General features: G+C 33.7%; 4 protein-coding genes and 1 pseudogene across 7 annotated transcripts; 2 read left to right on the forward strand and 3 right to left on the reverse strand.

Annotated features, from left to right (window-relative positions):
- The first annotated feature begins 227 nt into the window (after positions 1-227).
- On the forward strand, positions 228-37213 carry LOC149891403 (histidine ammonia-lyase-like). Of its 3 annotated transcripts, none has more exons than XR_016450754.1 (24): positions 228-386; positions 1107-1235; positions 3039-3310; positions 3765-3810; positions 10808-10847; positions 15630-15704; positions 26723-26795; positions 26950-27016; positions 27161-27198; positions 27440-27518; positions 27685-27731; positions 28096-28235; positions 28596-28643; positions 28788-28839; positions 29430-29525; positions 30811-30906; positions 31047-31105; positions 31241-31321; positions 33176-33371; positions 33452-33622; positions 33774-33882; positions 34328-34397; positions 34582-36552; positions 36874-37213. XR_016450754.1 is itself a non-coding variant. In XM_090081894.1 (24 exons), the coding sequence occupies exons 3-23, from the start codon at positions 3052-3054 to the stop codon at positions 34585-34587; spliced, it is 1848 nt and encodes a 615-aa protein (XP_089938020.1). In that variant the 5' UTR covers positions 228-386; positions 1107-1235; positions 3039-3051; the 3' UTR covers positions 34588-34633; positions 36874-37213. The 3 variants fall into 3 exon arrangements, 2 of the variants coding, with proteins under 2 accessions (XP_089938020.1, XP_089938019.1); XM_090081894.1 differs by having other exon boundaries at positions 34582-34633; XM_090081893.1 differs by lacking the exon at positions 34582-36552.
- On the forward strand, positions 12462-15017 carry LOC149891404 (uncharacterized; annotated as a pseudogene).
- A 14260-nt stretch (positions 37214-51473) lies between the features above and the next one.
- Positions 51474-57522, reverse strand: LOC149891405 (uncharacterized). Of its 2 annotated transcripts, none has more exons than XM_090082607.1 (5): positions 57462-57522; positions 52667-55486; positions 52368-52433; positions 52052-52108; positions 51474-51888 (listed from the first exon to the last, which is right to left on the reverse strand). In XM_090082607.1, the coding sequence occupies exons 2-5, from the start codon at positions 55455-55457 to the stop codon at positions 51641-51643; spliced, it is 3162 nt and encodes a 1053-aa protein (XP_089938733.1). In that variant the 5' UTR covers positions 55458-55486; positions 57462-57522; the 3' UTR covers positions 51474-51640. The 2 variants fall into 2 exon arrangements, with proteins under 2 accessions (XP_089938733.1, XP_089938735.1); XM_090082609.1 differs by having other exon boundaries at positions 56698-57498.
- A 6706-nt stretch (positions 57523-64228) lies between these two features.
- Positions 64229-67201, reverse strand: LOC149891406 (uncharacterized). Its single transcript, XM_090080813.1, has 4 exons — positions 65421-67201; positions 65099-65164; positions 64781-64837; positions 64229-64623 (listed from the first exon to the last, which is right to left on the reverse strand). Exons 1-4 carry the CDS (start codon positions 66937-66939, stop codon positions 64304-64306), a joined length of 1962 nt encoding a protein of 653 aa, XP_089936939.1. The 5' UTR covers positions 66940-67201; the 3' UTR covers positions 64229-64303.
- Positions 67198-70988, reverse strand: LOC149891407 (uncharacterized). The gene is made up of 2 exons (XM_090082095.1): positions 70931-70988; positions 67198-68459 (listed from the first exon to the last, which is right to left on the reverse strand). Exon 2 carries the CDS (start codon positions 68428-68430, stop codon positions 67198-67200), a length of 1233 nt encoding a protein of 410 aa, XP_089938221.1. The 5' UTR covers positions 68431-68459; positions 70931-70988.
- Positions 70989-71646: the final 658 nt, after the last annotated feature.

Below are 71646 nucleotides of genomic sequence, written 5' to 3' on the forward strand. Positions count from 1 at the left end.
TTTGCACGTACATTCATGTTTTTTGCATTTCACATGTAAAACATGTTGTCAACACTCAATATAATTGTCAAATAAAACGATTAAAATAGGATGCCTTGGAATGCCCGCTTCCACGTTTGAGACATTAAAACGATTTTCCTCGCCGCATGTAAGAAATCTCGATGCTGGAGTCTTTTGATTTAAATGCTATTCAGTTGTAATTTTTTATGTCACAGCCATTTTAATCATAATTTTGACAGAGTTCTGACAAATACCCTTCTAACACAAAATCTTAAAGAAATTTGTTACGCTGTTAAAAAGAACTTTTATCATTCGACTCTAAAAACGTTTACAGATTTAGACTCTTGCACTGAGCGCCAAAAGCAATATTTTGACTAAAAGTTAAAGTGAGTTGTTCAGTATTTTAAATAAATTTTACTTAGTCGGAGAAATCCTAAATCTATACTTCTTTTTTTTCAACTTCATAAATCCTTACGACATTATTGAAGCTTCGTATAAAAATTTTTCTTTCCATTTTGTTATGCAAAAGATAGTTGCCAAACATTTTGTTAAGAAAAGTGATTCTTATAGGACATAAACGAGTTTACAGTTATTATTACAATGACGCTCGTACTTAGCTAAATGCGCCAAATGGTTAGCAAGCGCAAAAAATTGTAGTTCTTTTTAAGTGTTTTTCAACATAAGGCTGTAAGAAATTTGGCTTGATTTTCTTATATTTCAGTTTGCGTCGGCATTTGTCGTTTATTTGTCGTTTGAATTGCATTTGTCGTTTATTTGTCGTTTGCATTGCATTTGTCGATTAGTTCTTGTCAAAATTTATGAAGATTTTCATTTTTTAAGTTTTACTAAATTAACCATTTGTCGCGGAGGTATTTTTGCCAAAGGTGGTTTTAAAGTTGATGTCATTCCTAAATATAAGAATAGAAAAATTGAATTTTATCTTGAAACAGACGTTGGAAAATTTAATTGCTGATGGATGTGTTTAAACTTAAATACAATAAGGTTTGACAAAATGGAACTGACCTTTTTTTCCAATTATGCAAGTAACAATCAAATGCTTTTAACACTCTAAATGCCTCTGCGAATTTTAATGCTTATTCTTTTAGTATGATGACGTCAATTGGTATATGTTGACATCTTTTCGCGACCACGTCAATATAACCTTGTCTACAGTTTTGAAATTACCAGTACGAAACTTCTTCCGTTCAGATTTTGTAACATTTTTTTCCAGCGAGGTAAATATCTTGTCTTTATTTTTAATTAAGTTGATATTGTGTTCCTTGGAACACCCAACTTTTGGGCTAACTTTTTGTTAGACATCCCTTTTTCAGGATCTTTTAATGCCTTGTATTTTTATTATAGGTTTGTTTGTCGATTAGTCTCAGTTAGTCTTCGTTAAACGTCATCTTTTCATGTTTGATAGAAACAATCAATTTCTCTTTTAAAGGAATAGTTTTTGAAAATGAGAATTTTAGAATGCGATATGTTATCAAAGCATTAGAAAAAGTAAGATCTTGTCTAGAATTTCTGAAAGCTTCTAAAAAAGTTTGATATAACGAGGAAAACTTGGCTTTTGAACCAAAAACATTTTGCTTTCAAGCGCTTTCAAGCTAAGATCACGTAAAAATCACAAATTTTATTTCAGTTTTAAAGAACTTATAAGGATAAGATTTAAAAAACAAAAGCAACCTAAAATAACGACAGAAAAAGTTCGGTTGCCTTTAAAGTTGTGTTTAGAGGTGTGTTTTGGGTTTATTGAGTTCTTTCAAAATGGTTTTAAGATGCTTTTCTCCAACAAAGTAGCATATTTGAGCGATGCGAGTGGTTCGTATCAAGTTAACCTCAAATAAACTTTGCTAATTTATATATTATGTATTTATTTTTAAAAAGTACTTCCATTTTCTTTAAAAAGGACAAGGTTAGCATTTTTTTGGTTACTGGGTGTAACTGTGCACTCTAGATTGCATGCGTTCTGGGGGTTTGTATATTTGTGCATCTTAAATTTTCACATATTTAAATTACGCGCCATATTATTTTACGATTATTAATCGCATTTTTCATTTTTCGGGGTTTAAACGATTGTCCTCTTGTATAAATTTTTGTTCGAACAGCTAATATTCTTTTTATTGCTTTTTTTTTTCTTAAGATTTAATTATTAAATCGGCGAATATTTTATTGCATAAACAAGAGAAAATCCCATTTAAAATTGTTAAAGAAGGAGGAAACCGTAACATGTATTTCGTGTTAGCTGATGAAATTGGACAAATCCGTTTTTGTGAAAAATACACTCAAATAATTTGAGCTTTTTATAAATCGTCAATGCATGAAATGCTACATTCATCATGCGTGTGAAAATTTTTTTTCTCTTATAGGAGAAGAAACTGATAATTTTTTTGTCTCGTTGTTGTTCGCAAAAAATAAAACACGAAATAAGTGGACACACACAAAAAAAAACAAAAACACAATGTATATCACTTAAGTATGTTTCTGATATTTTTTATGTCGGCAGAAAATGTCTCAGACATGAAATTATGTCAAAATATGTGGACAGAGAGATATTTCGGACATATTTTATGTCGGCAGAATATTTATCAGACATATTTGACACATGACAGCTCTGTATATGTATATAACTGTATTACAAGTTTTATAAAGTGCGTTGTAAAAAGGATTTAGAATATTTAAATATTTATATACAACGCATTTTTTATATAAATAAATCACACAAAAATGGTGATAACATCTTCAGTAGAAAGATTATAAATGATTTCGGAAAATAAATCGGAATTCCACTTCTACTAATTTTAAAAGTCCATCCTTCAAAGTTTAAATCAAGTTTGATTAAAATAGTTAATAGTTTTTAAAAAAAACCTGCTGTAATATTAAAATATTTAATTACTTTGAAAAAAATTTCAGACACTGTATCAATGCTTCATTAATTATCAATAATTCTTATAATACCTTTTACGTCTTCAACATTAAAATATCATTCTTAAGTTTTAGTTTTATTTTATGAATTTTTTTATATTGGAAAAAAGAAGATTTATTAAAATGAAGATATGTGTAAATTACTTCGGTATTTGCTATGTAATTCCATGCGGAAACGGTGAAGAAACCATTAGCTGGTTAATTGAAGAAACTTTAAAACGCAAAACTGACGTTACAGAAAAAGGGACCGAAGAAGATGGTCTGAATTTAACTATTCCGGAAAAAAAAAAGCTTTTTCTGAGACATTCTAAAAGCTATGGATTACTATCAAACTGCGACAAAATTAAGGATGTTCTTGATGATGGAGACCTAGTACACTTGAGTAAGGGTTATCTATTATATGTTTTACAATATATACCCCTTCCGTGAGATTTATTTTTATCTGAATTAGGCTCGGATGCATGAAAGGAAACTAAAAATTTTAGTTAAAATTTTAATTTCAAGTCTGCTTTCGGGACCGTTTTTAACCCTTGAAACAAAATTTCGAATTTGATATCTGACTTAAAGGCTCAAGTTCTTTTTTTGCATTCAGGTTTAAATCTTGTGAGGCGGGCCTAGAATAAGCCGTTTAAATTTTGTTTTTACTTATAATTAAATAATACATATTTGAAATAAATATAAAACAAATGTCGGTTAAAATAACCAATTTAATTATTTTTTTAAATTTATATCCTCCCCTCCTGTTCCCTCAACCTTCTTTTTTTTTTTTTTTTTTTTTTTTGCATTCTTGCAGTCATAACATTTCCGGAGTTTGATCATTTAAATTTTTATCTTAGAAAACAAAAAAGAAGAATTATTTGCAAATAATGCAGAAAATGGACAGTATCTTTTTCAAGTTTTGGTTTTAAATATAATTTTTTTTTTCTTAATAAATAATTGCAAACAAATTAGTCTGCCTCAATTAAGCTATTTTATTCAAAAGTTTTGTTCAAGCTTGATATAGGTTTCATATAAGTTTATTCAAGCGCAGCGAAAAGAAAAATATTAAAATTCTGAATTTCATCAAATATTAGCACATATGATCTACATTTACTAAAGTAAATACATCAACCATTAAGTCTTTTTCTGTTAAAATAGTAATTTGTGTACTGTGCATAAATGAAGATGAAGATTATTTAAATATACTCGAGTGATTTAAAGCTAGTCTGAGAAAATTTCGTTATTCTTCGTGTTATTTTTGTTTAAACGCGTGTGACGTATTTTCACCTCGCGTGATTGATGGCAATAAGAATGTGACGTTATGTATTCCGTTTTCAAAGACCGACTTTGTTTTTATTGAAACAGCCGATAATAGATAAAAAATATACAGTTAAATATAAACATTTATATTTAGCAAAAAAATTACTTTTTTTTTGTTAAATATAAATGTTTATATTTACCTATTTAAAGTGTATGCTCTAATTGATCTTGAGGTTTCAACATATTTCATGCTTTTTGAGAATACTGCTCAGAAAATCTTTTATTGGATCACCAACTAAACTCTTCTTCCGGAATAAAATTGGACAATTAACTAGATTTTCTGTAAAAGTATCTTTCTTCGGTAGGAATGTGAAGAAAATGGCACTAAAAATCTTCATACCTTTTCTTTTTTTTAGCTTTCATGTAAAAACACTCAAACAGTTTAGCTATGTTCTTCGGTTCGAACTTAAATGTTCGAAACCTCTTCGACTTTGTTTACTTTTTTGTTGTTGTTGTGAAATTCGAAATTTGCGCAGTTGAAATAGAAAAAACCTATTAGATTATCTTAATTTGAGCCTAAACAAGTCTTTTTACTTTTTAGGGGTATTTGTCGCTCGCCTATAATACAAAAAGGCTGACGGCCTGGTATATATTTATCCTGCATTTTTTATCTTTTCACTTTTCATTTGTATGTAAGATGCAGCCTTCATCTAGTATCTAATATCATCATTTCTTACTTTTGCAATAAAACAATCTGCTTAATACTATGATCTGATTCCCATAAATTGCATTTTGAAGAATGTTTGACACTTACTTTTGATTGTCGCATGAGAAACAAGTTTTGTCAGTATTAATCCAACATATTGTATTTTATACACAATATAATGTTGTTATCATATAATGAACAATAATAAATAAATGGAACTGGAGGAAGAAACTTTAAAAATATCTCCCTTCTATTTATATAAGTTTTATTTAGACCCACCACCAATTAAAACTTCAAGGTTTGCTAAAGACAAATAATTGATGAAAAACATTTGGATTTTGCAACTTTACCTTGTACTTTCAAAACTTGTCTTGTTTTTTATCATTATTACATTTGCTGAAAAATGAATATTTCACAAAATTTGTAGTAGTAATTGAAAAATTAACAACTTAGATGTATGTATGTATGTATGTATGTATGTATGTATGTATGTATGTATGTATGTATGTATGTATGTATGTATGTATGTATGTATGTATGTATGTATGTATGTATGTATGTATGTATGTATGTATGTATGTATGTATGTATGTATGTATGTATGTATGTATGTATGTATGTATGTATGTATGTATGTATGTATGTATGTATGTATGTATGTATGTATGTATGTATGTATGTATGTATGTATGTATGTATGTATGTATGTATGTATGTATGTATGTATGTGCAGAGAAAATGAATCATAAAAATTAGAAAAGATCAAGTGAAACATTCAATTCATTTTCAAGTAAAAACTAAAAACAAAAAGATAAACACAGCAACAAGACAACTGGTTTAACATTTTTACATGTAAAACTTTTAAATTAGAAAATGAGTTCTGCTTTTCTTCAAACAGCTACAAAATATTTAAAAACCAAAAATTTCAAAGGCGAGTTTAAATATCATAAACACAGGTCAACAAGTAATCCTAAAAGATTGGCTATACAACATAGCTTGCTCGTTACTGATATTTTTATTTACTTATCCTTGTACAAATTTTTTTTTTTTGCTAACGGCAGAAGAGACTTATTTCCCATCTTTATTAGCTTTTCAACATTTGTTATTTGATCGCAACCTGGTTTTGTCAAGTAAATATGTAAATTTGATCACATGGATTCACCCGACAATAAAAAAAAAACCTTATATACGCTAATCGATTTTATAGCTCAAAGTGTCGTTTACGATGGTCGCTCCTTTTAGTCGTGTTATGGGCGACGCGGGAAGTTTTTAAAAAACGTCGGATTTTCTATTTGTACCACAAATAACTAGTTGTACAAATGGATAACAACAACTATCGTAGTGCACAAGAGTGAACATTACTGAAAAAGTTGTGCTTAGAGATCATTTTGTTTATTTTTAAAACCCATAATGTTATAAAAAATTAATATTTTAATTTTTAACAACATTTGCCAGGTAACGTGCATTTTAGTGAATCGTTTGCCAAATGTAGTTATGCTCAAAAGAAATGTTTAGTAGCGCAACCAAATACTGATAAAAGCCAGACTTGCCTTAAATCACCCGAGTATAGTAAAGTAAAAATGGCGATTAATTGATTATTATAGAAAACCTTTAAACATTTATAACAAAATTTACACCAAAAAGTTTAGATTAAGATTGTGCTGAGGCAAAGTAAGTCCTGTAAACAGCTTATGCTAGGGAAAATACAGTACGTAATTTTATAAAAAATAAACAAATAGTTTAATGCCTTACATTGCTTTACAGTCAGCCAAAATGCCTTTACGACAGGAAACTTAAATTGGCATAAAAAATTTGTTGATATGAAAAAATATCTCAAACCACTAAAATAGTAAAGCGGTACAATGATCCGAATCATTCGATTATGTAGTGAAGCTGTAGGTCCTGTATATATCAAAATAACATACCTGTATTGTATCAAAATAACATCATTCACCTCAACATTCACCTACCTAAATCCAATTCAACATTTGTGTGAAGAGCTTGACCGAATAATTAGAAAACACAAAATTTAGAACAAGGAATGTCTAAAGACAGCGCTATTATCGTCAGAGGCGAAAAATACTTTAGACAACAAAAAAACTCTTGCGATTCAATACCTGAGACTTTAGACAGTCCTAAAGGAAAAAAGAAGGTCGTATTGTTAAATATTACAACAAAAGATTTATAAATGTAGAATTTATTTAATAACGAGTGCTACTAAACATTATTACCCCTCCCCCCTCTCCCACTCCCTTCTTTTTTTTTTTTTAAATGTTTGAGAATTTTATGGTGATCAAGAATTGTATAAAAATTCTTGTCTCAAAATCTAATTTAAGTGCTCTAAACTCAAGTTGAAAGTAATAAAATATACAATAAATTGCTAAAATTCGCCATTTGAAAAAATTAACTTTACAATTGATTTTGTTTTCAAAAGCAAAACATTGCCAGATTGGATTTTAAATATAACAATTTTTTTTGGTTTTTTAAATATACGAAAATTCTCTCTAGTCATTAAAACAAACAAACGAGCTTTAAAATATGTCATTATTGTGAAACATGATTTTTTTAAAAACATTTGATGAATTTTAATTCTTAAAGCAGAACAAACGACTATTTTTTTTAAAAAAAATTTGCTAGCATTTTTTTAATTAGTTTGGATGTTTACTTTTTTCTTTACATTAATACACATAATAATAAAAAAATAAAATTTTAAGAGGATTTACTTGAAATTATGAAAGGAAGTCAACAGTTTTAAATATATTTTCACTATAAATATTTTTAGCAGTTTTGCAGTTTATTGTAGTTTACAATCAATAAAATAATTTTTCAATTTATTCAGTAAATTGAAATATTTATCAAAAGATATTTTAGACAGCAAAGAAAGAATCACGCTATAATAAAGTGGAGTGATAATAAATATAAATGAGACGATTCGTAAACACTTTGTAACGTTTCAAATGAAAAACCGTGTTATTGATCCAGACAAATGAAAAATTTAGGAACTGGATTAAGTCATAGAAACGAAGAACTTTGGAGGTAAGATACAGGATGTCATTAGGGAAGTTTCTAGGACAGAAATTAATTATTTGTATTGCTCTATTTTGAAGCGAAACGATTTTAGAAAGACAGACGGTTTTAGATTGTCCCCAACTTGGCATGCATATTGTAAATGTGAACCAAAAGTTGAGTGATATATAGATAGCAATTTTTCAAAATTAATGTAGTGTGGAACTTTTGCTAACATGCCGTTGGAACGGCTTAGTTTGAGAGTAAAGTCATTTACGTGTGTTTTAAATGAGAGTTTCTCATTGATTACAACACCAAGATAAGATTTGTTACTAGACAAAGGCAGCATTTAACCACTTATTCTGAAGTTCAACTATTTTGGAAGATTCTTGTTAATATTTTTAGAAAAGTTAGTATATTGCGTCTTAAATATTGCTACTTCTGTTTTTTTAGTATTCAATGAGATTTTATTTGTTCGGAGCCATTGAACATATTCTGATTAATATATATGTTTAGCTTTTTGAGAGGGTTTATTATTAATTGAAGATTTTTATCATCAGCGAAGTGATACGTATTTGAATGTTTGATAGAAAGATTAAGATCATTGATATATATAATAAAGAGAAGAGGACCTAATATGGATCCTTGAGCATGCCAATGCAAACGTTTTTAATGTCTGAGAAGGTGCTATTTAAAGTAACAAACTGTTGAAGATTAGAAAGGTATGATTTAAACCATTGTAAGGGTATGCCTTGTACATCATAATAGTTAAGCTTTGATATGAGAATGTCATGGTCTACAGTGTCAAAAGCTTTTTGTAAATCAAATAAAAGCCCACAAGCAAAGTCTCCATTATCAAGAGCAACTCTATATTTTCTGTAATTTTGATAAGAGCGTGAGCTGTGGAATGCTTTTTACGAAAACCGAACTGGTTTTTATATAAGCATTGATTTTGGTTTAGGAAGTGGTATAATTTATTATGCATAACTTTTTCAAAAATTTTGCCTAAATTAAAAAGAAGAGAAATCGGACGATAGTTGGTGCAGTCAACCGTAGATCCATTTTTGTGGACTAGAATAACATGGGATAGCTTGAAGACATCTGGAAATATTCCTTTGCAAAATGAATTATTTATCATGATACTTAGTGGTTTGTGTAGAATTTTTGACACCAGTTTAAGAAGTTTTGTTGGAAGGCTTTTTGGTCCAACACTCTTACCTTCTATGATAGTGGAATTTATATAGCCGAGGGTTTTGTCTTTCTTTATTGGGCGCACAGTATCAGTAAAAAGAGTTGCTATTAGGATTGGTCAGATACTTTTGAATGTTGAATCTAGAATTTGGAATTCCATCGGATAATTTTGAAGCAATCGAAATGAAATTGTTAAACTGATAACAGATAGCTATAGGATTAGTTTCGCATTTTTTGTTGATGAGTATGCTTTTCGGGGAGAAACTGTTATCTGGCTTTACATTTATCACCTCTTTTATACCTTTCCAAGTGTTTTTTATTTTATTTATGTGGCTAAAAAAGTTTGAATAACTTTCCCTTTTTGCTAAACTAAATTGTTTAAACTTTATAAAAAGTGAATTTTTCTTTTTTGCCGTTTTTTGAATTTAATATTTTTTATGAATTTTTTTTTTAAGTGCTATTGACCTGAGAATGCCTTTCGTTAACCAAGGTTTATTAAGACTAGTTGTTTGATTTTTTGTAAGGGGCATGTTTGTTCAAAATACAATCAAAAAGTTCGATTAACTTTATAATGGAGTAATTGACATCATTTTCTTCTTTTATAAAGTCATCCCATTCAACATTTGAAATATCTTGGATAAATTCAGCTTTTTTTAAGTTTTTAAAGCACCTCTTTACAATAGGTTCAAGTGAAGTTTGTGTTTTGGAATGTGGCATTATTATAAAATGTGCAAGATGATCAGCTATTGAAGTGGTAAGATTGCCTGAGATTATGTCAGAAGAATAAAGATTTTTAAAAATGTTGTAAATAACTGTTTCAGAATGAATGGTTATGCGTGTAGGCTGTATAATAAAAGAAAAAAGAGAATTTGAAACCATTGATTTTAAAAAATGTGAAACCTCATTGGACGTATTGTATTGAGCAAGTCAAAGTTGAAATCTCCCATTATCATAAACATTTTTTTGTCTAAACTAATTTTCTCAAGAAGATAATTTAGGTAGCGATCAACAAATTCAGACGAACACATTGTTGGATGACGATATAAACAACCAACTATTAAGTTGCTTCTTTTAGCATTTATTACTTCAATAAATATAGTTTCGAGTTCTTTACTTTTAACCAGGATCAAGTCAGTTCTAATTTTAGAGATTAAGCTAGATTTAATATAAATCAAAGCACCACCCATTTTAGCTTTAGTTGGCGTGTAAACAAATACATATCCGTCTAAATCAGCATTAGTTATAGACACATCTTTATCGTGCAGGTTAGGTTCTGTTATCCCAATAATATCAGGCATATTATTAAAAGATGCAAATAGTATATAAAAATCAATATGATATGGTAGTGAAGATATAAGAAGATAACTTGAAGAATTTCGGGATATGTCGATGCACCTAAGAATATCCACAAACTTGCAGTTAGTTTAAGTGTAAGATAAGTCATAGAGGTCCCCAAAAAGGTTTTTTAAACTCGGATAATCAGATTGATTGTTTACATGGTTAACATTCACTGATTTTCCCTTAACTTGATTCTTCCTTTTAAATGAAAACCTCATGTTATTTTCATTCTTAATTGTTTTGCTATCGATGTAAATTTAGCACATACTTTTATATGCAGAATTTGATTTATTATTTCTGTCAACCTTTTTACAAATGCGATATTTGTTTGTGTGTTGTAGAATTTAGTAAAGGACTATATACTAACAAATACTGTTAGTTTTCCTTGATTTTAAAAAGTGATCAATCTGAAGCCATCAATTGGTCAGCTTCCAGAAAGGTAATCGCCAATTCAGCATTAAATGCGATAAAGTTTATTGGTAGTGTAAAATATTAAGTGCTAGTTTTACTGCTTGTGTTAAGTATTAGTTTTTTACATCATGAATCACTTTTAATATTTTACTTCATCAATGATTTTGTATGTTGAATTGTGAAAACAAGCAATAGATGAAGATTTGATTTTAAAATCGACTATAATATTCTTTGTCCATCCAAGTCTAAATAAATTCAATTTAATTCAGATTCGGTGATCAAGCTTGCCATGAATGAAATTTATTTCATTTTTTTGTATCCAAACTTTGATAGCAACCTGTTTAGGAAAGAGCCATATCTTGTTGAAGCTGCCACCATTTGTTCAATCAGTTTGCATATTTTTTGATAGAACCATAGAGTTTTCTAGTGTCCTTATATAGGTGTGTTGGTTGATTTAACCTGTATATACATTACAAAACTTTCTTCAATAAAATTTATGCAGCCCAAAAAACTGACATTCCTTTACCAACTTAATCTTGATGCAACAAGGCAGTTGACATACTTTTTAAAATTTTTTAACAAGAAATTTATGTTTGTTAGTTCAAAGTTACTTATAACACTAGAAATAAGTCTATCTTAGGCAATAGGTGTTTTGTGATAGTTGCATAAATCCCAGTTTTTTTCTAAAGTAAAATGTTTATAACTTTAGAGATATGCTTTTAATTGTTTTTTGTTAAATGCTTGGGATGGTTTATGATAACAAGTCTCGGATTAAGTTTTACTGCACAAGTTTGAGCCCATTCTTGTGCTGCACATTTTTTTCAAATTTTTTTTTGAAACTTTGGGCTCGAAAAAGATTTTATGTATCTTAACTACCAAATTGTCTCACAAATAGTTTTAAATCCTTGTGTGACTTTTTTATAACATTTCCCAAAACATTTTTTTTTTATGCGTGGTTAATAAAGCTGAACAAACAAAAAAGGTATAATAAACATGTTAGCATCGCTAGTGGAGAAATTTTTCCTGTGATGAACATTTATATATATATATATATATATATATATATATATATATATAAATATATTAGGGGTATTCAAAAAAAGTAAATTTTCAAATCTAAAAAACCATACCCCCTAAATTTGGAGTAAATGTATAAAAAATGAGTCTCAAAAAGTTTGAGCGCTATTGGATCACTTTTGACCCCTCCTCAAGCTAATAATTTAGGGAAAAAATGACCGAAATGTGGTCATTTTTGGGTGTCTTGAGGGAGGGGCAATTATTTTTTTTTTCAAATTTTTTTCTGCTACATATATATAGGCCTATATTTTTGTTTAAAAATATATGGTTTTTTTCCTACCGCTCAAAAATCTATGTTTGGTGGTATTGAAAATCATGAAAATTGGTATATTTTTAAATGTATTTTCTGTTGCGCCTAATTTATATACTTATATTTTCGTGCAAATTTTGATAGTTTATAACTTTAAATTTTTCTAATAAATACAGAATAGTACATACAATAAACATTAAAAATGAGTGAAGCACAACTTAGGTCAATGAAAAAGGAACTTTTTATTATAAAAGAGGCAAAACCAGCTATATCAGGTAGAAACATTTTTATTAATACTGGAACTATAACGAGTCATTAGTCGCTAAAATATTTATTAAAGAATGCCTAAATTTTTCTATATAGATATGCAACTTCCAACAGGCTTGGATATTCTTCAACATTTAACATATAACCAACAATGTTGATCTGCACCAATATCAAATATTATTGCTTGTCCCCCTAAAAAAAATTTTTTTAGATGTTCAGATTGTTGTGAATGTATTCTGTCTAAAATCAAGAGACCCTGGATTAAAGCTGGATTTGATGTGTTAACTAATTTAAGTTCAGTTAAAAAACTTTTTAATTTGCATAAGTCCTATTCAAACTTGAAAAAAAATGCAAAAAGGGGAACTAGTGGTGATTTGGCTAAACAAAACGATTTTGAGATAGAAATAAAAAAAAGTTTTTTCGGCTGGTAATTCTAATCTCAAAAACGTGATTAGTAAAGATAAAAAAAGATCACTAACAGACAAGATTGAAGATCTAAAATTTCTTGATGATCATGAGGGTGAAAGAAAGTTTGTTATTGGTTCAGAGGATATTACGTATAAAAAAAAGGTATTCATTGCTTTTAATTAACTTCTTTATCTCTGGTTCAATTTCTATTAATTCTTTTTTCCACTAATTTTATAATTAAAAACTAAAACTACAATTTTTCTGTAAATTAGGCAAGAGAAAGCATCAGGAAGAAAAATCTTTCACATCCTAAAATCTTTCAAGAGTTTGAGAGATGATGTACCCAACGTTGAACTTATAGACACAATTGTAAGCGATTAATCTTCAATTGAGTCTGATTTCGATCCAGGTGATTGGTATCATATAGAGGTATCTGAAAACCCAGACACAGTAATTGCAAAAATTCCAAAAGATATTTTTGCTGGTAATTTTTCGCTTACTGCTACAGCCTGTGATATATCACCAAATGTTTTACAGAAGGTAGCAAATGCAATTCTATATCAATCAGGTGTTTATCTTAAAGAAATTAAAAGCAGTCAGTCTACCGCATATAGAAAAATGAAAAAAGAAAATAAAAACATGGCAACCATTTAAAAAGAAGATATTAAAGCAGCCATAGACGCATCTCCATATCCATGTATAATTCATTTTGATGGCGAGACCTTGTTTGAGCTAAACAAAGCAAAAATATTAAAGAGAGATAGAATGGTTGTTTTAGTTAACATTAATGGAGAGACTTACCTACTTGGAGTACCTCCACTAGCATTATCCACTGGTGAAGATAAGTTCTTAAGTGTAATGGACTTAATTAAGGAGTATCAACTTACTTCAAAAACTAGAGGAATATGCTTTGATACGACATCATCCAACACTGGGATGAATAAAGGATCAGCTTCCAGATTATCTAAAGAACTGGATAAATATCTCCTCCAAATAGCATGTAGGCATCATGTGACTGAACTAAGAATGCTTCACTTTTGGAAATTAGTGACCAATTAAGAAACTAATGGAACTGATTATCCTCTTTTCAAAAAGCTAAAAAGAATTTTTGAAGATCCTAATTTTAACTAAAATTCAGTTCTACTGTTACGGTTTGATTGGAATAAGGTTAAAAGCAGTTTTTTAAAGAATGCAGCTATGAAGTCATTAACATTTTGCAAAGCATACGTTGGTAAACCAGGTATTATAAGAGATGATAGAAGTGAGCTTGCAGAATTAGTTGTCACTTACTTATCCCCTATAACATATAAAATAAGAAAAATTGATTACCTCTAGCTTTGCTAGATGACGAGTTAGCATCAGATGAGAAGGCAAAAATTGCATCAGCAATTCTGTCATTTGATATGCCTAGCTCTGACTATTATAAACCTGAGAATATAGTAAAGCAAGATATCAAGGAAATTTATAAAATGAATACAAATATTGGTAAAAAACCACTATCCTTGTCTGCCTTGGTTGATGTCTTTTCTTACCTGATTTTTGACATGATTGGGTTTGATAAGCAACGAGTTCAAGACTGGCTCTCACTTCCACAAAATTATTGGGATACTCAGTCATGCTACAAAAGTTATCAAAAATATGCTGAAACTTTTCTTCTTGTAAATGACCATTCAGAACGGTCAATAGGTATGTTGGGGCAGTATATTCATAGATATTCTGATGAAACTGAAAAGCGCAACATATTGCTCACTGTGGGCAAAGTTCGATCTGTATTCAGATCACCAGAACAAAAATCCGGTACAATTTCAAAGACTAAGTTTAATGATGGGCTAGGTGTGATGCGGAAAAAGATAAAGATTTAAACTTGATTATTATTAGATTTTCAAATGTTTTTTCTCTTATAAAACTTGAGTAGAAATTTATCTTTTTATTCATTTTTGCTCATTTTGATTTTTCAATATAGATAAATAGTAGTTTTTTTAATATAGATAAACGACATTGCTGAAGTCACAACCAACCACTGTTCATTCTTTCGGGCAAAATGAAGTTGGTTACCCCCTCCAGCGTGCCTTGGGAATAGTCAAGGAGGCTCTGTGTGTGTATATATATATATATACATACAGTGCTTATTTATTTGGTTATATATACATATATCTATAAACCTAACCTAACCACAAAAATACTAATTTACATGACTTTCAATACCACCAAATAGATTTTTGAGAAGAAAAAAACCATACATTTTTAAACAAAAAGAAAGACCTATATACATATAGCAGAAAAAAAAAAGCTTGAAAAAATAAAAATAGCCCCTCCCTCCAGACGCCCGAAAATGACCACTTTTCGGTCATTTTTCCCCTAAATTATTAGCTTGAGGGTGGAGAGGGGGGGGGGGGGGTTTGTCAAAAGTGATCCGATTGCGCTAAAACATTTTGAGACTCATTTTTTATACATTTGCCCAAAATTTAGGGGATATGGTTTTTTAGATTTGAAAATTTACTTGTTTTGAATACCCCTAATACATATATATATATATATATATATATATATATATATATATATATATATATATATATATATATATATATATATATATATATATATATATATATATATATATATATATATATATATATAAGTATGTATGTATATTTATATATATAAAATTAAAGGTTTTGTTAGGGTTCTTTTAGGGTTATTTTGGTGATTTTATCAATGTTTTATCAAAGTTACATTCAGCAAATTTATCAAGTGCAAAAATTTGTCATCAAATGAGACTTCTTTTGTAAATTTTATATATTTTTACAGATACTTGTTGTTGATGGAAAGTCATTGACTACAAATGAACTTGTTCAATGTGGAAAGGGGAAGTTTGTTATTAAGGTTTGGAAATTGTTACACTTGATAAGTTCTAAACTGATTTTTATAAAAGTGTTTACTAGTATTATCAACAACAAAAAAAGTTTTTTGTTTGTTTGATGTTTTTTATATTGTTAGCCTTAATTAAAAAAGTGTTTTTAACTAAATGAAAGTCTTAAAGGTTTTTAAAGATTAGATAATAAAAACAGATTCCTATATGTTTTTGAAAAGGTTTTACTTTAACTTTCAAAATTTTTGCTGTTTTTTTATATCAAATTTACTTCAAGGTGTAAATATAAGAACTTTTAGCTTTGAATTGTACCTTAAGTCTCTAAGTCCTTAAAATGCAAAAAACTGGCTAATACAAAAAAGAGACTAAATTCAATCCCTTGCTCACAAAAAATGTTTTAAAATTTTCAGAAAGGACATTAAGAATGAACCAAAGAAATGGATATGAAGTAAAGAGCTTGCTGCTGACATTAAGTACTCACAGAAAAGTGAGAGTAAATTTTTAAAAGATTTTAAGTTGATTAAAGAACATATATCAACAGTCAGTAGTTCCATTCCAGTAGCATGTGCAGCAAAGCCAATATATTTATCTTTTAATGCTTAATAGTGTTTTTAGTACACTCAGGACGTCACTTTTTACTACCATTAATCCATGGTACTTTTAGTGTATCTAAAATGAAAAAGAGATTCATCTAACCAAACAACTTTTTTCCGCTAGGCAATAGTCCAGTCTTTAGGTCCACTGTACCATTGAAGTCTATGTGCAATGCTGACCTTTGATAAAGGTTTTTTGACTGTCCAATTTCAATCTAAAGTTTTTCACTCATACAAGTAATATTAGTATAGTTGATGGTGGAATCAGGACAGAAAAAAAAAGACTGATATAAGATAGTTGATTTCTTAGAAAGTGTGTTCCGAACTTAGGTGATTGAGCTATTTAATAGACTAAAAAAGAGCCAGAAAAAGTACTTAATGGTAGAGTTAGTGAATAGTTTTATTAAGTAATCTGAGGTAATCTCAATGGCCATGGTCTCAGACCTGTGACTTTATAAGGATTATTATTTAATCATTGTTCGACACTCTTAACCTTAAAGCGCTCGGCGCGACTTGCTAGTGGCTTTAGGAGTACGTTTGATACATCAACAATATTTTTTTTTTCCATTAGAGATCATATGTAGTATAGATAGTATCCATAAAACATGGACAGCGCCTTATTGCAAGAACTAAAGAGCTTCCTCAGAGAGAAAATAATAACTTTAGATGAGTACCTGGAAGCTTCAAGAAGCAGGTAGCTTCATCAACCAACCAAAAAAAGTCTGAGCATGTTATTACAACTGATCAGAGGAAGAACGTGAGTTAATAGTGTTGGCACCAGGAGAGTTACCATCGACCGATCAAAAAGTTGATCCTGATCAGAAGCTTAGCAAGGAAGAATGTGAGTTGTTAACATTTATACCAGAAGAGTTGCCATCAGACGATCAAAAAAATGAGCCTGAGCCGGTCGATTAGAAACTCGAGTCTTAAGATCAGAAGCTTAGCAAGGAAGACAAGCCGAACTTCGAAATTTACAAGAGTACCGACAAACTTAAGAATTAAATAGCCACCATACCACTAGGATATAAGCTTGAGTTATTCCCAAGTGAGCTGATGTTAGCCGTGAAATTAAAAACTATCGAACTTCTGGGAAGGCAAGATCGCTAAGGATGAGCCCAGTGGTGCAACCAAAAATGCATATCTGTGGGTCCCATGTGTACCAATACTAAATAAAGACGATATCGAGGAGCTTCACAAAATATTCAAAAGAGTGATAACGGAAAAGATGATGTCTTTGACGTCTGCTAACTCTGGGTGGTTAATAAATTGATGCGAATTTATATTCATCAGCTCAGCAGAATATAGAGCGTTCAGAGGTAGTAGCAATGTGGAGACACCTAGTGCCTCCACATTGCTACTACCTCTGAACGCTCTATATTCTGCTGAGCTGATACACCTATGCCAAGTAGATGTGTTATCAACGCGAGGAACACGGATAGCAGATGCTTTGAGTGGGTCATACTTTCCAAGAAATATCCAGCAAAATACCATAAAGAATATAAGAGGAATTACAGGCAGCATCTGGGTGAGTCAAACTTCACAGGGATTGATCTTCCGGTAAGGGTTACAGATGTCAAAAAACTTGAGCGTCTTTCCAGATGTCAAAAAATTTCAGCATAAAAAATCTGTCTGATAACCCAAGGTTATTTGTGAATGTCTTCGGATGGAGAAAGTGGCTGTACCCGATGTATATTAGCAAGATGGAAGGGTATATTAGAGAGCAGGAAGACAAGGAATGCGAGAAGAAACACCCTATTTTAAACCTCTTACTTAAATCAGATAAGGTTAACCCAGAAAAGTATGTTTTGATCAGCAGCGTATGTTTTGAAAAGCGTAAGATCAAGTAGGTGGGTATCAGAAAAGTATGTTTTGATCAGATAAGATTAATCTTGAAAAGTATGTTTTAATAAGCATGGTGGAACGAAGCACCCTGTGAGCGCTGCTTAAACGTATTCTCGACAAAGGACCTCTTGAAAGAACATTGCAAAGATTGCCTTGGTATTGGTGGAAAACCTCAAAGGACTTTGATGTCGGAGGAAGGAAAAAGTATCTTAGAGTTTGCGAATAAATATAAGCAGACACCAGTGCCTTTCATAATACAAGCGGACTTCGAGTGTCTAAACTTGCCAGTGGAAGGTGCCTCAGCCAAACCTGAAAAGAGCTCAACGCGTATCTTATCGAAGCAGGTCTCATGTAGTATTGTAGTTGTGTAAGAGTCACCAGCGATGGACAAAATAAGGGACCATTCTTATACCGTGGGGAGGGTGCTGTAAAACACTTCATGGACAGCCTACGAATAGGGATGGCTAACATAACTAAATTCTTGAGAGTTTAGATACGTTGATAAGCCCTCGAGAACAGTATTTCTAGAGGAGAAATGCTTTTTATGTGATAAATACCTGGTGGATGACAGGGTATCTCACCACACCTACATCAGTGGTAGTTATAGGGGAGCCGCCCATTCAAAATGTAGTTCAATAAAGACTGAAACGACCGTAATAACCTAAAGCTTCCTGTTGCATTCCACAACCTCAGAGGCTGTGACGGGGATATCATCATTCAGGCTCTGGGTAAAGATAGGGAAAATGATAATTTTATCTGCATCCCAAACAACATTGTACAATATGCCCTTATCCGTAGGGTGGCTAAAATTTATCAACTTTATGCAGTTCCTAAATTAATCTCTCCATTCATTGTCTAGGAATCTGAGGAGTAGGGAGCTGAGGATTACGAGAAAAGGCCTTATAAAAGCTGAGTTAAGTCTTCTACGGCAAAAAGGGGTCTATCCCGATGAGTCTGTTTGCGGCTTTGACAGGTTTGACAAGACTTGTTTACCACCAAAGGAGGCATTCTACTCTAAGCTCAAAAAGAGCGGGATAAAGGATGGAGACTATGCACACACTAAAGGTGTGGAGAATGCTTGGATGTAAAAACTGATGATACAACCGCTACCTGTTGGCGGGTTCGAGTGGGTTCAGCCAGAGCTTGTGGATGTACTAGAAACAGCTGACGATGCATCGAAAGGATATATATTAAAGGTGGATATCGACTATCTCGGAGAGCTACATGATATACGCAGCAACTATCCTCTAGCCTCAGAGAAAATGATTGTACCAGAAAAATGGCTGAGTGATTACCATAGAAAGCTAAACGAGGAGAGTAATCATAAATATAAGGGGTTTAAGAAGCCGGTACTAAATCTTTGGAGTAAGGAGTGCTATGTTGTGCACTATCGCAATCTAAAGCTCTAGTAATTGCTAGGTATGGTGGCGTTAAAGTTTAGGCAGGAGCCTTGGATTTGCTGATTACATCAATATGAACACTGAATTGAGGAAAAAAGCCAGCTCCAACTTTGAAAAGGACTTCTTCAAGTTGACACAGCATACCAATTGCACAGGATATTCAAAGATGATCTGGCAGCAATAGCAAAAAAAACAAAAGATGTACGACAAGCCATGCTAGACCTGTCGAAAAATCTAATGAATGACTTCTGGTGCAACCAGATAAAGGCTAGGTATGACTTAAAGTCGCAGCAGCTGTACACTGGTACAGACAGTTTAATTTTTGAGGCCAAGACAGACGATATCTTTGAAGATATGTGGAACATCTCAGATCCATACGACTTCAGCAAATACCCTATGAACCATATCTCTCTCAACCAACAAATCAAAATGGTTGAAGGCAAATTCAAGGATGAGTGTAAGGCCTGACTCATATATAAATTTGAAGGGCTAAGACTAAAAATGTATTCAGTTCTAGAAGCAGGAATAAATATTAAGAAGGCAAAGGGGGTTGGCAAGACTGTGGTCGAAGAGGAATTCAAACACGAATCATACAAAAACTGTCTAGGAAAACGAAAAGAGATGAAAAATTCACAAGTTGCAATCTGGAGACTTGGACATCAGATTGGTGAATACGAGCAAGTGAAGAAATCTCTTAGCCCGAATGATGTCAAAGGATGGATAGAGTCTAACGGGATCATAACCCATGCCTACGGCCACGCACTATGCGTTGAGTGAGACTTTCGGGTTGTATCTCTGCACCATCCGGAACTATGTATAAATTTTCACGGACAAAGCGTCTTGCTGGCCCATTGGTGAGACTTCAAAGTGCGGGGTGTCTCTCATTCCTCAAGATTGAATTTATAGTGTGTGTAGTAAAAGACCAAATAGGATTGGTAGGGTGGAGATGCCCACCTTAAAACTCACCTAGCGCGTATAGATAACGCACGAGAGCGCTAGGAGATATAATAGACTCCTTGAGATCAACAACCCTCCGACCTGGTTGTGAGGGTATGTGATAGACCTTCACAGTCTTGATCGCGTCTTTGGGTTTAATATCTAAAAATCTGGTCGGCTCGTCGTTGAGGGAGACTAACAATGATGGTAGTGACCTCACCCACTTATTAGACCATTTCGAAGAGCCATGTGCCGTCAACAACATCTCTTTAGCATACTGCGTTAAAAACACTATCTCCGAACACAGAGAGCGTTGCAATCGCACTCTGCTCTCAGGAAGAGTGCGATTGCAAAGCTCTACTATCCTTTACTTGCATTTCCGGGAGCTGCTACCCGCACCTGTACCACGCATTATGCTTCTTGAGGATCTGAGTAGTAGCACTAAGGAACTCGCGGCCAGGATCTACCTGAAGCAGATTTGGCCACGTCAACGGATAGCGCTTGTATATGCGTGTGATAGAACCAGCAACTTTTACCGGAGTCTTGTTAGTAAATGGCTTAGCTTCTATGTAATGGCTCGCCATATCGACAACCACCAGAGCATATTTGTCTGTGCGACCGCCGACTTTGTCATGTGGTAGATAGAGTAAGTCTGCTTGGTGGACCGAATCAGGTTTGCTCTCACCAACAAAATGCCTTGGTATAGGTGAGGGGCTGACAAGTAGATCTGCCAAATAGCCTGCTTCTTCAACCATTCGCATCCAACATTTTCAGAAACTTTTGCAGCTATTGCAAGTTTCTTTATGGCAGGTATCCCGCGCAAGTATCCGTTTAGGCTATAATATACTGAAGATATTCTCGTATCAATTGAGAGCATATTAATAGCCAGGTGAGACTCTAACTAGGAGTGGTATAGTGCCGATTTTAAGCTACCTTAAGAGTTGGGTAATCGTGTAGCCCTCAATCAGGAGTGAAACTGAGGAAAAAAGAGGCGCGCTTAGATTGGATGGACTAACTAAACACTCTAATTACCTCCCGATAGGCTGTTAGTGGCGTTCGCTAGCGCTCTCAATCAAGCGAGCTGAATTGATCGCGGATTTTCCGCTGCTGAGGGTAGGCACGTACTTTGGTGCGTCATCAGCTTGAACAATCCTACCTAGACGTTTTTTCAATAGGTTACACTTCACTTTTTTAAATCTTGCAGCATATAGATTGAACTTCTCTCTATTTGCATGGATCATGTCTAACAGTTCACCTGTCGGTATTTTTTGAGCTTTTCACCGAAAGACATTTTCATGTACACTGCAAGTTACCTCACCATACTAAATTAAAAAGTTTTTCTCTCTAAATAAATATTAATCTCGGTGTCCTCGCAAGCCTGTTGATCTTGTACGCTCATCTCACAGACATCTATAAGATTGTAGAGAGCCACTTGAAGTATGGGATACTCATGATAATTCTTATTATAGTGTCTGAAAGTGAAATGGCTAATAGCTGCACGGTACACATCATCACGTTCCAACGTTCTGGCTTACCTCACTAAAGTAAAGAGAACTTTCCTTAGCCAGAAAGATGCTGGATTGTCATGTATTGAAGGGAGAAGCATTTTGTCCAGCGCTGAACCAATATTACTCAGGGTGTGAGTAAGTCACTCGTATGGACTTGAAATTCTAATAGAAATCCGTGAAGCCTCTATATAAACCCAAAAGAAAGTCTCAGGAAGAACAACTAATGGAAACAGCTGTTATAATTCTTCACAACAGTTTTTTGAACATTATTAGTAAACCATTATCACGTCCTTAGGACAGATAAACACAGCCCTCGTATCAGTAGTACTGCACGAAAATTAAGTAGATCTACCTATCGCAATCCACGCAAACAGAAACGCTCTGGGCACCAGCGCTGATGTAAACCTATCATCACCGCTACCCGAGACGGTGTTCAACAAGTTTGTACCATACGAGATCATCCTAATCCACGACTATGCGCTGGCAGAGATCCATTTCTTATCGACTATTATCTGCCGAACCCATTCACCGATCATTATGTAGCCGATCAATTTCCTAGCGTCTCGCATATCAAACTGTAGCTCAGTCTATGACACCAGCTTGATTTTCTCCTAGCCGTAAGAGATGGTCAGGTCTCCAACGTCAAAAACTGAGCTGTGATATACAATGTAAGCGACAGCTTTCTTATAGTCGGGTGCGGGGGTGGACATCTTGCAAGCATAAGATATAGCTTTTATTGGCGATTTATCACAATTTCAATTGGAATCCAGTGGCTTGTAATGACCACTCTAGGCTTATCTGGGCGCGCAGCTCTGCTTTCTTACCTTATTAAGATACCTGTCAATTTCTTAAAGAACCCGACTTCAATTAAGTGTTCCATCGTGAGGGTGTAGTCCTTGGTAAACTAAGATACCATCAGTCATAGTTTCTCAATATTTCAGCCCAGCCATACAGGTCAGTCATGCTTGGGACAAGGGAATCAAGCGCGTTCACTTCAACCATGATGTTTACACTCCTCTAACAAAATAGTGGTGCTCATTATTTTAGAAAAGTTGGTCCCCACTAAATGGAATAGTAAACCCTGCAGAAGGTCATCATCTTTGTGTCGGCGCAACGAATACAGATAATACAGAACTCTTCATCCGTCTGCTTGATCGCCGGCCGGACGCCATAAATTTTGATATGCCCCACACTGAATTGGAAAGAGACTTACCTCAACTCCGAGCTGATGCTCGATAAAAAATTTCTTGATGCAATGCTAAAAATCATAGAGAACCTTGGTGTCCAAAAAACTCTCAAGGTTCTTTCCTATTTAGTGGCTGGAGAAGAGTGCATCTTCATAATCGACGACTGCACCGAAAAGGAAACAGACTCCCGGAAGTCTCCTCTCTGCAAAATTGCCATAAGCGAGCGCCACATAAAACTTAATCTGTGGATCATCGCACAGAGATACACAGCAGTCCCCAGGGACGTGAGAGACCAGATGAATGCCGTGGCAATACTCCCCTTAAAAGACAGGAGCTCCTTCATCCAGAAAATTGATGAGAATGGGGGTGGTATGGACTCGCCTAAAGATGATGAAATCCAATCTCACCTTAATTCGAGATGATATGCTGCTACACTAATATTCGCTTATGGTGATGGTGGTGTCTAGCTGCAATAAATTTTTTATTGATCCCATTGTTTTAGCTGGCAATATGTAAATCAGGCCTGACTTGTGTAATAACTTGGAGGAAGACCCAATACTGACATATCTCAAAGTCAATAATTGCGGAGGTCCTGGAAAAACATCTTGGGGATGACTCTAACTCTGACTTCAATGCGTTTAACGCAGGTTAGCTCAGAGCCATGCAAAGACAGCTCTTTAGAGTTCTATCGTAGTCGGTTGGCTGCTGCTGTGAGCAGTGGAAACATAAAAAAACTGATCGGAAGGAAACTAACGCATGACGATGTCAGCTAGATGGGTCGCGAGGAGGTAAATGCCGTGTACACAGAATATACCGCAAGGATTGGCAGGAACATGGGCGCCGGGCTCATTTAAATGGCAACGTTAGCATATAAAGGACTCCTTAAGAGATTCTTTCCCGTTGTTGAACCTGACTTGAAAATTGATCTTGATAATAACTCAGTATTGCAGCATGCTCTATGTGTTCATTCAGGAGAAGTATATCATTAATTTTGGTTTAGGTATAGCTCCATTGACCTTGATGTTGAGCACCGTTCAGCATGTTGATTTAACTTGCCCAGCTTGGTCTGTTCATGAAGATCAGCAGTTTGTTGAAAAAAAAAAAAATCAGATGAATCCGATTTGTCTATTTTAGCTGTAGAATCGATAAAGTATGATGAAGGAACCGACAGTCAACCTAAAACAAAAAGACGAGAGAGCTGTTAAGGCTGGAAAAGCATCGGGCTTTGCGCGAAAAGAAAGACAGCGTCTGCTTCTCGAGACTTTGGAAAAACAGAAACTGGAGATCTCCGCCGCTGCTGCTAAAAAGGTGGACAAAGAAGATGAGAGACAAGAGCTAGCAGAACTAGAAAATAAATAGGATACTGGTGGTGAAGCAAGTGAAATAAGTGAGAGAGTGGAACGGAAGAAGCGACACGTCAATGTCGCTAGATTTATCACAGAACCTAGCTACATTGTGCTTGCTATCGGAGGCGCAGCTCTAATCTCCTTAATTGTGCGGAATCGTCAGAAAAAAATGACCACCCTCGCACCGAAGTTTAAGAGATAGTGATACCAGCGTACTCGACACAGGTGTCAGCCACAGTCTAGACATCGCCACCAATAGTGACAATTGCAGTGGAGCAAGCATCTAGTGCTTGCGATTGGCTACCACGACAACCTTAAAAAAAGAGATTTTTTCGAGTTCAACTAAGGATTCCTCATATGGAGGTATCTCTTGATGTCTTCGAGATTTTCGGGTTTTCCATCTATTTTGCTGCTGGATGTTTTTTGTACGTCAGTATCAACAGTGTAGAAATAGGCCCCATATTTTTCTTGATTGCCTTAAACTCTTCGACAGAAAAGTCTCTCTTATTGATGGCGGCGCTTATACCTTCCTAGAGCGAGGCCATTCCTGCATAAGATTAGGTATATAGAGTGGTAACTCTTCGAAGAGGATTTTTCTATCGAGTCTGCTCAGCATTATCAAAAAGGGGAAGTACCGCTTTTTGATGATGCTGAGCAGACTCAATACAATGCCGCATGTTGTGCCGACACTTGCAAGCGCAATCTCAGGGATTGAGCAACCTCCGGACGCTGCGAGACCAGCAGCGACAACATCGGTCAGCAGACCAGTCTTGTCATATACAGCAACCCATATGGTTAGCCTTCTGGAGGTGTTTTTTCTCTTTTTTGATAGTAATCGGTAATTTTCAACGAGCTTCTCTTTTTTATATATGCACTGAATAGCCATCTGGAATCTCAGTGTAGACCTATCAGAAGCCGACATCGCCGTCACTGTTGACTTTAAGATCACCGATAACACAGATGGTTCTATGCAAGGCACGCTCTTTACGTTGGGCCATACCGGGTTGAGCCTTAAATGGAATATTGTGTGTTAGTCTTATATGATGGATGTCATTCTTCTCCTACTAGATAACTGGCGTCTGACATCATATGATCCAAGCTATAAGAAATCATCTGATACACACCGTCTTTGTTCCTAGCAGCCTTCCGACTAGTTCCACTTGCACTTTAGCCTCGCCGATATTGACATCAGAGTCCTCACCCTATAGCCAATACGCCATAGGAGGATATAGCTAGTGGGTACACTAACCAGCTGGTTGCTTGATGTCAATATCTCGTGAAAGTTTGAAATAAGTCGTGATTACTTGTCCCAACTCTACCAGTTTCGCGCGTCAGCCAGAAAAGGCCTTGCCTGCACTCAACCCTATGAGGGTGGATATTGCAATAGAAGGTAGAAGCAACCTGCTATACTCAAATGGCTTACTTACTAAATCACAGAATGTTTGAAGAAACGTGTCACTGTCTCGCTGGTACTAATCGCTTCACTTCTTCCGAGACATATATGGTCTTTAACTAGTTTTTCTCCCAAATCATTATCTTTAATGTTTGGTACGCGTGTAACCGTTAGTTCCTTGCTATTGACTTCTGCAGTACAAGCGATCAACATCTTCATGGTATAGGCATGAAACTGGGAAATACAGGTAATGGTATAACAATAAATATAACTCGTATCACACTTGGAGCTGTCTCTGTCGATATGAAGGTATTCATTGTGCTCGACGCTAAAGCAAAGTTCGAAGATGGTCGCTTCATATGAACCTCATCTTGAAAGACACCGTCAACCAAACGCTGGGTCTCGTATCAAACGCACTCTAAAGCCACTTGCAAGCCTTTATTTCAAAAAATCATAAAATATTCTCCAGTTATTGAATCATGATTGTGACATATGTCTAAATATGATGTTATTAAAAAAAGAAAAATAATATACACTTAGATTCGATGTGAAACTCATGTTTAACATAAAAAAATAGAATAAATGAAACTAAAAAAAAACAATAGAAACTTAAAAAGTGAAAATATGAGCTTAAAATTTTAGAGCAATGCTTTGAAAACCCATAAGTCAATTTTTCTGAAAAAAAAAACCTTGGATGGTTTTTTTTTTTGCATCAATTACAAATAGTTTTAGAGCATAGCATCCCACTACCTCTGTATTTTGTCTTAATGAGGATATTCTGTAAGTTATTTCATCCTTTTAATTCTTATTTACAATTTTGTTTCAAGTTATCAGATGATGCACGTGAGAGAGTCAAGAAAGCTCATGATCTAATAAATAATATTGTGTCAGAGCATAAAGGTTGGTTTTTTTGCTAATACATTATAAAAAGTTTGCAACACAGAAGTTAAATTTTCAATAAACCTAGTAGTCAATAATTCTTTGTAAATTAGAATGACTTTTTAATGAGCACTATACATATTTAATTTATTTCGTGAATTTTTCTTTATTATAGTTGTTTATGGTGTAACAACTGGTTTTGGCAACTTTGCTAATGTTGTTGTTAATGAGGAGAATTTAAAGTTGGTGTCTTTTTCTTATTTTGTATGAATTTTTATCTAAATATAGCTTTTTTTATAATGCTTAGTAAATGGATAATAATGCGAAACTGTTTTTGCTACAACTTTTAAAAGTTTTATCAATTTATATAAAACACTTTTTTTCAGACAATTACAGCTAAATCTAATTCGATCGCATGCATCATGTAAGTAATCTTATTTGATTACATGCATCAAATTATACTCTTTTCATTGTAAAAAGCATTTTTTTTTTTTTTTTTGCATTTAAGTTCTGTGTTTTATAACCTAAAATAAAAGCTTGTTTAACAGAGTAAATTTGGATCATTGTTAAGTTTTAGGCTGCATTTCTGGCAAGAATTGAGTAAAATCATCTTCAGATTTTTTTTTCTAACCAATTAAATTTACTTTTTTTTTTAATGTTGTTAGGTGTTGGTGAACCCTTAACTTTAGAAAGATCAAGAAGCCTATTAGCATTGAGAATCAATGTTTTGGCAAAAGGTTACAGGTGGCTTTACTTTTCTGTTTTTTATATACATCTTCATACAATAAACCAGGACAATTTCCCGGTATACTTTTAAAAAAGTTTTCTTTTTGTTTGGCTTAAAAAAATTACACAAAAAAGTTCTAAATTATTATTTCTAACTATTTCTTTGTAATATTTTATTTTAAAGTGGTGTGTCGCTGGAGAATTTGGAAAAATTAGTTGCTGCATTTAATTGTGAGTATAAATAATAATTATATAGAGTTATGCAAAATATATAAAGAATTATGTTAAAACCTTTACCAAAGAAATTATACTAAATACATTTTTACATAGTTTATTTTAATTTTTTAAGAAAAAGACATTTATTAGTAATTAAGACATAATTAGTAAGATACCATGGCATCATATGAAAACTATAGCCAAGATATATTATTTTTAAGAAGGAAATACCATTCAGAACTTTATTTATTTTAGACTTAGAGTAAAATGGTTCAAAAGAATCTTAACAAATCTAAGAAGAATATTTTGAATATTCCATTTTTATTAACTTAACGTGTCAGTAAATTGTTTAGAGATAAAGATTTGCATTTTATTACAGCTGGTTGCATATCAAAGATACCTCAAAAGGGAACTGTTGGTGCTAGCGGAGACTTAGGGCCATTATCTCATCTAGCTTTAGGATTACTTGGGGAAGGATCAATGTGGGGACCTAAAACTGGTTGGACTGATGCTTCAACAGTATGAGCTTTAGCAAAGATTAGATGTTTAAAATATTATGTTGACTATTCCTAATCTGCAATATTTTTTATTTTAACCCTTTTAGGTCTGATGATGCTTAAAAGTTTCATTGAAATTTTGCATGATATGACACAAAAAAATATTTTTTCTGAAAGCGCAGATTGCGATGTTCCACTATCTAATCTAGATTGTTTTAAACAAATCATACATTGAAAGCTTTCTCAAGTTCACGCTTAGACAAATCTGAAAATAATAAATTATTTTTGAAGAATTGGTAACATTTTACTCAAAATAAGCTGGTCCTGAAAGGGTTAAAATATTCATTTGTTATTTATTTAATTCATTATTAATTTCTCTAAGGTCTTATCAGTTCACGGTCTGAAGAAATTGGTCCTGGGTCCTAAAGAGGTAAGTTTTTGAGTGTTTGAACAGTTTTGCTTAGAAATGATAAAAGTTAAAATTGAAATCTTGTTACTGTTTTAAAGTTTTACATTCGCTATCTTCTTGCTGTTTTCTGCTACTGTCTTCTGTAATGAGATTAAATTGTCATAGGGATTAGCATTGATTAATGGAACCCAAATGATTTCTGCATTAGGATGTGAAGGTTTGATATAAATTTATAAATTTTTAAATCTATTCCCTTACAATTGTCAATTACCTGTTAAATACTAAAAACACTTGTTATAAGTTTAATGATATTTTGCCAAGTTAAATGTCATTTTAAAAAAACTAAGTTTTCAAAATTATTTCAAATGGTTTTATCAATACATACATAAAAACTCAACATTTTGAGTTGCAGAATGAACAGAAAGATCAAACTCATGGTATTTTTTTTATACTGTATTAATTTATATTTTCTTAATCTAGTTTATGTTTGTTTATATTGCATTTTTCATGTACTTACTTTCAAGCCTTCATTATTGCTAATTTTTAAAACTTGATTGTTCGACAAAAATATCTAACTTTAGAGTGCTAATAAATTCTGTTTTAAGTTAAAAACTCAAAACCAAGTATATTTCACATACTCAAGCATATTTTTTAATTCGGTATAAGTTTCTAAATGTTTTTACCACAAGTCTCCATAATGCACTCATTTTCTATGATGCACTCAGATTTTCTTTATTTTTATTTTTATTTTTCATTTTTTAGAAATTTTATTTGAAAAAGCTAAGTAATTTGTTTTCATTTTTTAAGCTGTAGAGCGTTCTAAATCCATTTGTAAACAAGCAGATGTTGTAGCTGCACTTTCTCTGGAAGTGTTGAAGGGGACTACAAAAGCATTCAATGAAGGTAACTTACCATCTATTAAAACTGAAGTTAAGTTTTTTTCTCCAAAAAATAAGTTAGTAGTATATCTTAATATTTTACTCTTTTTTTAGCTGATACTTGTTCAGGGTATTTGTAAATACCCTTAACAAGTGTAAAATAGTTATGTGAATTGTTCTGTTAGTGTTTCTACCCCATTATCAGTAGGTCGGCCATTTGCAAGTATTTGGCCGGGACAGTCCCGTATTTTTACAAAATGTCCCGTGTCCTTTTTTTGACCACATTTGTCCCGTATTTTTTAATTATTTAGTACAAATTTAACTTTTTAATTTTCAATGAAATATTTAACGTTTTCTTTAAAAACAAATTTGCAATTTATGATGATGTTGAATTTTTCTATTTGAAAAACTTAATTTGTCATTTTATTTTTAAATACTAAATCAAAAGATTGTTTTATAAATTAAAATTCTTTCGCCTTACAAAAAAATGCTTTCATCAAATAAATTAGTCAAGGAACAGTGTTGATGTTGTATCAAACTATCTAATGTAAAAATCGACTTGATATTGAGACAATTGATTCATTGACAACTATTAAATACAATTTTAGCTTAAAATGCTTTCATTTTTATTATCTAAATAAGGAAAATGTTTCTTTCCTTAATAATGTTATTTTAAAAGAAAAATATTCAAAACAAGAGTAAATTTATTTTTAAAACTTGATATTTTTAAAATTATCTCACAGTTATTACTGAATTTCTCAGCCATTAAATTAAATTTGAAATTTAAATTAAACAAAAAGTAATTTGTTTGCAGTACAATAAGGTTATGCAATCTCAATTTTTTAACTTAAATGCACTTTTGCCATTCATTAAGAAATAAATTCTATCTGAAAATGTTGAGCAAATTTTTTAAAAGTAACTACCAAATTTAAAATGTTTCGAAAAATAAATTAAAAACTATTTATTGCTTCAATTTATTTACAAAAACATTTTTTTAGCAAGTGTTTCATATTTTTAGCAAAAATTCCGTATTTTTTGCGAATTTTCCCGTTTTTCAAAAAAAAAAATTGATGGCCACCCTAATATCAGTCAATGTTTATCTATCTAAAAACTCGTAATGTAATGTTTATCTAATAAAAGACCCATACTCCAAAAGTTATTTCTGAAAAGTTCCATATTTTTAGTTTCTTATACATGGATTCTTGAAATCTAAAGCTCTAACTAAGTTCAAATCAATATTTTATTCTATTAATATTTATTACCTCTGAAATGGTAACAAATGTTAATAGGTTAAAGTATTGATTTGTTAGAAATTCACAATACGCGTCCTCATAAAGGGCAGATTTTGGTTGCTTCAAGATTACGATCTTTGCTTCATTCTAAAGTTTACAAATCTGAAGTTTCTGGTGAGGTTTTACTCTAAATTTTAACGTTTAATTGTCATTATAAAAAAATGATTTCATTAATAAAACATGATTCCCATCACAACTTTATCAACTCACTGAAAAATCAATTTAATCCAATTGACACTTTTCAATTTTAACAGAGAGCCATATATATTGTGGGCGAGTACAAGATGCTTATACTTTGCGATGCTGTCCTCAGGTTTAGTTTTTGTTTATATTTTAAAGCATTAATGGTTTATTTTTTTTAACTTTTACATTAGTTTTGTTTTTAAGAAAATTAAGTGTAGCAGTTTTTGAAATGGTATTAAGTTAAAATTTGATTTTAATGATCTAGGTTCATGGCATAGTAAATGACACAGTAGAGTTTGTTCACAACATATTAACAGTAGAGTGTAACAGTGCTACAGACAATCCCGTATCTTTTATGTTTTACTGTTCTTTTTTAAGAAAATACATTAAAAATATTTAATAAACAGTAATAATCAAATCAAATAAGTTATAGTTTGTATTTAATTTATAATTTACAATAAAATATTCATGCACTTTTTGGTTAATGAATATTGCATATAAAAAGAAATAAGCTTTAGAAACCTAAAGTTTAAAAAGAAGCAGCTGTAAATGTGGTTAGATGTGCGTATTTCTCAAGAAATCTTCATTCTCGTGGTTCAAAAATTCCTGCACTTGTACAAAATTAAATTCTCAAAATATCATCTTAGAACATTAATAATACCCTTGAATTACCTTTTTTTCTGATGATTGCAGACACATATGTTCAGCTTGCCCATTCTTCAATCACAACTGTCTCTAGTTTTTTTAGTGATTTTGGTGGTAGATATCGATTTCTTAAACTATTGTCAAATGTTCAATAATATTAAGATCAGGTGATTGTGGTAGCCTGATGAGTTTTTTTCTCAAAATGTTCATCATGCCATTCAGTAATTACATTAGCGGTATTGATTTGGGCATTGTTGTCATTGATGTCCTTGGATGGATTTGATCTGATAAAATAGTCATGTATATTGATTATACCATGCAGGGAAACTGTTGGGCCAGCTAATCTCCACGATATTGCTCCCAGGATCATCACAGATACTCCTCCGTGTTTGATTGTAGTAAGAAAGCAGTTGGGTTAATGTGCTTCTTTTAGCTGCCTCCAGACCTAAACTTGTCCAGTGATCAGAAATAATTTTAATGATGATTCATCTAAGAATATCATATTCTTCCACTAGTCCAGCAACCAGTTCTGGTGATTTTTGCACTACTGTAAATATTTTTTATTGTTTCTTGTTGAGAGCAAAGGTTTCTAGATAGCAGCCCTTCTAGACAGACATTTTTTAAATAGAAACCTTTGGAGTTTTTGAAATGCTCATAAAGCTCGGTAGCAACATTAAAAGCTGTTGTTCGGTGTTTCTTGAAACAATTCAAGTTAGAGTATGATGGTCTTTAACAGAAACGTTTTTTTTTTCCTTCCGGAATTACACCTTGATGAAATGTCATACAGGTACCGACAACTCAATCTCTTTTGAAATTGATAGGTCTGTATGTCCAAGTAATTTTTTTTTTGTTAAACCTAAATATAAATTATTTAGAAATATAGACGAGGTTCACTAGAAATAAATGATAAAAATAAAAATATGACGGTCGCTGACAGCTTCACAGACACCTGAAAATCAGGTTGTTATTATTAGCGGTGTTCCCAATATTTTTTCCAACCCTTCTATCATGAGAATAATTCTTTTTCCAAGTGTATGCTATGATTGTAGCATATCTGTTAATGTGCTGGTGATACTATTCTGAATTTAATGATTGCACTGGCACCATCACTTTTAATAGCAATCATATGTTATTGAAGGCTCAAGTTAAAGTCTTAAAGCTTGGCTTTTAAGAGCTCATATACTTTTTAAGAGGGACATGATTCCTGAATGCGCACTAGACTAAGGTAATCAGTTTCTCCATGGTTTTAATATATATGGGGGTTCAAACAATGTCTGTTTCTCATACTTATTCAATCATTAATGCTTAAACTAAACTTATGTAGTTCCACTTTAAAAAGTTCAATTTTTCCAAATCACATTTGGTATACGTACAGTAAGTAGTTCATGACCAAACACACAACACCTGTGTGAAATCCCGAAAACAACTCCATATATGATTTATTATAAGATTTAAACAAAATTTTTAAAACATTTGATTTTCTTTCGTTTTTTTGAGAAATATTTCGTTTTTGAAATTAACAATTAACTATTAATATTATCTTTTACAATGTAAGATGGTATTTGCTGATATTGGTGAAACAATGTCAGGCGGAAACTTCCATGGTGAATACCCAGCAAAAGCTCTTGATTACTTAGCTATTGGTATCCATGAATTGGCAAACATGAGTGAAAGAAGATTGGAACGTCTTATCAATCCAAAATATAGTGAATTACCTGCATTTCTTGTAAATGATGGGGGGTTGAATTCAGGTGAACATTTACTTCTAAATTGACTTGTGAAGGAAAATAAAAAATAATGAATGACTTTCATAAGTAAAAAAAATTTTTAGGTTTTATGTTAGCCCAATGTACTGCTGCAGCTCTTGTATCAGAGAATAAAGTGTTGACTCACCCCTCCTCTGTTGACTCTCTTACTACATCAGCAGGAACAGAAGATCATGTTTCAATGGGTGGTTTTGCTGCTAGAAAAGCACTTGAAGTTGTGGAACATGTAGAATATGGTTGGATTTTTTATTTTAAAACACACAAAATGTAAACTGCTCAAAACATTTCATTGTATAAAAAACTTTTATAACCAAAAAGAAAAACAGAAAATTTGTTTGAAAATCATATCTCTTCCTTATTTGATACCATTAATCTGATTTTCCTTAGTTCTTGCAATTGAGTTATTGGCAGCATGTCAAGGGTTAGAGTTCTTGAGGCCACTTAAAACTACCGAACCACTAGAAGCAGTATACCGCACTGTTCGCACAGTAGCCAGGTAGTTATTAATAATAAAAGTTTATTATTATTTTTACTATTATTATTACTATTATTAATGTTAATTAAATTGTTATTAATTATATTATCATTATTGTTATTATTATTAATATATTTATTACTACTATTACTATTATTCTTATTAATATTATTGTTATTATTTTTATTATTATTAGTATTATTATTATTGTTATTATTATTTTTATTATTACTTTTATTTTTATTTTTATTGTTACTGTTATTGTTTTTATTATTATTATTATTATTTTCATTTTTTATTTACTATTGTTGTTTTTTTTTATTATTATTACTGTTATTATTATTGTTAATGTGTTGTTAATAACACATTAACAATAATAATAACAGTAATAATAATAAAAATTGTGAGGTTTTATTTGTAATTGAAGTTGTAGAATTTTAAAGAACAATTTTTTTTTTGTTGAAAGATATTATGATCAGGACAGATTCATGGCTCCTGATATAGAAGCTGTTGCAAAACTTCTTCAAGAGGAAAAGGTAGATTTTTTTTTTAACTACTTTTCGTTTAAGGTGGCTTCACAGGAAATAAAAGGTGTAAAATCAAAAAAAAAAAAAAAAATTGAAAAACATGATTTTTGAGACTTTTAACAATGCTGAAAATGATGGTACAATTATTTTTTAATAATTTTAATTTTTTAAGCAACAATTTTGCATTTTGCAGGTATGATATAAAGTAGCTTCCTTAGCAACGCCTATAGCAACGGAAAAAAGCAGTATGAAAACTTTTGTTTAACCACTCTTTTGGTATGTTTTCGTGTTCTGCAATTATAAAAGATTTAGTTTAGAGGCTAACCATGTTCAGTTTTAAAAATAAATAAGTTAGAATAGGTTCACGTTTGAGAAGTCGACGCAAAGTGTCATATGGCAATAAAAAATTGTCTGGAAAAGGGAGATTAACTGAAGCAAGTGTAAATACATTACAGAATGCTTTTGGTATTGCTATCAGGCAAACAGCTGCAAAACAAAATTTAACTGATGAACAGAAAGTGTATCAAATGAAAAAAAACATAAAAGCTGTTTTGCGCCATTATACAGATTTTGAAGACAAATCTCATCGACATATTCTTTGCCCAATTGGTCCAGATAGCTGGTGCAAGTGGAAAAAAAGTAAAAATGCAGATGCAGATGAAAACTAGTCTCCTAAATTAAACTTGCCTGAATGGATTTATGAAATTATTAAGAAAGACTTTGATGAATTGAGTAATGACAGTTTATTGAAAAAATGTCTTCATGGGCAAACTCAAAATTGTAATGAAGGACTAAATAATATCATCTGGTCCCGATGTCCTAAAAATGTTTATGTAGAGACAGATGTTCTTGAAATGGGAGTAAACTCAGCAGTTCTTTCTTTTAATGAAGGTTCATCTGGTATTTATCGTGTATTTAAACATTTAAATCTAGACTTTGGAAAAAATACAATAACCAGTTCAGTAAAAAAAGACCGAAAGCGGTTACAGAATATGGTGAAAAAAGGACAACCAAAAAAAAAAAAAAGAAGAAAAGAGTTGAGAGGAATTAGGAAAGGTTGGATTGATAAAGATCAAGAACAATTATCAAAAAATAGCTACAAAAAGGGATGTTTTTAAAACTTTTTTAACTTATTTGCCTTATATCTAAAAATGAAGATTTTAACATAATTTATAAACTCAAAACACGATATCTCAACATTAAAAAATGCTTAGACCTTCAAATTTTCCCTAATTGTCCAATACATATATATGTAGAGAATGAACTAGAATCTTGATAATTGAATGAATATTTATTGATTGCTAAGTCTTTTTTTGAACCCTACCCCCTAAAAATTAGTCAATTTTCAGTTTTTAGGGACTTAAAAGAAATGTTTTTGTTTTTATATATTGATCTTAGTTCATCCTCTACCTCATATATCAGATAATAATATTGCAAAGTTGCGAGTTGTTTTAATTAGCCATTCTGGTTTAATCGTGTTTTGAAAAATAAATAAATATATGCTTTTTTATGCGTTTTTTATAAATAAAGTCCTCTTTTTTTTTCTTTTTTTTTCAATAAGCATTTATATTTTATTGTTATTTTCATTAAATTGAATTTATAAAACTGATTTTAGAACAGATTTAAGTTATTTTACTAAAAAAAAAACATTTCCTGTGAAGCCACCTTAAATACTCCCACAAAAAATTGAAGTAGAAAAGCCTGGGTAGTTTTTTTTGAAAAATTTGTCAGTTAATTTAGTTTTAAAAATCTAAATAAAAATATAATAAATAAAGAAGAAAGTAAGAAAAGTGATACTTCAGTTTGTGAAAGTAAGCATATTTAACAAGTGGAAATACTGTATAATTTATGTGGAGTTTATATGATAATGTGTCTTACTTCTTAATTCTTCTCAGTCTTAAAATAAATCAACTAAAAATAAAATATATTGATGACATTTTGATTTTAAAAATTTATATAAAAAATAGAAATTTAATAAATTATCTTTCAGTAATATTTCATTTCTTACTTAAGTAATTAAACTTTGAGTTAATTTACTTAAAAAAAAAATGTTTTGTTAGAAAAGACAGAAATAAAAACTGGGGACGAATAAAAAACAAAACCAAAGAATTTTTGAAAGAAAAAAAGTTGGAGCTAAGGTGGTTCAGTCGAAAGATGACCATTGGTAAGATGAAAAATATGCTTGTCCTTTTTTCTTTATCTACCGGAAAAAAATTAGATATCCAACCGCAAAAATATTACTTGAAAAAGTTGTTACATTACCGGAAATTTTCTTTTTTACTGGTAATAAGTAACTGAAAAAAAAAATTACCAGGGAAATAAAAAATTAATACACAAATACAACAACTAGTTAAAGAATTCCTAAATCGAGTTTGTTGAGAAATTTATGAGTATAAAGTAGTAGCTGGGTTACGACAAATATTGTACTTTACTTAATATTATCATATTAGCAATGGTTTTTAAGCAATATATTTTGATTATTCAGATTTGGAATGCGGTGGAACCTTATATGAAGCATTTTGAAATGGAATCAAACATAAGCAAACAATAATGTTTTATAAAACCTCAATCACCAAGCAGTTAGATACCAGGACCACAATCGCCTTGCACTTTACCCCCATCTAAGAAAAAAAGATAAATTTGCACTTTGATGGGTTGACGATTTTTTTTTTTTAACTTTTATTATTTTAATGTTATTTTTTCGCTTCTTTGAATTCTTTTTCTTTTAAAAAACAATAATTTGGAAAACTTTTCACATGTAACTTTTTAAATTGCAATTTAGTATTGTTGTTTTTAAAAAAAAAAGATTTAAAAAATGGTCTTTACTTAATTCGTTTTTTTTTGTATTGCATTTACGTTTTGACATCATAATTTTTTACGTTTTGACATCATAATTTTTTCCTATTTGTAAAAAAGATTACGACTTACCGTACCTTTGTAATAGCGTAATACAAAGTTTTCTTCTTTCGTCCAACCACTTGCATTGGCATCTCCTGCACTTCCTGTCGGTGCTCCTATTAGGAAATGATTTTTAAAGTTTTTACGAGGAAAAATAAAAAAAGGTGGAATGCTATTTCCAATAGCATTTATTGTGCATGCTAATGTTACCAGAGTTCCTCTTTCAGCTGACGTGATGGCTCCTACTTGTTTCAATCCTTTTTTGGCAACAACTTTTTTTGGTCTTTGTACAGTAGTTACAGCAGTTTCGTCCATGTTCCAAATGTCATTTGGTGAGAACAAGTAGTTTTGCATACAGTGCTGCAAATTGCTAAAAAATAATGCAACATTTTGCTTATTGAAATTTTTTGCTCCACTTAAACTAGTAGCTTCAGGTTGCCTATGGAAATTTTTGGGTGGCGCTTTATAAATCCTGTAAACCAATCCTTACCGGCTTGTTCCTTTACAATCCAAGAATTGGGAACTTTTATATCATTTTTAACTGCAAGCTGGAAAGCAAGCTTTTTTACTTCGGTAGAAGTTAAACCAAAATAAATTTCTGCTGCTCGCAACAGGTACATGACAAGTTCTTTTTCAACCTTGTCTGGCAATATCTGTTGACTTTTGTATCCTATATTGTTCATGCAGGTGGAGTTTTGATTTTTGTCAATTAGATCTGTTATAGAACCATGTGATGGGTTAGTAATAATAATTTTTTTACATTAACGTGTTAATGTTCTGTAATTAATGCCATGGTTTTTTGCTGCTGCTCTAATAGAAATGTTATTAAGCTTTACATCTTCAATAGCACACATAATGACATTTCCAGAAGTATAACCTCTATTAGTTTTTCTAATAAAATTTCGTACCATGTTTTTACTAAGCAAATAAAAATATTAGCAAATAATGTATGCAGAAGACATTTTATATGTATATATAAATAAATATATAATTATATATAATTATATATAATTATATATAAGTATATATAATTATATATAAGTATATATATATATATATATATATATATATATATATATATATATATATATACACATACATTAACAATGTACAAACAAAACAACAAACAGTTGAACTTCTGTATTCCTTTTTCTAGGAAATTTTAAAGCTATATACATTGAAATAAAAATTTTTTAGATGATGGATTTTTAGTTAAACAATAATAACACTTTGACTTTAGATTTTTAAATAATATCTTAAACATTAAAATATTCCTCAATAATACTGACAAGTAAACATGGAATATCTAAAAGCGGCGTTTAGTTTGCAACATACGGAGTCGAGGAAATTGTGACAACCAGCCCCATATATTTTGTGACAAGCAACCCCTTCTATGTAAGTTGCAAGACACCTGTAAATTTACCTAAAAGCGTGTGAATTTCATGAGAATTTTTTGTGGATTAAGTTAGTCAAATGAATAAAAAACTTTAAAAATGTACATTCAAAGTACAATTAAATAATTTTCGTTTGGTAAAAGAAAATTTCTAAGTGAGGAAAATTTAACTTTTTCATATCAAAAACCTATAAAAACAAATAACTAGTTTTCTACACGAGCAAAGGGTGTTGGTAAAATAAAAAAATAAATAAAAACAAAACAAGCAAAGTGGGTGAACATTAACAACACTCATTGCAGCTATAACAAAAACAACAGAAACAGCATCACTGGCTCAAAGGGTGTTGATAAAATAAAGAAATAAAAACAAAACAAGCAAAGTGGGTGAACAGTAACAACTCCCATTGCAAGCATAATAACGACAACAGCAACAGCAACACCATCACTGACTCAGAGAGTGTTGATAAAATAAAATAGATTATAAACAAGCAAAGTGGGTGAACATTAACAAACACTCATTGCAAGCATAAAAACTTACTCAGAGAGTGTTTATAAATAAAACAAAAAACAAAAAACAAAAATACAAGCCAAGTGGGTGATTACTAACAGCGCTAACAGCAGCAACAACAGTGTCTTTAGAAACAACAAACAAGTACAACAGCAACAACTGCTTTTACAGAGTATAACAATAACAACAACATGGCACTAACAACAACAAAAGGGTTGGAATAAAAACCTATAGGCAAAAGGAGAGCTGCATTCAGACAAGATCGATTACAAAGAGGCTCTTCTTTTGGACAGAGGAGAAACTGATTTTGAGGGACAGAGGGATTTTTGTTGTTGTTGTTGTACAGAAACCAACAAACTTTTATTGAACCGAATATAACCGAACATAACCGAAAGTCTTGTTTGCTTCTGTTTTGTGCCATCAAGAAGGGAAAACAAAACATCACGAAACAAACGAAGCAAACGAAACAAACAAACAAACAAACGAACGAAACAAACAAAAAAACGATTAAATAAATAAACAAACGAAACAAACAAACAAACAAAAACAAATAGGAAAAACAGAAAACGCAGTACCGAAACCTCGCCATTTTTATCCTTCCTCGAGCTTTCTTTGGGCGCCAACGACCGAGAAAGTTGAGCAAACGTGACGTTGAGGGGGGGGGGGGTACTTAAGGCCAGCAGACCGACCAATGGCAAGCTTAGGAGAGACCCACGTGAATGTTACATTTTCTTTCTATGTACGCTGAATCCGCTCAAAGTCTGGAATTTCCAGCATTCACGTGTCATCACTCCAGCCACCAGATTGGCCCACACTTTGCACACTTTCAAGACTAGAAACTCACTTGTGCTCAATTTGAGCAAAAAAAAAAAAAAACTAAGTCTCGCATGGCGACAACTTTTCGAAAAGCAAACAAAGGCAAACGAAGGCAAACGAAGAAAAAACAAAAACAAATAAACAAAAACAAAACCGAAAAGGGAGAGAGAGAGTGAGTCGACTCATTTCTTTCGACTGCCTGAAACGAGAAGTCTAAAACGTTTAAAAGTTGAAAACTAAGTTTTTTAAATGAACTGCACCGAAAAAACTTTACGACAGTTTAGCTGGTTAAAAACGCAGAGGAAAATATTTTATAAAATTTAAGCGTTCTAAAGATGTCCATTTTTGTTTTTGTTTTTTTTATTTTGGTTTGTTTCTGGCTTGTTTCTTTTTTTAAATTCTAGCGATCGAGCATATTTGAACGGTTTCATCAACCTGTTGGCGCACGTGCTCGAGAGCTAGAACTTTGATTGCTTTTGTTGTTGAGAATTGAGAATGTCCGAGCAGGTTTTTTTATCGATTTCATCGCTTGTGGCGAGGCAAAAATCAAAACGCTTTTTGGACGAAAGAAAAGAGATTAAAAGGAAAAAAGAGAAGAAAAAAAAAACAAAAAAATGGGTTATGTGTCATAAACATTTATTTTCTCACGCGATGACGTCTAGTTTTGTTAGAGTAATTAAAATATGGTATCAAGTTTGTAATTTCTATCTTATTTTTAGTTACGGATAATTGCCAATTATGTCACGTTTAGTATACACAACGCTGTTTTCTTAATAGCAATATGATACAAACAAGTTATAAAAAAAAAAGCGTTCGCTCGATCTTCCTTAGTCAGTTGAACAAAAAGAAATTTTCACAACATATGATTGATTTGGTTGTCCTAGCAAGCTGTTTTAGCAAACGACTAGAGGTTGCAACTGTTGTTCATTGAAAACGAAAAATCTAGCGTCAGCAAGAAATTTTTGAATACATAATGTACACCAAAGTGGCACTAACAAATGAAAATGTAAAAAAAAATGTTTACCTTGATGCCAGACTCGCAGAGATGTTGTCGCTCGTTGCTATCGACTGCGAACAGCTTTGTTGTTTTTCGAAGTGCCTCTTCATTCTACTTATAGCCGAAGTTTTGGCTTCGAAAAAAAATACGAACGTCGTTAAGCTCAACGAGCTGCTTTAATTGTTGTTCGTGCGAAAACGAAGTGCTTAAAACGGATAAAAGTGTTGGCGTAATTACACTTTTCGACCGCGATGCAGTTTGTCAACTTAATTTGCAACTTGCTGGCACAAGCAAACGTTTATGACTTCTCGTTTATATATATTCTATTCTGGTATTCTCCCTTTTCTGTTTTGTTTTTGTTTTGTTTTTTTGTTTTTGTTTTTGTTTTAGTTTGTTTTTTTTTCTTTGTTTGTCTTTTGTTTAAAATGTAAAAAACTCGGAAGGAAAGTTGTTGCTTTGTTTGCTTATTGAAAGTTTTCGCCAGTTGCAAGACTTAGTTTTGTTTTTGTTTACTTATTAAAATATCGAGAAAAATATTTGAGGACATCGCATTCTAATGGTGCCTTTATAACAACATCTAACGATTTAACGTTTAATGTTGTGCTCAAAAAAAAAATTCCTTTTAAATCTCTCAATGGTCTCCAATGATAAAACTGCCGACCAATCGCAACGATTAAACAGCCAACCAATGGCAGCTCAATGGTCTCCAAACAAGAGACTGCCGACCAATGGCAGCTCAGTGGTTTGAGAAGTGAGATCATTCGATTTCCTTTTATTATCTCCAGTTTGAACTAGTGCTTGGCTTGTGGTGCAGAAACTTAAACTTCCCGTTTTTGTATTTTGTTTTGAATTTCTTTGCTTTGAGCTTTTTAATCGATCGATAGCTTTAGGAGAAAAGAAGAAACCCCTCTGACGAAGTCTTGGCTTTTTTAAAAACGCTCAAATTTTGGCAAACAAATCTTATACGAAACGCTACTTTGATGTCAAGCTTTCGTTACTCCCTACTCCCTTCTAGCGGAGGGCGGCAAAAAGGTATTGCATCCTAGAGCTAAAAGGGAGGAGGGAAGCAAGTTTTTTTTCGTTTTGTTTGCTTTTTTATGTTTTTTGTTTTTTTGAGGGGGGAGAGTTAGAGGGTAAAGGGGTTAGGATTAGAGGGGGTTGGGGTTACGGTTTGGAAACCTGGGGACGAGGATATCAAGCAGGAGTTTAGTGTCCACGAGGGTCGTCCTTCGGTTGTAACGTGCCGCTAGGTGCACGCGTCTAGTAGTTTCGTTGCATCGACCTAGAGGAGTTTTCTGATAGATCTTGCGCTTTGGGCTCAGTTAATCGGTCTGTATCCATTGTAAACACGGTGTCTGCCGTTAGAAAATCGTTAACCAGGCGTTTGTGAGCTTTAACAACCATCCCTTTGAGTTTAAAACGAACGTTTCTTCAAAAGCCACTCGAGATGGAGGTACTCACGGAGGTTTGTTACGGCAACAATTCTGTGGTTTGCCATCTTCTTTCTTTCCGCAGCGTCGCAAACGCATCGGCCGGTCTCTTAGGTGACGAAAAAACGTCTGATCTCTCGACTGGAATGCTTAACGTACTAAGATTAGTAGAGTTAGTACTAAGAGTTGCATCTGGCCGCCGTAATTTTCTTCGATGATGTCTTGAAAATTTCTTGACGTCGTTTTCAAAGCTCTAGGGTCGATTTTAACCTTCGACCTTAAAGTCGATTTTAGCCTTCGGTGTGGCTCTGTACAACTTTTGCGGTGAAAAAGCTTGCGCGGAGTCTACAGTTGTATTTAGCCGACAGACGCTGGCAACGCAGAAACAGAATGACTCTTGGGCGGCGCAAACCGAGCGTTCAGCAAATTTCTAGCATTTTACGTCAAAGCGGACAATCTGCACGACAAATAAAGCTAACTTTCTCGTTGCAACAGTTAGTCACTGGACGTTGGACGAGTGTGTACAGCTGTTTTGCGTCGAAAGCCGACCGGTGGTCGGATGCGACTCTTCTTTTCATTCGAAAATCAGAACCTGGCCATCAGTCGTGTATCACCATCGAATGCTTAATGTAGTGATTTCTCGAAACGACAAAAGCTTGTAAAACAAACAGCTTCGCTGTACTGTTGCCTAGTATGTTAACGGATGGCCAGGAACAACCTTGGTCTGTAAAGAATGAGTTCGTTTTTCCATTCGAGGCACTAATTACTGCAGTTTTAAAAGTCACCTAAAGTATAAGCTCATCTCTCCATTCAAGAAAAACAAGCATCAGAGTTTCGGAAAGTTTGCATGCACGACACCACCATCGATGATACTTAAACAAACAGAAAATGAATTGCAAAACAGAACCACTGAATTGCAAAACATAACAACGGACAGCTTGTAAAAAGCATGGTGATGAGCTTCTTCAATCCAATCAAGGAACCAAGCATCACAGTTTCGGCAATGGTGCATGTGCAAATCAGCAAACTGTGATACTTAATCAAACAACTTCACTGTTTTGCATAGTTTGAGAACGGATGGCTAAGAACAACCTCGTTAGTGAGTATGAAGTCATCTCTTCATTCAAGGAATTAATAATCAGAGTTTTAGAAGTCTCTTACGTGCGATACTACTATCAACGGTACTTAATCAAACAGCCTCTCAGAATGGCCTAGTTTGAGAACGGAAGGCTAGGAACAACCTTAGTAGTGGGTCATCAGTTGAACTTTTCATTCAAGGAATTAAGCATCTAAAATCTGAAAAATAAAAAGAAGAGCTCTTTGTTAGAAGTTCTTATTTTTATTTTTCCTCAACTTCTATTTCTTTTCTTTTTTTCTTTTTTTTTTTTAATGATAGTTTTTCTTTTTTTTTTATCTATTTTGTTCGTTTAAACTAATACAACAGGCGTTTTAGGTCGTTTCTGTAACATTATTTAACACTTTAAATTGTAATAAATATTTGAACAGAAGAAAATCCTTTTCGTAACGTTAAAATGTCATAAGAACATTTCATCTTTACCAAATACGCTTGTAAGAATAGTTTCACTTTTAAAGTTTGTTGTATATGTTTTTTAATTTAGTGAATCGCAATTTGGATTTTTTTAGGCGCACATCTACTTTAGTTGCTTTTTCTTAAGGAAAGGTCACCAGAGTTTTCTTACACAGCTCCTGCAGCATAATCTTTAACAAAATACTCTTTTGAAAAGTTTTACATTGAAATAAACAAAAGCCATTTGCGTAAATAGAGATAAATTAGAGAATAAAAAGTGCATAAACGCCTCGCTACTTTGATGAAGAAGAAACGGATGACTAGATGCAACTTTTTAATTTCGTGTGCTATCTCTTTCGATTAAGGTACTTTTTGAATATTTTTTCAAAGAAATGTAAGCGTAGTTTTCCGTTTTTAAATTTAAATCATGTTTAAAGGTAGTTTTTGAATGTTTTTTCAAAGAAATGTTAGCGTAGTTTTCATCTATTAAATCTAAATCATGTTTAAAGGTAGTTTTCGAATATTTTTTCAAAGAAAAGTTAGCGTAGTTTTCCTCTTTTAGATCTAGCTTATGTTTAAGGTAGTTTTTGAGTATTTTTTCAAAGAAAAGTTAGCGTAGTTTTCCTCTTTTAGATCTAGCTTATGCTTAAGGTAGTTTTTGAGTATTTTTTCAAAGAAAAGTTAGCGTAGTTTTCCTCTTTTAAATCTAGCTTATGTTTAAGGTAGTTTTTGAGTATTTTTTCAAAGAAAAGTTAGCGTAGTTTTCCTCTTTTGGATATAGCTTATGTTTAAGGTAGTTTTTAAATATTTTTTTTAAAGAAAAGTTAGCGTAGTTTTCCTCCTTTAGATCTAGCTTATAATTCAGGTAGTTTTTGAATATTTTTTCAAATAAAAATTAGCAAAGTATAGTTTATTTAGCATGACATCACAAAATACTAAACTCAAAAAGGCAAGATAAAGTATAAGATAAACGTAAAATAAGATATAGATGAAACAAATGTTAGGCTGCATAAAATCAAAAACTGCATTGCCTATCATAAACACAAATGTCTTGTGAGAGCTTTTAAAGTTCGTTCTTTTCGTCTTTTAATTTGGTGAATCGCGATTTGAATTTTCTAAGGCGCACATGTCTTTCAGTTGCTTTTTTCTTAAGGAAAGGTCGCCAGAGTTTTTTTACGCAGCTCCTGCAGCATAATCTTTAACAAAATACTCTTTTGTATATCATTACATAGAAATAAACAAAAACCATATGCGTAAACAGAGATAAATTAGAACGCAAAAGTGCATAAAAAGCCTCGCTACTTTGCTATAGAAGAAGTGGATGACTAGATACAACTTTGTAAATTCGTGCACTATCTCAATGGATTAAGGTATTTTTCGAAAGTTTTTTAAAAGCATAAATAGCGTAGTCTTCCTCTTTTAAATCTAGCTTATGTCTAAGGCAGTTTTTGAATAGATTTTCAAAGAAAGGTTAGCGTACTTTTCCACTTTTAAGTTTAGCTTATGTAGCTTGACAAAACAACACACAAAAAGACAAGATAAAATATCAGATAAACGTAAAATAAAATATAAATGAAACTAAAGTTAGGCTGCATAAAAAACAAACAACTTAATAATCTACTAGACATGTTTAAGTTGAATTAAGTAAATTCCTTTGCGCAAATTTGGGTAAATAAGAGAGTAAAAATCCATAAAAAGAAGAAGTGGATGAGTAGATACAATTTTTTAAATTTGTGTGCTATCTCTATTGAATAAGGTAGTTTTCGAGAGTTTTTTCAAAGCAAAATTAGCGTAGTGTTCCTCTTTTAAATCTAGATTATCTCAAAAATAGATTTCGAATAGTTTTTCAAAGAAAGGTTAGCGCAGCTTTCCTCTTTTAACATTAGCTTATGTAGCTTGACATCACAGAACGCAAAATGATAAAATAAAATATAAGACAAACGTAAAATGAAAAATAGATGTAGCTAAAGTTAGGCTGCATAAAAAACCAACAACATAATAATCTACTAGGCATGTTTAAATTGAATTAAATAAAATCCTTTTCGCAAAAATAGGTATGTTAGAGAGTAAAAGCGCATAAAAAGCCTCGCTACTTTGTTTAAGGTAGTTTTTGAATAGTTTTTCAAAGAAAGGTTAGCGTAGTTTTCCTCTTTAAAGTTTAGCTTATGTAGCTTGACATCACAGAACACAAAAAGATAAAATAAAATATAAGACAAACGTAAAATGAAAAATAGATGTAGCTAAAGTTAGGCTGCATAAAAAACCAACAACATAATAATCTACTAGGCATGTTTAAATTGAATTAAATAAAATCCTTTGCGCAAAAATAGGTATGTTAGAGAGTAAAAGTGCATAGAAAGCCTCGCTACTTTGCTGTGAAAGAAGTGGATGACTAGATACAACTTTTTAAAATCCTGTGCTATCTCTATCGATTAAGGTAGTTTTCGAAAGTTTTTTCAAAGCAAAAATAGCGTAGTCTTCCTCTTTTAAATCTAGATTATGTCTAAGGTAGTTTTTGAACAGCTTTTCAAAGAAAGGTTAGCGTAGCTTTCCTCTTTTAAGTTTAGCTTATGTAGCTTGACATCACAAAACACAAAACTCAAAAAGACAAAATAAAATATAAGATAAACGTAAAATAAAATATAGATGAAGCTAAAGTTAGACTGCATAAAAAAAACAACAACGTAATAATCTACTAGAATCTAATAAAACCCTATGCGCAAATGTAGGTATGTTAGAGAGTAAAAGTGCATAAAAAGCCTCTCTACTTTGTTTAAGGTAGTTTTCGAATAGTTTTTCAAAGAAAGCTTAGCGTAGTTTTCCTCTTTAAAGTTTAGCTTAAGTAGCTTGACATCACAAAACACAAAACACTAAAAGGAAAGGTAATATAAAAGTTAATCGTAAAATAAAATGTAGGTGAAATAAATGTTAGGCTGCATAAAAGAAAAAAAAAATCGTAGCATAATAATCTTCTATATATGTTTGTATTGAATTAAATGAATTCCTTTGCGTAAATATAAGCAAACTAGTGAGAAAAAGTGCATAAAGAGCCTCGCTACTTTGCTGCAGAAGAAGTGGATGACTATATGCAATTTTTTAAAATCGTGTGCTATCTCTATCGATTAAGGTAGTTTTCGAAAGTTTTTTCAAAGTAAAAATAGTGTAGTTTTCCACTTTTAAATCTAGCTTTTGTCAAGGGTAGTTTATGAATAGATTTTCAAAGAAAGGTTAGCGTAGCATTCCACTTTTAAGTTTAGCTTAAGTTGCTTGGCATCACAAAACTCAAAACTCAAAAAGAAAAGATAAAATATATGATAAACCTAAAACATAATAAAGATGAAACTAAAGTTAGGCTGCATAAAAAACCAACAACATAATAATCTACTAGGCATGTTTAAATTGAATTAAATAAAATCCTTTGCGCAAATGTAGGTATGTTAGAGAGTAAAAGTGCATGAAAAGCCTCGCTACTTTGTTAAAGGTAGTTTTTGAATAGTTTTTCAAAGCAAGATTAGCGTAGTTTTCCTCTTTTATGTTTAGACTATGTAGCTTGACATCACAAAACACAAAGCTCAAAAAGGCAAGATAAAATATAAGTTAATCGTAAAATATAGATGAAACAAAGTTTAGACTGCATAAAAAACCAACAACATAATAATCTACTAGGCATGTTTAAGTTGTATTAAGTAAAGTCCTTTGCGCAAATATAGGAAAGTTAGAGTAAAAAACCATAAAAAGCCTCGATACTTTGCTGAAGAAGAAGATGACTATATGCAACTTTTTAAAATTGTGAGCTATCTATTGGGTTGAGGAATAATTCATGAGCGTTTTTTTCAAATTTAAAAATGCACGCAGAAATAAAATACATTGGCAAAATGTTTTATGTTGTTTGAAAGAGAATGTTTTGCTCTACAAGATAGTGTGTTTTGATTTGTTAGTTTTTTTTATTTTTGTGTATTTTCAGATCATTAAAATTGAATGTCAAGTTGACAAAACTGAGCATTTTCGACACCATTTGCTTTTTGCATTTAATCGAGGTGTTAAGGCCGCCGAAGCTGCTCGTGAGATTTGTGCTGAGAAGGAGCAATGCCTGAAAGTACCGCCCGCCGTTGGTTTTCGCGCTTCAAAAATGGGAATTTTGACCTCAAGGACGGATCACACACCGGTCGATCAATTGAGTTCGACGAAGAGCGATTGAATCAACTTCTTCACGAAAATCCACGCCAAACGACCAGGGAATTGGCGGAGCAGATGGATTGTGATCAAAAAACTGTGGAGAAGGAGCAATGCCTGAAAGTACCGCCCGCCGTTGGTTTTCGCGCTTCAAAAATGGGAATTTTGACCTCAAGGACGGATCACACACCGGTCGATCAATTGAGTTCGACGAAGAGCGATTGAATCAACTTCTTCACGAAAATCCACGCCAAACGACCAGGGAATTGGCGGAGCAGATGGATTGTGATCAAAAAACTGTGGTGAACCACCTTCACTCAATGGGCAAGGTTCAGAAACTCGGCGCTTGGGTGCCACACACTTTGAGCGAAAACAACAAAAATTAACGTTCCACAATCGCCGCCGGTTTGCTCGCTCGTCATCGCTCAACACATGGTCACAAACAGCGTTTTCTTTACCGCATTGTCACTGGCAATGAAAAATGGTGCCTTTACGTCAATATAAAGCAGCGAAAAGAATGGCTCAGCCCCAAAAAACAAGCGACTCCGCGAGCAAAAAAAGACCTTCATCCTCGAAAGATCATGTTGAGTGTATGGTGGGATTGGGAAGGCATAATTCATTACGAACTGCTTGAGCGCAACCAAACAGTCAATGCGGAGCTCTACGTTCAACAACTGCACCGACTCAACGAAGCAATTCAGCAAAAAAGACCAAATAGGCGAAATGGCGTTCTTCTGCAACACGACAACGCCCGTCCTCACATCGCCAATATGACCAAAGCCGCGATTCAAGAACTCGAATGGGAAGTGCTGCCTCATCCTTCATACTCTCCAGACTTGGCGCCGTCAGATTTTCATCTGTTTCGATCGCTTTCGAACGCTTTGCGCGGTGTATCGTTCAATAATGACGTGGAATTGAGGGCTTGGTTGGACGAATTCTTTGAGTCAAGACCGGGAGATTTCTATCGCCGAGGCATCGAAAAACTTATTGAACGATGGGAGGAAGTCGTAAACAACAACGGAGAGTATATTATTGATTAAATCGTTGTAGTTTTTTTGTTTAAAATAAATTTGAAAAAAACGCTCATGAATTATTCCTCAACCCAATATATCGATTTAGGTCCTTTTTGAGTACTTTTTCAAAGAAAAGTTAGCGCAGTTTTCCCCTTTTAAGATTAGATTATGAAGCTTGACATAACAAAACACAAAACTAACAAAGGCAAGATAAAATATAAGGTAAACGCAATATAGAGTATAGATGAAACTAAAGTTATACTGCATAAAATAAACGGGTAACAATACTCTTCTATGTATGTTTACATTGAGTTAAATAGAATCCTTTGCGCAAATATAGGTATGTTAGAGAATAAAAGTGCATAAAAAGCGCATAAAAAGCCTCGCTACTTTGTTAAAGGTAGTTTTTGAATAGTTTTTCAAAGACAGGTTAGCGTAAATTTCCTCTTTAAAGTTTAGCTTATGTAGCTTGACATCACAAAATATAAAACTCAAAAAGACAAGATAAAATATAAGATAAACGCAAAATAAAATATAGATGAAACTAAAGTTAGGCTGCATACAAAACCAACAACATAATATTCTACTTGTTATGTTTAAATTGAATTAAATAAAATCCTTTACGCAAATATAGGTAAGTTAGAGAGTAAAAGTGCATAAAAAGCTTTACTTTGCTGAAGAAGAAGATGAATAGATGCAACTTTTTAAATTCGTGAGCTATCTCTATCGGTGAAAGGTAGTTTTTGAACAATTTTTCAAAGAAAAGTTAGCCTAGTTTTCTTCTTTTAAGTTTAAATTATGTAGCTTGACATCACAAAATACAAAACTCAAAAAGACAAGATAAAATATAAGATAAACGCAAAATAAAATATAGATGAAACTAAAGTTAGGCTGCATACAAAACCAACAACATAATATTCTACTTGTTATGTTTAAATTGAATTAAATAAAATCCTTTACGCAAATATAGGTAAGTTAGAGAGTAAAAGTGCATAAAAAGCTTTACTTTGCTGAAGAAGAAGATGAATAGATGCAACTTTTTAAATTCGTGAGCTATCTCTATCGGTGAAAGGTAGTTTTTGAACAATTTTTCAAAGAAAAGTTAGCCTAGTTTTCTTCTTTTAAGTTTAAATTATGTAGCTTGACATCACAAAATACAAAACTCAAAAAGACAAGATAAAATATAAGATAAACGCAAAATAAAATATAGATGAAACTAAAGTTAGGCTGCATACAAAACCAACAACATAATATTCTACTAGAAAAGTTAGCCTAGTTTCCTTCTTTTAAGTTTAGATTATGTAGCTTGACATCACAAAACACAAAAAGGCAAGATAAAATACAAGGTAAACGTAAAATAAAATAGAAGTCAAACAAAAGTTAGGTTGCATAAATACAAAAACTGCATCGGCAAAAATAGAATTTGTTGTCTAGAAAGACCTTTTAAACTTTGTTTCTTTCGTTTTTTGACTTAGTGAATCGCGATCTGGTTTTTCTTAGGCGCGCTTGTTTCTTAGTTGTTTTTTTTGTAAAGAAACTTTATTCAGACGTTTATTTTACGCAACTCCTTTAACATTATTTTTAACAAAGTATTCTTTTATACGTGTTTACATTGAAATAAAACCCTTTGCGTAAATAGAGATAAATTAGAGAGCAAAAGTACATAAAAAGCCTCGCTACTTTGCAGAAGAAGAATTGGATGGCAAGATTCGTGTGCTTTCTCTTTCGTTTAAGGTACTTCTTGAATATTTTTTCAAAGAAAAGTTAGCGTAGTTTTCCTCTTTTAAGTTTAGCTTACGCAGCTTGACATCACAAAACGCAAAAACCAATAAGGCATGATAAAATACAAGATAAACGTAAAATAAAATAGAAGTGAAACAAAAGTTAGACTGCATAAAAACAAAAAAAACAAAAAAAAACATAATATACTTCTATGTATGTTTACATTGAACTAAATAAAATCCTTTGTGTAAATATATGAAACAATAGAGAGTAAGAGTTCATAAAAAAGCCTCGCTACTTTGCTGAAGAAGAAATGGATGTCTAGATCTTTTAAAATAAGGAACTTTTTGATTTCTTTTTCCGAAAAATAGTTGGAGCAGTTTTCCTTTTTTAAATTTCACTTATGCAGTTTAAAAAATATTATTTTGCTTTTTAACAAACTCTTAAAAACATCAGAAGTAATTCTAAATGCAACTCTATTAAAAGTTTTCACAGAATAACAAAACGACTTCTTTTTTTTTTTTTTAAAGATAAAAAAAAGTTTAAACTATCTTTAAATAAGAAATGTGAGAACAGTTTAACAGAACTTCTTGTTTATTATGTCTTTAGCGAAACAGATAAAAATATTTGCAAAAGCATAGATAAAACAAACTACACAAAAGGCCCATCTTTATTGCCAAACTGAACAAACTTATCTAAACTACATAAATGGTCTCACGATATTGCCATATTGAACAAACTTTTCTAAACTACCCTCTTTTTGAATTTTTAGCTTCATGTTTTTAATTTTGTCTTTAATATGGCTTTGGTAGGAGTACTTTTGCAAGACATGAATGAGCTTGTCACTGCTATGATTTGCCAAGATGCCAAGGTAATCTTTGTACGAGCAACTTGAGCTCGTACATCTGTAAACACGTCTTGCAAGATGTATGCCAACACCAAAGCTGCACATCGTGGAAAACTTCTGGTGTTGAACCATTCGTTGTGGCCAGGGCAAGCATTCAGCTTTTCAACTATTTCATCTAAAATTTTACAAACTCAAGTCATAACACAAAGTGATTAAATCAAATATTCATTTGGTTCTGAAGTAAGACAAGATTTATTCTGTTTTTTTATTTATTTATTTTTTTTTTTGTTGACCTTATTGTTTGCACTGATAGCAATAACTGGTTTTTGAAAGATTACCTAAATGGCATTGGCTAACTTCTGCTTTGTTTTCCTTTGTTCTTGGCTGAGTTGATCCTGAAATAAAATAAAACCATGTTTATTTTTCTAATTCATAAAAACCATCAACAGTTTCTAAGTGTTAGAGATGATAACAAGCTGTGCATGATTTCTAACGGTGATGTTTCTAACTTCTTCATTAGAAATCGGGTAGACACAACTTTCTAAAAGTGCACTTAGCAATGATGGCTAGTTTTTGTTAACAGTTAACCATCTGAAATTGTGCAAGAAGAGGTTTGTGTTTATATATCTTTGTATAAATTAGGTTTTACATTACCGATGAGTTCTTGAGTGAAAGATGGCATTTCCAACTTGATTTTTTTTCTTCTTGGATCTTTTACTTCTAAAACATAATCAGTTTTAGTATCATTCACTTGTATAAACATTTAAGCAATCACAGAATTAGTCCTGCAACAAATACATACACACTTCTGTGTTGTTTTTTTGTTTTGTTTTGTTTTTTTTACAGCTTTAACAATAACAATAGGGCAAGGAGTTGATTTGGGCATTTTCATTTTTTGAAAGCGTGTTGAGATTTGCATAAAAATCAAAAATCAAAAATCAAAAAGAATTTACCTCTGGATGTAGAGGCAAGACTTTGGCTAAATAGGCTACCAACAGATTGAACAGCATAAGGTGAGAGCTGCTTTGCAAGAACAGTACCAGCCTGTTGGACTGGAACAGCTGAAACTGGATCAGATGAAAGAAACAAACTGGGTTTGGCCAATGTTTGCTGAAAAGCAACAAGGCTAGGAGTCAGAGGAACAGAAAAGACCTCTTTTGAAGGGCAGAAAGCAATTTGCTGAGAAGGAGAAGCAGAAACAGGTTTGGCAACCACTTGCTCATTAAAGTAAACTGGAGAAAGTTTTGCATGGTGTTCAATAAAATCCGGTTCATCAGGAAATAATGTTAATGCAAGAGGAGAACAAGCTGTGCCAACAGGAACAGCTAGAGTCTGATCTACATCCATACAAACAGCTCGTTCATTAGGAACTAGTTGTGCAAGAGCAGGGGATAGTTCAAGAACTGGACCAGCGATTGTTTGTTCAGATGGAACAGACGAAACAGGAGTTGAGGTAGGTTCACACAAGAAATCTACGGCATGGTCGTTGCTATCCTCTAAAGGAACATTGTTTTCTACAGCTGGAGCAAACGGAACCACTGTGGTACAGCTGAAAGTAGCAGCACATTCTTCAGAGTCAGAACCGGAGTCTAAATTTTCCTCAAAGATGTCCTCAACCTCATGAAAACCGTACTCCTCTGCATTAGTTTGGAGCCAGTCCATCACATCCTTCTCCTTCTTTGGTGGTCTCTCAGACTTTTCAACAGTCAAAGACTCTATGACTCCGAAGGACTGTCCGATGCCCAGGGCAAAGCGCAACTCCTCTGCAGCGTTCCACTGGGACACATAAAAGCTATCCATTGTGTGTCTGCTGTGCTTCATGTAGAGTGTAGCAAACCGCTCGCGATCTTCTTTGCTGTTGTTGGCAAAGTAAGTGGCTATCGAACCGCGAATGCAAGTGGGAGTAAGACGCTTCATGGGAATGTTTACTTGGCTTTTTCTGAAGCAGGACGTCAGGCAAGAGGAGATAGCAGAGGAACACATCTGGTAAACAGGCACTCTAGTTGCAACGAGTGTCACACATTCGTCTTTGTTGGGTCTCATCGATGGAAAAAGGAGCCTGTAGCAGTCGCTCAACTCCAAAACAGTCTTGGTGTCTGCAGCCATGTAGTGAGAGTCGTTGACAAGAAGGTCTCTGTATCTCAGCAAATAAATATCGATCAACACTTTCAAGTCGTTCGGCACTAGAATGTTTTTGGCTCCGTACTTGTATGCTGTTTTGTAGCGCTCTTGCACAATGCAATATCCACACTCACTCTTCTCAGCAGCCATGTAGTCTCTAATTTTTAAAAGAGCAATGTTAGATTTTCTTAAACTGTTAATTACAGTGACAGAGAGCAGAAGATGGTTTCGTAGAGACACAGCATTGTCTCTAGTCGGTATAAGAGAGGGCTTTCTAATCGATTCCACTAACTCTCTTACGTATGCAGACTTGCCATATTCGGTCAGCAAACTGACATTGATGATGTTGATGCATTTTTTGCTTTTCACAAGGCTCCTCCTCAAAGAACGAAAGGGCCTCAGCACTTTTTGTAACTCCTCCACCTTGCAGCGCAATCGTCGGATGGCCTCATGAGAAAGTCCGAAATAGACATTCCTGGCTTCACTGAAACGAAACAGGAGACAAAGGTAGACGAGGCGGTTGTACAACGTGTGACAAGACATGGCTTTTGTTTGGTCAAGTTCACTCAGCTTGGAATTGAGCTGAATGTTTTTAAAGTGCATGGAAAAGTATCTATCCTCCAAAACGTTGGAATTGGTGAGAGCGTTCGGGTGCAGCGTCAGCGTGCTGTCACAACATGTCAATATTTCAACACCTGCATTTTTGTAGATCTTTGCTTGTGACAAAGTGTTGTTGTTGGCTACCACAAGCCACTTTTCAAAATCTCTGAAGAGCTCATCTGCTGACTGGTAATAAAAGTGAAAAGCATCTTTGTCCAGCTGAAACAAGAGTCTCTTATCTTCTGTCAAGACGGAGGAGTTGGAAACCAAGTGCTTTAAGGAATTAAAATCAGAGTCTAGGACAGATTCGGTTTTCAGCTCTTTGTTTTCTACAGAGGTGCATTGGTTTGCAGAAGGAGCCTCGGACGAACCAGGAACTGGTGAGGGCAAGCTTAAAAGAGGATCAGAGGAAAGAACCGGAGAAGAAAAAGAGGAGGAAGACCCAGGAGCAGAGGATGCAGAGCCTGATGCAGACGCTTGTTCAGCTACTGGCTTAATACCAAAGAAGGCAGGTCGAATAAATTGAGGGACATAGAGCTTCTCGTTGTCGTATCGCTTTGCCTCTGCAATCTTTTGTTTGATCACCTTGGAATCGTAGAAATGAGTCTCTTTCAAGTGTATGTCCAGACGGTCGTAATATTTCCAACATTGCAAACAGGGGTAAGGTTTTGGACAGCCGGACTTGCGTTCGAGACGAGCATGCTGAAACTTCCTGACCATTGCAGAGTAAAAGATGGAAGCTTCATCCAAAGTCCAAGAATGATCTTTTTTAGTCAAGGGTCTTTTAATGCTTGTGGACGAATGTTTGCACAAAGGCATCGGACAGCTAACAGCGTACCTCTTCTTGGTACCATAGAAAGGTACAACCCTGTTTACGGAGCCACACGCTGCAACTAATGCGGCCCTGACTTTGTTTTTGAGCTTTAAGTCTCTCTGTTCTTGTGACTGCTTTCTTTTCTTTTTTTTCGCTTTAGAGTTCGGAGAAGGGGCAACAACAGTGTTGTTTTCTTGTGAAGAAGACATGTTCAGGTGTTTGTTTGCAACGGTTTATGCTAAAAAAAGAAAACAGTTAGTGAGAGTGTTTTTCTTCTGCCTGCATCCAGTCCTGGAATGTTTACAACTGCAGGGAAGAGCTGTGTTTTTTCGAATCCTCTGCAAAAGAGAAAAAAGAAAGAAAAGAGAGCAACAAGAAGAAACAAAGTTTCCACTAGCAAATGAAAAAGAATGAGAGCAACTAGAATTACATGCATGGTGGCAGCAGTGATTGCTATTATGAGAAGGAGAATGAGAAAAAAAAAAAAAAAAAAAGAAACAAATAAATAAAGAGATGGAGTTTGAGAGGATCTCGCAACCATATGACTCAAAGAAAGAAACTGTGTTGAAAAAAGGCAAGAGAGGGCAAATAGAACTTGCTAACAAGGACAAATGACAGACATAACTACAACAGTAACAACTCTCATTGCAAGCATAATAACAACAGCATCAGCATCACTGACTCAGAGAGTGTTGACAAAACAAAACAGATTAAAAAAACAAGCAATGTGGCTGAACCGTAACAACAATCATTGCATGTATAACAACAACAACAACAACAACAACAACAACAACAACAGCAACAGCATCACTGACTCAGAGGGTATTGATAAAAAAAAAACAAGCAAAACAAAAACAAACAAACAAAAAAAAAAACAAATAAAAAAACAAAACAAGCAAATTGGGTGAACAGTAACAACTCTCATTGCAAGCATAATAACAACAACAGCATCAGCATCACTGACTCAGAGAGTGTTGACAAAATAAAATAGATAATAAACAAGCAAAGTGGGTGAACAGTAACAACTCTCACTGCAAGCATAATAACAACAACAGCATCAGCATCAGCATCACTGACTCAGAGAGTGTTGATAAAATAAAACAGATTATAAACAAACAAAGTGGGTGAACAGTAACAACTATAACTACAAGTAAAATAACAAAAGCAGCAACAGCATCACTAACTCGCAGGGTGTTGATAAAAAAAAACAACAACAAACAAATAAAGCAAGCAAAGTGGGTGAACATTAACACTCTTTGCAACTATAATAACACCAACAGCAACAGCATCAGTGACTCAAAGGGTGTTGATAAACAAAAACAAAAGCACAAACAAAACAAGCAAAGTGGGTGAACATTAACAACACTTATTGCAAGCATAATAACAACAACAGCATCAGCATCACTGACTCAGAGAGTGTTGATAAAATAAAATAATTTATAAACAAACCAAGTTGGTGAACATTAACAAACACTCATTGCAGCTGTAATAAGAATAAGAACAACAGCAACAGCAACACCATCACTGACTCGGAGAGTGTTGATAAAATAAAATAGATTATAAACATGCCAAGTTGGTGAACATTAACAAACACTCATTGCAACTATAACAACGACTACAGCAACAGCATCACTTACTCAGAGAGTGTTTATAAATAAAAAAAAAAACAAAAACAAAAAACAAAAATACAAGCCAAGTGGGTGATTACTAACAGCGCTAACAGCAGCAATAACAGTGTCCTTAGAAACAACAAACAAGTACAACAGCAACAACTGCTTTTACAGAGTATAACAATAACAACAACATGGCTGACACAAGTGTCAATGGCACTAACAACAACAAAAGGGTTGGAATAAAAACCTGTAGGCAAAAGGAGAGCTGCATTCAGACAAGATCGATTACAAAGAGGCTCTTCTTTAAGACAGAGGAGAAACTGCTTTTGAGGGACAGAGGGACTTTTGTTGTTGCTGTTGTGCAGAAACCAACAAACTTTTATTGAACCGAATATAACCGAACATAACCGAAAGTCTTGTTTGCTTCTGTTTTGTGACATCAAGAAGGGAAAACAAAACATCACGAAACAAACGAAGCAAACGAAACAAACAAACAAACAAACGAACGAAACAAACAAAAAAAAAAAAATTAAATAAATTAACAAACAAACAAACAAGCAAACAAGCAAAAACAAATAAGAAAAACAGAAAACGGAGTACCGAAACCTCGCCATTTTTTATCCTTCCTCAAGCTTTCTTTGGGCGCCAAAGACCGAGAAAGCTGCGCAAGCGTGACGTTTAGGGGGGTAGGGGGGGGGGGGGGTTGGGGGTACTTAAGGCCAGCAGACCGACCAATGGCAAGCTTAGGAGAGACCCACGTGAATGCTACATTTTCTTTCTATGTACGCTGGATCCGCTCAAAGTCTGGAATTTCCAGCATTCACGTGTCATCACTCCAGCCACCAGATTGGCCCACACTTTGCACACTTTCAAGACTAGAAACTCACTTGTGCTCAATTTGAGCAAAAAAAAAAAAAAACTAAGTCTCGCATGGCGACAACTTTTCGAAAAGCAAACAAAGGCAAACGAAGGCAAACGAAGAAAAAACAAAAACAAATAAACAAAAACAAAACCGAAAAGGGAGAGAGAGAGTGAGTCGACTCATTTCTTTCGACTGCCTTAAACGAGAAGTCTAAAACGTTTAAAAGTTGAAAACTAAGTTTTTTAAATGAACTGCACCGAAAAAACTTTACGACAGTTTAGCTGGTTAAAAACGCAGAGGAAAATATTTTATAAAATTTAAGCGTTCTAAAGATGTCCATTTTTGTTTTTGTTTTTTTTATTTTGGTTTGTTTCTGGCTTGTTTCTTTTTTTAAATTCTAGCGATCGAGCATATTTGAACGGTTTCATCAACCTGTTGGCGCACGTGCTCGAGAGCTAGAACTTTGATTGCTTTTGTTGTTGAGAATTGAGAATGTCCGAGCAGGTTTTTTTATCGATTTCATCGCTTGTGGCGAGGCAAAAATCAAAACGCTTTTTGGACGAAAGAAAAGAGATTAAAAGGAAAAAAGAGAAGAAAAAAAAAACAAAAAAATGGGTTATGTGTCATAAACATTTATTTTCTCACGCGATGACGTCTAGTTTTGTTAGAGTAATTAAAATATGGTATCAAGTTTGTAATTTCTATCTTATTTTTAGTTACGGATAATTGCCAATTATGTCACGTTTAGTATACACAACGCTGTTTTCTTAATAGCAATATGATACAAACAAGTTATAAAAAAAAAAGCGTTCGCTCGATCTTCCTTAGTCAGTTGAACAAAAAGAAATTTTCACAACATATGATTGATTTGGTTGTCCTAGCAAGCTGTTTTAGCAAACGACTAGAGGTTGCAACTGTTGTTCATTGAAAACGAAAAATCTAGCGTCAGCAAGAAATTTTTGAATACATAATGTACACCAAAGTGGCACTAACAAATGAAAATGTAAAAAAAAATGTTTACCTTGATGCCAGACTCGCAGAGATGTTGTCGCTCGTTGCTATCGACTGCGAACAGCTTTGTTGTTTTTCGAAGTGCCTCTTCATTCTACTTATAGCCGAAGTTTTGGCTTCGAAAAAAAATACGAACGTCGTTAAGCTCAACGAGCTGCTTTAATTGTTGTTCGAGCGAAAACGAAGTGCTTAAAACGGATAAAAGTGTTGGCGTAATTACACTTTTCGACCGCGATGCAGTTTGTCAACTTTAGCGTACTTTTTTGGCTCGTGGAGCAAAAGCCTCATGATAATAGCAAAGGCCTAAAATGTCTTAACATGTCAGCAAAGGCTTAATATGCTTAATAAACTGTGGTTAAGTTTTTGCGGTGCAGTTCATTTACAACTTAATTTGCAACTTGCTGGCACAAGCAAACGTTTATGACTTCTCGTTTAAGACAGTTGAGCGAAATCAGTCGACTCACTCATTCTCCCTTTTCTGTTTTGTTTTTGTTTTGTTTTTTTGTTTTTGTTTTTGTTTTTGTTTGTTTGTTTTTTTTCTTTGTTTGTCTTTTGTTTAAAATGTAAAAAACTCGAAAGGAAAGTTGTTGCTTTGTTTGCTTATTGAAAGTTTTCGCCAGTTGCAAGACTTAGTTTTGTTTTTGTTTACTTATTAAAATATCGAGGAAAGTATTTGAGGACATCGCATTCTAATGGTGCCTTTATAACAACATCTAACGATTTAACGTTTAATGTTGTGCTCAAAAAAAAAATTCCTTTTATATCTCTCAATGGTCTCCAACGATAAAACTGCCGACCAATCGCAACGATTAAACAGCCAAACAATGGCAGCTCAATGGTCTCCAAACGAGAGACTGCCGACCAATGGCAGCTCAGTGGTTTGAGAAGTGAGATCATTCGATTTCCTTTTATTATCTCCAGTTTGAACTAGTGCTTGGCTTGTGGTGCAGAAACTAAAACTTCCCGTTTTTGTATTTTGTTTTGAATTTCTTTGCTTTGAGCTTTTTAATCGATCGATAGCTTTAGGAGAAAAGAAGAAACCCCTCTGACGAAGTCTTGGCTTTTTTAAAAACGCTCAAATTTTGGCAAATAAATCTCATACGAAACGCTACTTTCATGTCAAGCTTTCGTTACTCCCTACTCCCTTCTAGCGGAGGGCGGCAAAAAGGTATTGCATCCTAGAGCTAAAAGGGAGGAGGGAAGCAAGTTTTTTTTCGTTTTGTTTGCTTTTTTATGTTTTTTGTTTTTTTGAGGGGGGAGAGTTAGAGGGTAAGGGGGTTAGGATTAGAGGGGGTTGGGGTTACGGTTTGGAAACCTGGGGACGAGGATATCAAGCAGGAGTTTAGTGTCCAAGAGGGTCGTCCTTCGGTTGTAACGTGCCGCTAGGTGCACGCGTCTAGTAGTTTCGTTGCATCGACCTAGAGGAGTTCTCCGAAAGGTCTTGCGCTTTGGGCTCGGGCAAACGGCCTGCATCCATTGTAAACACGGTCTCTGCCGTTAGAAAATCGTTAACCAGGCGTTTGTGAGCTTTAACAACCATCCCTTTGAGTTTAAAACGAACGTTTCCCCAAAAGCCATTCGAGATGGAGGTACTCACGGAGGTTTGTTACGGTAACAAACCTGTGGTTTGCCATCTTCTTTCTTTCCGCAGCGTCGCAAACGGATCGGCCGGTCTCTTAGGTGACGAAAAAACGTCTGATCTCTCGACTGGAATGCTTAACGTACTAAGATTAGAAGAGTTAGTACTAAGAGTCGCATCTGGCCGCCGTAATTTTCTTCGATGATGTACTTGAAAATTTCGTGACGTCGTTTTCAAAGCTCTAGGGTCGATTTTAACCTTCGACCTTAAAGTCGATTTTAGCCTTCGGTGTGGCTCTGTACAACTTTTGCGGTGAAAAAGCTTGCGCGGAGTCTACAGTTGTATTTAGCCGACAGACGCTAGCAACGCAGAAACAGAATGACTCTTGGGCGGCGCAAACCGAGCGTTCAGCAAATTTGTCGCATTTTACGTCAAAGCGGACAATCTGCACGACAAATAAAGCTAACTTTCTCCTTTGCCTAATATGTTAACGGATGGCCAGGAACAACCTTGGTCTGTAATGAATGAGTTCGTTTTTCCATTCGAGGCACTAATTACTGCAGTTTTAAAAGTCACCTAAAGTATAAGCTCATCTCTCCATTCAAGAAAAACAAGCATCAGAGTTTCGGAAAGTTTGCATGCACGACACCACCATCAATGATACTTAAACAAACAGAAAATGAATTGCAAAACAGAACCACTGAATTGCAAAACATAACAACGGACAGCTTGTAAAAAGCATGGTGTTGAGCTTCTTCAATCCAATCAAGGAACCAAGCATCACAGTTTCGGCAATGGTGCACGTGCAAATCAGCAAACTGTGATACTTAATCAAACAACTTCACTGTTTTGCATAGTTTGAGAACGGATGGCTAAGAACAACCTCGTTAGTGAGTATGAAGTCATCTCTTCATTCAAGGAATTAATAATCAGAGTTTTAGAAGTCTCTTACGTGCGATACTACTATCAACGGTACTTAATCAAACAGCCTCTCAGAATTGCCTAGTTTGAGAACGGAAGGCTAGGAACAACCTTAGTAGTGGGTCATCAGTTCAACTTTTCATTCCAAGGAATTAAGCATCTAAAATCTGAAAAATAAAAAGAAAAGCTCTTTGTTAGAAGTTCTTATTTTTGTTTTTCCTCAATTTCTATTTCTTTTCTTTTTTTCTTTTTTTTTTAAATGATAGTTTTTCTTTTTTTTTTATCTATTTTGTTCGTTTAAATTAATATAACAGGCGTCTTAGGTCGTTTCTGTAACATTATTTAACACTTTAAATTGTAATAAATATTTGAACAGAAGAAAATCCTTTTCGTAACGTTAGAATGTAATAAGAACATTTCATCTTTACAAAATACGCTTGTAAAAATGGTTTCACTTTTAAAGTTTGTTGTTTTTGTCTTTTAATTTAGTGAATCGCAATTTGGATTTTCTTCGGCGCACATCTATTTTAGTTGCTTTTTCTTAAGGAAAGGTCACCAGAGTTTTTTTACACAGCTCCTGCAGCATAATCTTTAACAAAATACTCTTTTGAAAATTTTATCATTGAAATAAACAAAAGCCATTTGCGTAAGTAGAGATAAATTAGAGAATAAAAAGTGCATTAACGCCTCGCTACTTTGATGAAGAAGAAACGGATGACTAGATGCAACTTTTTAAATTCGTGTGCTATCTCTTTCGATTAAGGTACTTTTTGAATATTTTTTCAAAGAAATGTTAGCGTAGTTTTCCTTTTTTAAATTTAAATCATGTTTAAAGGTAGTTTTTGAATATTTTTTCAAAGAAAAGTTAGCGTAGTTTTCCCCTTTCAGATCTAGCTTATGTTTAAGGTAGTTTTTGAATATTTTTTCAAAGAAAAGTTAGCGCAGTTTTCCTCTTTTAGATCTAGCTTATGTTTAAGGTAGTTTTTAAATATTTTTTCAAAGAAATGTTAGTGTAGTTTTCATCTTTTAAATCTAAATCATGTTTAAAGGTAGTTTTTGAATAACTTTTCAAAGAAATGTTAGCGTAGCTTTCCTCTTTTAACATTAGATTATGTAGCTTGACATCACAGAACACAAAAACATAAAATAAAATATAAGACAAATAGATGTAGCTAAAGTTAGGCTGCATAAAAAACCAACAACATAATAATCTACTAGGCATGTTTAAATTGAAATAAATAAAATCGTTTGCGCAAAAATAGCTATGTTAGAGAGTAAAAGTGCATAGAAAGCCTCGCTACTTTGGTGTAAAAGAAGTGGATGACTAGATACAACATTTTAAAATCGTGTGCTATCTCTATCGATTAAGGTAGTTTTCGAAAGTTTTTTCAAAGCAAAAATAGCGTAGTCTTCCTCTTTTAAATCTAGATTATGTCTAAGGTAGTTTTTGAACAGTTTTTCAAAGAAAGGTTAGCGTAGCTTTCCTCTTTTAACATTAGCTTATGTAGCTTGACATCACAAAACACAAAACTCAAAAAGACAAAATAAAATATAAGATAAACGTAAAATAAAATGTAGATGAAGCTAAAGTTAGGCTGCATGAAATAAACGGGTAACAATATTTTTCTATGTATGTTTACATTGAGTTAAATAAAATCCTCTGCGCAAATATAGGTATGTTAGAGAGTAAAAGTGCATAAAAAGCCTCGCTACTTTGTTAAAGGTAGTTTTTGAATAGTTTTTCAAAAAAAGGTTAGCGTAGTTTTCCTCTTTAAAGTTTAGCTTCTGTAGCTTGACATCACAAAACACAAAACTCAAAAAGACAAGATAAAATATAAGATAAACGCAAAACAAAATATAGATGAAACTAAAGTTAGGCTGCATATAAAACCAACAACATAATATTCTACTAGCCTAGTTTTCCTCTTTTAAGTTTAGATTATGTAGCTTGACATCACAAAACGCAAAAAGGCAAGACAAAATACAAGGTAAACGTAAAATAAAGTAGAAGTGAAACAAAAGATAGGTTGCATAAATACAAAAACTGCATTGCCAAAAATAGAATTTGTTGTCTAGAAAGACTTTTTAAAGTTTGTTTCTTTCGTCTATTGACTTAGTGAATCGCGATCTGGTTTTTCTTAGGCGCGCTTGTTTCTTAGTTGTTTTTTTTTGTAAAGAAAGTTTATTCAGACGTTTTTTTTACGCAACTCCTTTAACATTATTTTTAACAAAGTATTCTTTTATACGTGTTTACATTGAAATAAAACCCTTTGCGTAAATAGAGATAAGTTAGAGAGCAAAAGCCTCACTACTTTGCAGAAGAAGAATTGGATGGCAAGATACAACTTTTTAAATTCGTGTGCTTTCTCTTTTAAGGTACTTTTTGAATATTTTTTCAAAGAAAAGTTAGCGTAGTTTTCCTCTTTTAAGTTTAGCTTACGCAGCTTGACATCACAAAACGTAAAAACCAATAAGGCATGATAAAATACAAGATAAACGTAAAATAAAATAGAAGTGAAACAAAAGTTAGACACCATAAAAAAAAAAAAAACAAAAAAAAAACATAATATACTTCTATGTATGTTTACATTGAACTAAATAAAATCCTTTGTGTAAATATATGAAACAATAGAGAGTAAGAGTTCATAAAAAAAGCCTCGCTATTTTGCTGAAGAAGAAATGGATGTCTAGATCTTTTAAAATAAGGAACTTTTTGATTTCTTTTTCCGAAAAATGGTTGGAGCAGTTTTCCTTTTTTAAATTTCACTTATGCAGTTTAACATCACAGAAAATATTAATTTGCTTTTTAACAAACTCTTAAAAACATCAGAAATAATTCTAAATGCAACTCTATTAAAAGTGTTAACAGAATAACAAAACGACTTTTTTTTTTTTTAAAGATAAAAAAAGTTTGAACTATCTTTAAATAAGAAATGTGAGAACAGTTTAACAGAACTTCTTGTTTATTATGTATTTAGCGAAACAGATAAATATATTTGCAAAAGCATAGAGAAAACAAACTACACAAAAGGCCCATCTTTATTGCCAAACTGAACAAACTTATCTAAACTACATAAATGGTCTCACGATATTGCCATATTGAACAAACTTTTCTAAACTACCCTCTTTTTGAATTTTTAGCTTCATGTTTTTAATTTTGTCTTTAATATGGCTTTGGTAGGAGTACTTTTGCAAGACATGAATGAGCTTGTCACTGCTATGATTTGCCAAGATGCCAAGGTAATCTTTGTACGAGCAACTTGAGCTTACATCTGTAAACACGTCTTGCAAGATGTATGCCAACACCAAAGCTGCACATCGTGGAAAACTTCTGGTGTTGAACCATTCGTTGTGGCCAGGGCAAGCATTCAGCTTTTCAACTATTTCATCTAAAATTTTACAAACTCAAGTCATAACACAAAGAGATTAAATCGAATATTCATTTGGTTCTGAAGCATGACAAGATTAATTTTGTTTTTTTATTTGTTTTTTTTTGTTGACCTTATTGTTTGCACTGATAGCAACAACTGGTTTTTGAAAGATTACCTAATTGGCATTGGCTAACTTCTGCTTTGTTTTCCTTTGTTCTTGGCTGAGTTGATCCTGAAATAAAATAAAACCATGTTCATTTTTCTAATTCATAAAAAAACCATCAACAGTTTCTAAGTGTTAGAGATAATAACAAGCTGTGCATGATTTCTAACGGTGAAGTTTCTAACTTCATCATTAGAAATCGGGTAGACACAACTTTCTAAAAGTGCACTTAGCAATGATGGCAAGTTTTTATTAACAGTTAACCATCTGAAATTGTGCAAGAAGAGGTTTGTGTTTATATATGTTTGCATAAATTAGGTTTTACATTACCGATGTGTTCTTGAGTAAAAGATGGCATTTCCAACTTGATTTTTTTTCTTCTTGGATCTTTTACTTCTAAAACATAATCAGTTTTAGTATCATTCACTTGTGTAAACATTTAAGCAATCACAGAATTAGTCCTGCAACAAATACATACACACTTCTGTGTTGTTTTTTTTGTTTTTGTTTTGTTTTTTTTATTGTTTTTCTTTTTTTTTTTTTTTTTTACAGCTTTAACAATAACAATAGGGCAAGGAGTTAATTTGGGCATTTTTATTTTTTGAAAGCGTGTTGAGATTTGCATAAAAATCAAAAATCAAAAAGAATTTACCTCTGGATGTACAAGCAAGACTTTGGCTAAATAGACTACCAACAGATTGAACAGCACCAGGTGAGGGCTGTTTTTCAAGAACAGTACCAGCCTGTTGGACTGGAACAGCTGAAAGAAACAAACTGGGTTTGGCCATCGTTTGCTGACGAGCAACAAGATTAGGAGCCAGAGGAACAGAAAAGACCTCTTTTGAAGGATTAAAAACAACTTGCAGAGAAGGAGCAACATGAACAGGTTTGGCAACCACTTGCTTATGAGCAGGTTCAAGAAGAGCAGGTTCAAGAAGAGCAGGTTCAAGAAGAGCAGCTTCAGGAGGAGCATGGAAAACACGTGTGACAGCCATAAGATTATCTTGCTGTGAAGCAACATTAGACACTGTTTCCAGCAGAACAGAAAAAACCTCTTTTGAAGGACTGAAAGCAACTTGTTGAGCAGGAGCAGCAGAAACAGGTTTGGCAACCACTTGCTCACTAAAGTAAACTGGAGAAAGTTGTGCATGGTGTTCAATAAAATCCGGTTCATCAGGAAATAATGTTAATGCAAGAGGAGAACAAGCTGTGCCAACAGGAACAGCTAGAGTCTGATCTACATCCATACAAACAGCTTGTTCATTAGGAACTAGTTGTGCAAGAGCAGAGGATAGTTCAAGAACTGGACCAGCGATTGTTTGTTCAGAAGGAACAGACGAAACAGGAGTTGAGCTAGGTTCACACAAGAAATCTACAACATGTTCGTTGCTGTCCTCTAAAGGAGCATTGTTTTCTACAGCTGGAGAAAATGGAACCACTGTGGTACAACCGAAAGTAGCAGCACATTCTTCAGAGTCAGAACCGGAGTCTGAATCTTCCTCAAAAATGTCCTCAACATCATGAAAACCGTACTCCTCTGCATTAGTTCGGAGCCAGTCCATCACATCCTTCTCCTCCTTTAATGGTCTCTCAGACTTTTCAACAGTCAAAGACTCTATGACTCCGAAGGACTGTCCGATGCCCAGGGCAAAGCGCAACTCCTCTGCAGCGTTCCACTGGGACACATAAAAGCTATCCATTGTGTGTCTGCTGTGCTTCATGTAGAGTGTAGCAAACCGCTCGCGATCTTCTTTGCTGTTGTTGGCAAAGTAAGTGGCTATCGAACCGCGAATGCAAGTGGGAGTAAGACGCTTCATGGGAATGTTTACTTGGCTTTTTCTGAAGCAGGACGTCAGGCTAGAGGAGATAGCAGAGGAACCCATCTGGTAAACAGGCACTCTAGTTGCACCGAGTGTCACACCTTCGTCTTTGTTGGCTCTCACCGAAGGAAAAAGGGGCCTGTAGCAGTCGCTCAACTCCAAAACAGTCTTGGTGTCTGCAGCCATGTAGTGAGAGTCGTTGACAAGAAGGTCTCTGTATCTCAGCAAATAAATATCGATCAACACTTTCAAGTCGTTCGGCACTAGAATGTTTTTGGCTCCGTACTTGTATGCTGTTTTGTAGCGCTCTTGCACAATGCAATATCCACACTCACTCTTCTCAGCAGCCATGTAGTCTCTAATGTTTAAAAGAGCAATGTTAGATTTTCTTAAACTGTTAATTACAGTGACAGAGAGCAGAAGATGGTTTCGTAGAGACACAGCATTGTCTCTAGTCAGCGGAAGAGACGCCTTTCTAATCGATTCCACTAAGTCTCTTACGTATGCAGACTTGCCGTATTCGGTCAGCAAACTGACATTGATGATGTTGATGCTTTTTCTTCTTTTCACAAGGCTCCTCCTCAAAGAACGAAAGGGCCTCAGCACTTTTCACAACTCATCCACCTTGCATGAGAAAGGTGGATGAGTTGCGAAAAGTGCTGAGGCCTCATGAGAAAGTCCGAAATAGACGTTTCTGGCTTCACTGAAACGAAACAGGAGACAAAGGGAGACAAGGCGGTTGTACAACGTGTGACAAGACATGGCTTTTGTTTGGTCAAGTTCACTCAGCTTGGAATTGAGCTGAATTTTCTTAAAGTGCAAGGAGAAGTATCTATCCTCCAAAACATTGGAATTGGTGAGGGCGTTTGGGTGCAGCGTCAACGTGCTGTCACAACAAGTCAATATTTCCACAACTGCATTTTTGTAGATCTTTGCTTGTGACAAAGTGTTGTTGTTGGCTACCACAAGCCACTTTTCAAAGTCTCTGAAGAGCTCATCTGCTGACTGGTAATAAAAGTGAAAAGCATCTTTGTCCAACTGAAACAAGAGTCTCTTTTCTTCGGTCAAGACATAGGAGCTGGAAACCAAGTGCTCTAAGGAATCGAAATCAGAGTCAAGGACGGATTCGGTTTTCAGCTCTTTGTTTTCTACAGAGGTGCATTGGTTTGCAGAAGGAGCCTCGGACGAACCAGGAACTGGTGAGGGCAAGCTTAAAAGAGGATCAGAGGAAAGAACCGGAGAAGAAAAAGAGGAGGAAGACCCAGGAGCAGAGGATGCAGAGCCTGATGCAGACGCTTGTTCAGCTACTGGCTTAATACCAAAGAAGGCAGGTCGAATAAATTGAGGGACATAGAGCTTCTCGTTGTCGTATCGCTTTGCCTCTGCAATCTTTTGTTTGATCATCTTGGAATCGTAGAAATGAGTCTCTTTCAAGTGTATGTCCAGTCGGTCGTAATATTTCCAACATTGCAAACAGGGGTAAGGTTTTGGACAGCCGGACTTGCGTTCGAGACGAGCATGCTGAAACTTCCTGACCATTGCAGAGTAAAAGATGGAAGCTTCATCCAAAGTCCAAGAATGATCTTTTTTAGTCAAGGGTCTTTTAATGCTTGTGGACGAATGTTTGCACAAAGGCATCGGACAGCTAACAGCGTACCTCTTCTTGGTACCATAGAAAGGTACAACCCTGTTTACGGAGCCACACGCTGCAACTAATGCGGCCCTGACTTTGTTTTTGAGCTTTAAGTCTCTCTGTTCTTGTGACTGCTTTCTTTTCTTTTTTTTCGCTTTAGAGTTCGGAGAAGGGGCAACAACAGTGTTGTTTTCTTGTGAAGAAGACATGTTCAGGTGTTTGTTTGCAACGGTTTTTGCTAAAAAAAGAAAACAGTCAGTGAGAGTGTTTTTCTTCTGCCTGCATCCAGTCCTGGAATGTTTACAACTGCAGGGAAGAGCTGTGTTTTTTCGAATCCTCTGCAAAAGAGAAAAAAAGAAAGAAAAGAGAGCAACAAGAAGAAACAAAGTTTCCACTAGCAAATGAAAAAGAATGAGAGCAACTAGCATTACATGCATGGTGGCAGCAGTGATTGCTATTATGAGAAGGAGAATGAGAAAAAAAAAAAGAAAAAGAAAAGAAACAAATAAATAAAGAGATGGAGTTTGAGAGGATCTCGCAACCATATGACTCAAAGAAAGAAACTGTGTTGAAAAAAGGCAAGAGAGGGCAAATAGAACTTGCTAACAAGGACAAATGACAGACATAACTACAACAGTAACAACTCTCATTGCAAGCATAATAACAACAGCATCAGCATCACTGACTCAGAGAGTGTTGACATAACAAAAAAGAAAACAAAAGTACAAGCCAAGTGGGGGAACATTAACAAACACTCATTGCAACTATAACAACAACAACAACAGCAACAGCATCACTGACTCAGAGGGTATTGATAAAAAAAACAAGCAAAACAAAAACAAACAAAAAAACAAATAAAAAAACAAAACAAGCAAATTGGGTGAACATTAACACTCATTGCAACTATAATAACACCAACAGCAACAGCATCAGTGACTCAAAGGGTGTTGATAAACAAAAACAAAGGCACAAACAAAACAAGCAGAGTGGGTGAACATTAACAACACTTATTTCAAGCATAATAACAACAACAGCATCAGCATCACTGACTCAGAGAGTGTTGATAAAATAAAATAGATTATAAACATGCCAAGTTTGTGAACATTAACAAACACTCATTGCAACTATAACAACGACTACAGCAACAGCATCACTTACTCAGAGAGTGTTGAGAAAAAAAACAACAAAAAAAACAAAAACAAAACAAAACAGAAAACAAAAGTACAAGCCAAGTGGGGGAACATTAACAAACACTCATTGCAACTATAACAACAACAACAGCAACAGCATCACTTACTCAGAGGATATTGATAAAAAAAAACAAACAAACAAACAAACAAAACAAGCAAAGTGGCTGAACAGTAACAGCTATCATTGCAAGTAAAACAACAACAACAGCATCAGCAACATCATCACTGACTCAGAGAGTGGTGATAAAATAAAACAGATTAAAAAACAAGCAAAGTGGCTGAACAGTAACAACGATAAATACAAGTAAAATGACAAAAGCAGCAACAGCATCACTAACTCGCAGGGTGTTGATAAAAAAAAAAGCAACAAACAAATAAAGCAAGCAAAGTGGGTGAACATTAACACTCATTGCAACTATAATAACACCAACAGCAACAGCATCAGTGACTAAAAGGGTGTTGATAAACAAAAACAAAAGCACAAACAAAACTAGCAAAGTGGGTGAACATTAACAACACTTATTGCAAGCACAATAACAACAACAGCATCAGCATCACTGACTCAGAGAGTGTTGATAAAACAAAATAGATTATAAACAAGCCAAGTTGGTGAACATTAACAAACACTCATTGCAACTGTAATAAGAACAACAGCAACAGCATCACTGACACAAAGGGTGTTGATAAACAAAAACAAAAACACAAGCAAAGTGGGTGAACATTAACAACACTCATTGCAACTATAACAACAACAACAGCAACAGCATCACTGGCTCAAAGGGTGTTGATAAAATAAAGAAATAAAAACAAAACAAGCAACAAAAAAAAACAAAACAAAACAGAAAACAAAAGTACAAGCCAAGTGGGGGAACATTAACAAACACTCATTGCAACTGTAACAACAACAACAGCAACAGCATCACTTACTCAGAGAGTGTTTATAAATAAAACAAAAAACAAAAACAAGAAACAAAAATACAAGCCAAGTGGGTGATTACTAACAGCGCTAACAGCAGCAACAACAGTGTCTTTAGAAACAACAAACAAGTACAACAGCAACAACTGCTTTTACAGAGTATAACAATAACAACAACATGGCACTAACAACAACAAAAGGGTTGGAATAAAAACCTGTAGGCAAAAGGAGAGCTGCATTCAGACAAGATCGATTACAAAGAGGCTCTTCTTTAGGACAGAGGAGAAACTGCTTTTGAGGGACAGAGGGACTTTTGTTGTTGTTGTTGTTGTTGTTGTTGTGCAGAAACCAACAAACTTTTATTGAACCGAATATAACCGAATATAACCGAAAGTCTTGTTTGCTTCTGTTTTGTGCCATCAAGAAGGGAAAACAAAACATCACAAAACAAACGAAGCAAACGAAACAAACAAACAAACAAACAAACAAACGAACGAACGAAACAAACAAAAAAAAAAAAAAAATTAAAAAAATTAACAAACAAACAAACAAACAAACAAGCAAACAAACAAAAACAAATAAGAAAAACAGAAAACGCAGTACCGAAACCTCGCCATTTTTTATCCTTCCTCAAGCTTTCTCTGGGCGCCAAAGACCGAGAAAGTTGAGCAAACGTGACGTTGAGGGGGGGGGGTACTTAAGGACAGCAGACCGACCAATGGCACGCTTAGGAGAGACCCACGTGAATGCTACATTTTCTTTCTATGTACGCTGAATCCGCTCAAAGTCTGGAATTTCCAGCATTCACGTGTCATCACTCAAGCCACCAGATTGGCCCACACTTTGCACACTTTCAAGACTAGAAACTCACTTGTGCTCAATTTGAGCAAAAAAAAAAAAAAACTAAGTCTCGCATGGCGACAACTTTTCCAAAAGCAAACAAAGCAACGACCTTCCTTTCGAATCCCTTGCATTTCAAACGAAGGCAAACGAAGAAAAAACAAAAACAAATAAACAAAAACAAAACCGAAAAGGGAGAGAGAGAGAGCAAGTCGACTCATTTCTTTCGACTGCCTTAAACGAGAAGTCTAAAACGTTTAAAAGTTGAAAACTAAGTTTTTTAAATGAACTGCACCGAAAAAACTTTACGACAGTTTAGCTGGTTAAAAACGCAGAGGAAAATATTTTATAAAATTTAAGCGTTCTAAAGGTGTCCATTTTTGTTTTTGTTTTTTTTGTTTTGGTTTGTTTCTTTTTTTAAATTCTAGCGATCGAGCATATTTGAACGGTTTCATCAACCTGTTGGCGCACGTGCTCGA

Source organism: Hydra viridissima, unplaced genomic scaffold (genome assembly GCF_058129835.1).
Source record: "Hydra viridissima isolate aposymbiotic clone 2 unplaced genomic scaffold, HvirCarnegie_v1 scaffold_3, whole genome shotgun sequence".
In the NCBI taxonomy this organism is placed as follows: Eukaryota; Metazoa; Cnidaria; class Hydrozoa; order Anthoathecata; family Hydridae; genus Hydra; species Hydra viridissima.

Bases quoted from the DNA above. Each gene is read 5' to 3' on its own strand.
- LOC149891403 (XM_090081893.1), top strand. From the start codon at position 3,052: ATGAAGATATGTGTAAATTACTTCGGTATTTGCTATGTAATTCCATGC. The intron at 3,311-3,764 runs GTAAGGGTTATC...TTTTTATCTTAG, and splicing joins TGGAGACCTAGTACACTTGA to AAAACAAAAAAGAAGAATTA. The intron at 28,236-28,595 runs GTATGAGCTTTA...AATTTCTCTAAG, and splicing joins GTTGGACTGATGCTTCAACA to GTCTTATCAGTTCACGGTCT.
- LOC149891405 (XM_090082607.1), bottom strand. From the start codon at position 55,457: ATGTCTTCTTCACAAGAAAACAACACTGTTGTTGCCCCTTCTCCGAAC. The intron at 52,434-52,666 runs GTAAATTCTTTT...ATTATGTTTTAG, and splicing joins TCTTGCCTCTACATCCAGAG to AAGTAAAAGATCCAAGAAGA. The intron at 51,889-52,051 runs GTAATCTTTCAA...GTAAAATTTTAG, and splicing joins AGTTAGCCAATGCCATTTAG to ATGAAATAGTTGAAAAGCTG.
- LOC149891406 (XM_090080813.1), bottom strand. From the start codon at position 66,939: ATGGCTGCTGAGAAGAGTGAGTGTGGATATTGCATTGTGCAAGAGCGC. The intron at 65,165-65,420 runs GTAAATTCTTTT...ATTATGTTTTAG, and splicing joins TCTTGCTTGTACATCCAGAG to AAGTAAAAGATCCAAGAAGA. The intron at 64,624-64,780 runs GTAATCTTTCAA...GTAAAATTTTAG, and splicing joins AGTTAGCCAATGCCAATTAG to ATGAAATAGTTGAAAAGCTG.
- LOC149891407 (XM_090082095.1), bottom strand. From the start codon at position 68,430: ATGTCTTCTTCACAAGAAAACAACACTGTTGTTGCCCCTTCTCCGAAC.